General features: G+C 48.0%; 2 protein-coding genes across 2 annotated transcripts; one reads left to right on the top strand and one right to left on the bottom strand.

The window, feature by feature from the left end:
• Nucleotides 1-18,029: 18,029 nt before the first annotated feature.
• Nucleotides 18,030-34,662, bottom strand: GPA33 (glycoprotein A33). Its single transcript, XM_065397447.1, has 7 exons — nucleotides 34,594-34,662; nucleotides 26,563-26,714; nucleotides 25,133-25,340; nucleotides 24,439-24,597; nucleotides 19,612-19,725; nucleotides 18,925-19,048; nucleotides 18,030-18,186 (listed from the first exon to the last, which is right to left on the bottom strand). The coding sequence occupies exons 1-7, from the start codon at nucleotides 34,634-34,636 to the stop codon at nucleotides 18,030-18,032; spliced, it is 957 nt and encodes a 318-aa protein (XP_065253519.1). The 5' UTR covers nucleotides 34,637-34,662.
• Nucleotides 34,663-38,806: 4,144 nt separating this feature from the next.
• On the top strand, nucleotides 38,807-53,086 carry STYXL2 (serine/threonine/tyrosine interacting like 2). Its single transcript, XM_065423184.1, has 5 exons — nucleotides 38,807-38,916; nucleotides 45,435-45,529; nucleotides 46,357-46,588; nucleotides 48,755-48,972; nucleotides 50,277-53,086. Exons 1-5 carry the CDS (start codon nucleotides 38,807-38,809, stop codon nucleotides 53,084-53,086), a joined length of 3,465 nt encoding a protein of 1,154 aa, XP_065279256.1.
• Nucleotides 53,087-62,537: the final 9,451 nt, after the last annotated feature.

Raw genomic sequence — 62,537 nt, 5'->3', positions numbered from 1 at the left:
ACCTCCTACCCGGCAGACCAGCCTATATGCCCATGAAGCATCCTTGGATGATTTCAAAGTCCCATGACTCCTTCCATAGAGGCCACCCCTCCACTTGAAAAGTCTCCCAGTTTCCAGTATTAGTGATGAATTTTCACCAGGCAGGAGATCAGAAAGCCTTTGAAACTGAGTTTTTGGCAGTGAAATATCTGGAAATATTTGATGTGATCATTGTGAAGAAGAAACAAGACACCAGTCATCTTTGGGTGACACTAAAGGTTTGTCTCTATTCAGAAAACTTGAAGTGGTGATTACATCATTGTAGTTACTGGCCCAGATGTTTTTTAAATGAAGACAAACCTTTAGGCCAAGATCATACTTATGAACACCACTGCTCCTCCCCTTCTCCCTCAATTCCCTCAAAAATTTAGATAATCATTTGGCTATTTTGAGAATTGAAAGTTGTAATAAAAATGTGTTTTGGTTTTGATTATGTTGCTCGTGCAGAAGACAGTGTGTTTCTCTTTATTTAAAAAAAATAAACTTTCTTGGTTCGTAGCGTCTGTTATAGCAAGCCCACAAATTAAAGCAATGAGTAACACTAATGTGCTTATTGGCATGACATCTAGATGCTGTGACAGCTGAGATGTGGCTGCCCAAAAAAACAAAAATTCTGAGTTAAGATTCTCACAAGTCTGCTTCTCTGCATCTTTGTATTACAATAGTATGCAAATTATACAATATACATTTATACACCATAGGTAGTGGACTGTAAAGTCAAGACAGTGACTGTTTTATTGTAGTGTCCAGCAAAATGAGCTGCTACTGAAATACAAATATTAAAATGCATGTCTTAAACAGTGTTTTACACTTAAGATGGATATAGTACACTTTGCCTTACTAGTGTACATGTGTTGTGTAAAGGAGGATCCTGTTAATAGATGTGAGAGCATGTAGTGAATGGTCCCATTGCATCTGGAGCTTGAAATTTCAGCTTTTCAAATTCGACTTTTGCATTTATGTGACGGGGGAAGGTAGTTGTGTCAACTAAACCACAATTATTATGCTTTTTATTTAAAAAATTATGCTGAAGGTCACCATTACATATAGTCTGCTAATGCACAGACTATTGTAAGCAGCAGCAGGTCCATGTGAACTTTCAGTCATCTTGCCATGGAAATGTCCTGGGGAAATAAAGAACAAGGCAAAGGGAATATAACATCTGGGAAAAGTCTGAGTGATAAAACCTGACTTTTAAATGTTGTTCTTCACCATGTGTAAAGTACATGCTTAATAGTGTGTGGGCGCGTGGATGTTCAGCCTCTCTACAAGTTAAACTGTCGTTAAGTGTCTCCCCTCCAAAAGCCACCTTTAATTAACTACTTTAGTCAGACCTGACTCATTGCCTTCCTGCTAATGTGGGTTGTCACTTGGCTCAGTCCAGTGACACTGATGGGTAAAAATCACCCTCTTTTAAGCTAAGGCTGTATCAAAGAATTCACTCTACCAGGATACGTTGCTTAGTCAAATATAACATTGCCCTCTGCTTGCCCATACAGCAGTATTGGCCAGAGAAACTACTACTGTCTGAGGGTTATGAAAATGGAGTGAAGTAAGACAAGCTGGTGCTTAGTTAAAGAGTAATTACAGTGGTTGATATGATGGGCACTTATATTAGCAATCAAGGCATCTTTGAAAGAATTTGAAAGGAGAAATAAAAATGGCTGCTGTTTTAAAAGAAAGCATGTTCTTGTGGGAAATGGGAGAAATTGCCCTTGTACAGGGGAAATTGTTAATGCTCTGGTAACATCTGAATGTTGCTCAGACACATTTTTAACTAGCTTACCAATGTTGTGGGGAAATTACCACGCGTTGTGTTTGGATCAGAACAGCCTGAGGCTCCTTTATTACAAGCAATGCAGGGAGAGACAACCAGCCTGGCTGCTCTCCTTAACACAGGAACACGGAAGCTTATATAGCTTAAAACCACAATTAGTCAAGCACACTTCTTCATTCATAATTTTCCCAAAAACAGAAAAACAACACCTTATTAGGAATACAAAATCCTAATTTTTTTTCCTGTATGTTAGTGTAGATCCCACTGTAAGTGCACATGGGCCTCGTGTACATGAGCAAAAGAATATTTTGAACAGCAGGGTCCACTGGGGCTGCATAAGCGCCCTATGCTGCCGCATGCTCCCATGCCAGTGCATGAAGAGTGGAACAGCTGCGACCCTCCCTCAGTTCCCTCTTACCACCCACGGCAGCAAGGTAGAATGTAGCAAGTGCCCTCTACTCTCAGCCACTACTCTCCTGAAGGCTTCAAAGCCTGTCTCAAAAAATTGTGAAGAACTTTATCTTTTCCACTCCTTTAAATTGGATGTGTCTGAAAAAAAGAACTACTACGCTTAGGCAACCCCTCCCCCACACACACTTCTCCACACAGTGGGGTAAGGAACTTTGTGCCAGCCACCAGACTTCATGGTGGACTCTAAGCTGTCAGGGTTCAAACTCTGCCCATCCTGTGATGGGCTCATCTCCCCTATGGACAGGAATAGTTGATGCCTGTTTTGCTTGGGGGAGAGAGACATCCCAGACAAGTGCTCTGTGTGCCAGACTTCCTCCTTGAGGACTTGCAAGTCTGGGGATGCTCAGATAACATCTGCTAGAGCAGGGATAGGCAACCTATGGCACGTGTGCCGAAGGCAGCACGCAAGCTGATTTTCAGTGGCACTCACGCTGCCCGGGTCCTGGCCACCGGTCCAGGGGGGGCTCTGCATTTTAATTCAATTTTAAATGAAGCTTCTTAAACATTTTAAAAACCTTGTTTATTTTACATACAACAATAGTTTAGTTATATATTATAGACTTATAGAAAGAGACCTAAAAACATTAAAATGTATTACTGGCATGCAAAACCTTAAATTAGAGTGAATAAATGAAAACTCAGCACACCACTTCTGAAAGGTTGCTGACCCCTGTGCTAGAGACATGAGACTTCCCATAAATGTCCTGGACCTCAGAGCCATCAGGCTAGCCCATATGGTGTTCCTAACATCCTCCAAAATTCCACAGTGCAGGTGATGATAGACCACATATCCATGAGGCACAACAAACAACGAATCGTCAGCTCAGCACTCCTGTCTTTGGAAGCCATCAAGCTCTGGACATGGGGCTGCCAACACAGAGTAACCCCAGTGGCTCCTGGGAGTCAGCAGTGACTTGGCAGACTTCCTGAACAATCAATGACCAATCATGAGTGCTCCCTGCTGAGATCCATCATAGACCCAATGCTCCTTCTATGGAGGATTGCTGTGACAGACCTGTTTGCCACCAAAAACAAGACCAAGTGTTTAGTTTTGAGCCCAAGATCATTACGAGATGCCTTCCTTCTGCCTCCTCTATGGTAGAATAGACGCCTCCTCTATGGCTTTTTGCTGACTCATCTAGGGTGATCTCCAAAGTCAAATGAGACCGAGCCATCCGTGATCATTGTCATAGCTTCCTCCTGGCCAAGGCAGTTTTAGACTTGTTACTGATGTCCATTCACCTATTCAGGTCCCACCCTGCTGAAACCTGATTTCAAAGCACCGTGGTCAGATACTTCATCCAAACCCACAGTCTCTGCATCCGACAGCCTGGATGTTGGCTAGTTGAGTACCTCAGACAGGGACTGTTCTTGACAAGTCCAGGAAGACCTTGCCCAGAAAGACTTACTTGACAAAATGAAAGAGATTCTCAATATTGATGACCCAACATAGCTTGGATCCTTGGCAGGCTGTGATGCTGAAGATCCTCAATTATTTGCTGCGCCCTGGCTTTTCATTCAGCTCCGTTAAGGTCCCCGTCACAGTGATCTCAGCTTGCTGTCTGCTTGTGCTGTCATGCTTGGTCTCTTACCCAAAAATATTGAAGTTCCTCAAGGCTCTTGATATACTTATCCACCAGTCAGAGAACCTACCCTTGCTTGGGACCTCAACATTGTCCTCTTGACACTCACCCTTCCAGCCTCTGTTAGAATGGTCCTTATTTTGTTTTACTCTGAAGATGGTCTTCCTGGTTACTATTGCTTCAGCTAGGACAGTGGATGATCTCCACACATTTATGGCTGACCCCCTCTGCACCATATGTCACAGGGACAAAGTGTTACTGAAACCTCTCCCTAAGTTCATCCCCAATGTGATCTCAGAGTTTTTTCTGAATCAGTCAGTTTACCTGCTTGTTTTCTTCTCAGAACCCCACTCAACACCAGGAGAGAAGTTATACAAGCTGGATGTTTCCAGAGTCTTACTGTATTATATTGACAGAACCAAACTGTTCAGGCTGTCTACCCATTTGTTTCTCCCCCCTTCTGAAGGCCAAGCCCTCTTATCACAAAGGACATCAAAGTGGATAATGCAGTGTAGCTCAGAGTGTTACCACTTGGTTGGTATACTCCTTTTATGTTAAGGCTTAAGTAACATCCTCCCCCTGCTTCAGAAACACGCCAGTTTTTGAAATCTGCCAACATAGAATAGTAACCCATTGAATTTTGTCAAACACTATGCAATGGACTTAACTACCAAGGCAGGTGCCAAGTTTAGAAAAGCAGTACTACAATCAAATTATTGCTCAACGGATAAAGCTGAAACACTTTGTTCTTCCCTTCCAGAGGGGATTCAGCTGCTGGTTGTATTTGGTGGGATCCACACTGGCATATACTTGAAGAAAAAAGAACTGTTACTTTCCCTATAGTAACTATGAGGCATCCAGGTGTTTGTAGTCAGTGTGGATCCCACAACCTGTACTCCATCGCTGCTTTTCATAGTCTGCTGTCATGGACTTCTGTGAGGGAACTGAGGGAGGGTTGTGGCCACTTTGCCTTTTGTGTCCTCACACAGGAGCACAAGGAAGCATGTGTGTTTGGGTAGCATGGATGGACATGGCTATTCAAAAGATTCCAGGCTTGTGCACATGAAAAACCTGTGCTCCTAGAGCAGAGGATACACACTCACAGCAACCTCTCAAAAAAACACAATTACTGTAGGGTGACATCTTTACTGCCCCCACTTTCAGAATCAAACCAAAAGTGAAATGCTTCATCTCCCATGGTGACTAATCCCCTGCCCTATCCCAAAGTGTGACCTTTCCACAAAAATAAGGAGTTTGGAGTAGTTAGATTACAGTATGTGCATGAAATTGAGCTTTTTAAATTTTTAGTCAAGGTACATAACTGACAGGCATAGAAATGGTTTTGTCAGTTGAATAAAAGTTTTCCATCCTATATGTGCTAGCTGAAGGTGCAGTGTAGTGGGGCTGAGAGGATGAAAGAGGAATGAAGATATTATCTAGACTTGGATCCCTGCATAGTATCCTCCCCCCACCCCTCAAACCCATCCTGAAGTAGGGTGCTAATTTTTAATAAAGTAGCTTAATATAACTAAAAAAGAGCAGTGAATGCTATTATTAGTCTAACCCTGTATTATCTCTGTTCCCTCACTTTTCCTTGATTCTATCTTTGAAACTCTGGCAAGCTGCTGTAATTACCGCTTTCAAATGATTCTCCAGCCCCCAATAGAACAGGTGAAAAGTTGGCTGGGAGATTACTTCCGAATTCCCTTATGTGGGGACACGCATATGTGGTGTTAGTCCTGATGCACCCTGAATTAGCTTTGGTGGTTTGCTCACCATACTGTGAGCTTCCTCAGATGATAGTGCAGCAATGTCTCTTTCCTAGAACAGATGTCTGAGTAAATAGAAAAGTACTGCTGTAACTATAGCAACCAGCATTGTGAAATAATAATGCTAACCCTTCTGTAGCTGGCCAGTTCTGAAGAGACGACCACCCACCCTGGACTTGGTCATTCAGGGCTCCCTCCATTCCACCCTCCGAAACAGATCTGGGGTGTTGTGCTGGATCTCAGGGAGGGTCTCCAACAGCAGGACAGGACTTCTGCCAGGAATAAGTCCTGTTCCTACCGCTGGAAAGCCCTTTTTGATTCCTGGCATGTACTCTTGATATGACTCAACTTCCTGTTGATGATCTTCAGTCTGAGTCTTGGGCCCAAGTGGGGAGGGCACATCTGGGGAGAGAAATACAGAGCTGAGTAGGGGAAAGGAGGGAAGCTCTAAAGGAGAGGGCTGGACAGGAGAGAGAGGAGGGTTAATATGCCAAAGGGGAGGAGGCTACAGTAAGAACTGCAGTAGTTGGTGGGAGACTGATTTTTCCAGTGGGTACAGCAAAGGATGGAGAGTCAGGACTCCTGCCTGGACCGTGTTGATGACTGTGCTTCTAAATTGCCTGTGATCTTAGTCAAGTCACTAAACCTCTGTGCCTTGGCTTTGCCCTCTGTAAAATGGTTACAATGCTCCCCTGTTGTGAAGCTTTTTCCGTGGGTGAAAAGTCCTTATATGAGGGCAAAGTTATTAAGGGTATGTCTACACTGCAATTAGACACCCACAGCTGGCCCATGCCAGCTGGCTCGCAGGGCTCGGGTTGTGGGGCGGTTTCATTGCAGTGTAGATGTCTGTGCTCGGGCTGGGTGATGTGGGAGGGTCCCAGAGCTCAGGCTCCAGCCTGAGCTGAGATGTTTACACTGCAATGAAACCGCCCCGCGGCCCGAGCCCTGGGAGCCTGAGTCAGCTGGCACGGGCCAGCCACAGGTTTTTAATTGCAGTGTAGACGTAACCTAAGGGAGCTATCCAAAACTTAAACACTGTAGCAGTTAACTTTACTTGTTTACCCAGGTCTGATTGCTAATGTGTGTTTAGCAGATAGCCACGCTGTGGTGTGCAGCCCATGCTCCCTTCACAGGCTAATAAAGAAGTAAGGATTCTGATGTATTTGGATGAAGCAACAGGGATGGGAAGGAAGAGAGCCGGTCTGTCAAGCTGCACCAGCTTGAATGAGGGACGCTTTTTCATTTTAAATGTCACAGGGAAACATGCAATAAAATCCCTGTCTTGTCTAAGTCCTTTTTAAAACTGCCTTACTTTTAAGTCCCCATGAGAGTTTCTCTGCCCCCCACATCATCGCTCCCAAACAAGTGAGACTGGTGGGCAGGACTGTGGGAGGGAGGCCCAAACTCCTCTAACATGGATATAATTTACTTGGGTGACACAAGAAATGGCCTCACAGCTGAAAGTGGGGGTACTGTTAGGAGAAGGTTGTTAACGTTATGTTATTTTTAGTGTGCTTGCTGAAGGAACGTGCACATAGTAATGAAGCATTGCTGTCTCTGTTCCACTTCTTCCCATTTGAGTAGCAGATTGTAGCAATGCTGCAGATGGGGAAACAGTTTGGCGGGGGCTTGAGTATTTGTCATCTGGCTCTTCCTATACCTTGCACAGAAAAATCGTGTGTGTATCTTCCGGTGTGTGTGAGTCATGTATAGCGGAGGGTCCTGAACATGATGTACCATACACCCTATGGGGTGAAAGGGGAGTCTAGACTCTGGCCCATTCATTCATTACCTACCTCCTTGAGAGGCTCACCAAGGGAAACAATGTCAATGTCTATGTCTATGCATGGAGCTAGGAGTGTGATTCCTACCTCGTATAGACATACTTCTGCCAACTCTCATTGAGCTAGCGTGCTAAAAAGAGGAGTGTAGCCCCACTAGCACTGGCAGGGGCAGCAATGGCACCGGCTAGCCATCCTGGACCCTGTTGGTATGTACTTGGGGCGGCTAGCCCATGCTGCCACTCGCGGTTGTTCATGCTACTGCAGACACACTACTACTTTTAGCACTAGTTTGATGAGAGCTAGCGAGAGTATGTCTGGGCAAACTTGGAATAACATTTCTAGCTTTAAGTGTGGGTGTAGCCAATGAGTACTAAGTAAGATAGTGAGTTTACAGATGTGGCTATACCACCATTAAGAAGTGAACCGTGTCTTTTTCTCCTCCCCCTCCCAAAATACTATTACTTTTTTAAAAATAATGTGCTTAAGCTGTATGTTGGGGGCATAGTGCGGTTCCCAGGGTTCTGTGTTTCATAGCCAAAAAGCCCCCATGAATATGAGTAGTTAGGAGCTTAACATGTCAAGAGTAGGATGTTTAGTCACAGAGCAGCTGGGGAGGAAGCTACAGATTTGAATTGAAGGTATTTCTGGCTGGTTGAGCTTTGGCTTGCTTGAAACAAATCAGTTGAGAAAATATATACCGCCTCTCTCTAAAAACAAGTATGTAATTCCAAAATCCTAGTTCTATAAATAAACTTATTGTGAGGAATAATAAACCTAGATTATCTGAGCCTGCAGTGTGCTATCATTTGGTTTATTTCCTAGTGTAAAACTGAGATTACAATATCACTGAATTTAAACAGACACAGTCCTAGATTTAGTCATGTTACAGTTGCTCACGATTCAGGCTATGATTTTGGCGCCGGTATTGTTTTTTTATTAAAAGTCCTGGACAGGACGTGGGTAATAAACAATAAATCATGGAAGCCCAGAGTCCCGCCACCCAGGACTGGAGATCGAAGCCCCGCTGCCCAGGGCTAGAGCTGAAGTGCTGCACAGTCCCTGACCAAGATCAAGTTGCGGAAGTCTAATAAAATCATGGAATCTGTGACCTCCATGACTGACTTGTAACCTTATTCATGATTCATTTTTTGCTTAGTCATCTGGTAACTACATGGAACTTATTTTCAGCATCTTGAACAAGTATTGCTGCTTCTGTGAAATCTTACTTAAAAATATGATCTCAGAACTGTGACCTTAGTTTCTTGTGTGTCTGGTTTCTGCTCACTTCAGGCAAAGCATTGTTAGTGCAGAGCAGAAGCTAAGAGCAAGAACATGGGAGAAGAAATACAGTAAAGTTAAACTATTTTAAAGGCCAAAGCTACGTCATGTGTCCAAGCAGCCACAAATATACTGCTGGCAACTGTCTTCCTCTTCCATTGATTTCTCCAGTTCAGAACCTGTATGAGTGAGTCCACACTAGGAGTCGAAGGGCCCTCTTCAGCCCAGGGAGAGCAATGGACTTATGTGATAGGTTGGCTGGCCTTTAAAGGGAGTCAGACTCAGCCTTGCTTGTGATAATCAGCTACCCTACCAGCTGATCCTCCTCAGCTGGGGATCAGATGGACTTTCATAATCATTGGCCCCAACCGAGAGAGTGCGGGGGGTTGCACAAACAGCTGAGAGAGCGCTCAGTTGGTGAAAAGAGTTTTGGGAGGGAGTTTACACCTTGGGATGGTCCCTAATGATAGAGAGCAGCAGGGCTGAAGGAGACTCCTAAAAGTGGGACTGAGAGAGGACCAACCCCCAGGCAGATAGCTTTGGAGTTGAGGATCCAGACTAGCGTTAAGACTCCAGGGAGACACCCTTGAGTCAGTGTTCTGCAAAAGAACAGAGAAGTGGGGAGGCCCCAGGATGGATTAAAAAATCAAGTTTGGGGGGTAGAAGGGAGAAGTTGTTTTTGTTGTGTTGTGATTTGTTTCACTTTTGAGTTGCTTAATATGTCTACACCAGAGGTGGGCAAACTACGGCCCGCAGTCCACATCCAGCCTGCAGGACCGTTCTTCCCGGCCCCTGAGCTCCTGGCCGGGGAGGCTAGCCCCCGGCCCCTCCCCTGTTGTTCCCCCTCCCCCACAGCCTCAGTTCACTGTGCCACCTGCGCAATGCTCTGGGTGGCAGGGCAGCGAGCTCCTGGGGCAGCGCAGCTGCAGAGCCCGGCCTGACCCGGTGCTCTGTGCTGCGCGGTGGCATGGCTGGCTCCAGCCGGGCGGCGCAGCTGCCTGTCATGGTGCTCCAGGCAGCGCGGTGAGGGGGCAGAGAGTGGGGAAGGGGGGTTAGATAGAGGGCAGGGGAGTTCGGGGGGTGGTCAGGGGCTGGGGGTGTGGATAGGGGTCGGGGCGGTCAAAGGGCAGAGAACAGGGGGGTTGAATGGGGGTGGGGGTTCCAGGGGTGGTCAGGGAGAAGGGGTGGTTGGATGGGGCAGAGGTCCCGGGGGGGGCAGTCAGGAAGGAGAGGGGGGTTGGATGGGGTGACGGGAGGCAGTCAGGGGTGGGGGTTCTGGGGGAGGTCAGGGAGCAGGGGAGTGGGTGGGGCAGGGGTTCCCAGGGGGCAGTCAGGAATGAGAGGAGGGGTTGGATGGGGCGGCTGGGGGCAGTCAGGAGTGGGGGTTCCGGGGGCAGTCAGGGGACAGGGAGAAGGGGTGGTTGGATGGGGCAGTCAGGAATGAGAGGGGGGATTGGATGGGGTGGCGGGGGGCAGTTAGGGGCAGGGGATCCGGGGGCGGGCAGGGGACAGGGAGCAGGGGGGTGGATGGGGCAAGAGTCCGGGGGGGCCGTCAGGGAACAGGGGGGTTGGATGGGGCAGGAGTCCCGGGGGGCTGTCAGGGGCGAGAAGTGGGGAGGGTCAGAGAGGAGGCGGGGGCCGGGCCACGCCTGCCTGTTTGGGGAGGCACAGCCTCCCCTAACCGGCCCTCCATATTATTTCTGAAACCCGATGCGGCCCTCAGGCCAAAAAGTTTGCCCACCCCTGGTCTACACAGCAACTAGACACCTGCAGCTGGCCCGTGCCAGCCGACTCAGGGTCGTGGGGCTCGGGCTGTGGGCCTGTTTCATTGCCGTGTAGACTTCCGGGCTTGGGCTGGCACTTGCGCTCCAGGACCCTGTGGAGTGGGAGAGTCCCAGAGCTTGGGCTCCAGCCTGAGCCTGTAACTCTACACAGCAATGAAACAGCCCCACAGTCTGAGCCCAAGTTGGCTGGCACAGGCCAGCTGTGGGTTTTGCTTTGCTGTGTAGACATATCCTAAGAGACTCCAGGGAGAAGCAGTAGGGCCACTGCTTTGACAGGAGAGTGGAGTGGAAGAGGATCCCTGAAGGGGCAGAAGACATCATATGGCTGTCTAGTATCACTTGGGACACTGTCCATTTGGGACATTGATACCCTGGAAGATGGGGGAAATGTAAGTGACTTTGCCAGAGGGCCAAGTTACAAGAAAAGTGGACCACCAATAGGCATGAACGGCTGTTGGCAGGGGACACTAGACAGGGAGAGCCTGTGATGCCATGCCCAGCCATGAAGGGGTGCACCAATGGTGAGTGCACTTTCCTACAATCTGTCTGAGGGGAAATGGAGTGGTGATGTAGGTCTGTAGCAGCAGTGGGATAGATAGCTTTTCTTCCACAGGAGGCAATGCCAAAGTGCACAGGTAGCTTGTTATATAATTTGCAGCATTCTTTCCTGTTGAAAAGGTAGTTGTAAACGGTTATTGCCCATGAACAGAAACAACATTACAATGGCAAATTCACTTAGGCCTGGTCTACACTATGAGTTTAATTCGAATTTAGCAGCGTTAAATCGAATTAACCCTGCACCCGTCCACACAACGAAGCCATTTATTTCTAAATAAAGGGCTCTTAAAATCGATTTCTGTACTCCTCCCCAACGAGCGGAGTAGTGCCAAAATCGATATTGTCATTTCGAATTAGGGTTAGTGTGGCCGCAATTCGATGGTATTGGCCTCCGGGAGCTATCCCACAGTGCACCATTGTGACCGCTCTGGACAGCAATCTGAACTCGGATACACTGGCCAGGTAGACAGGAAAAGCCCCGCGAACATTTGAATTTCATTTCCTGTTTGCCCAGCACAGGAGAGCATAGGTGACCACAGAGAGCTCATCAGCACAGATAACCATGCAGGCCGATAATCGAAAAAGAGCTCCAGCATGGACCGTACGGGAGGTACTGGATCTGATCGCTATATGGGGAGAGGATTCAGTGCTAGCAGAACTTCGTTCGAAAAGACAAAATGCCAAAACTTTTGAAAAAATCTCCAAGGGCATGATGGAGAGAGGCCACAATAGGGACTCAGAGCAGTGCCGCGTGAAAGTCAAGGAGCTCAGACAAGCCTATCAGAAAACAAAGGAGGCAAACAGTCGCTCCAGGTCAGAGCCGCGGACATGCCGCTTCTACGCTGAGCTGCATGCAGTTCTAGGGGGGGGCCGCCACCACTACCCCACCTCTGACCGTGGATTCCGAGGCGGGGGTAATCTCATCAGCCACACCTGAGGATTCTGCGGACGGGGAAGAGGAGGAGGAGGAGGACGACGAGCTTGCGGAGAGCACACAGCACTCCGTTCTCCCCAACAGCCAGGATCTTTTTCTCAGCCTGACTGAAGTACCCTCCCAAGCCAGTACCCAAGACCATGACCCCATGGAAGGGACCTCAGGTGAGTTTACCTTTTAAAATATAAAACATGGTTTAAAAGCAAGCGTTTTTTAATGATTAATTTGCCCTGAGGACTTGGGATGCATTCGCGGCCAGTACAGCTACTGGAAAAGTCTGTTAACGTGTCTGGGGATGGAGCAGAAATCCTCCAGGGACATCTCCATGAAGCTCTCCTGGAGGTACTCCAAAAGCTTTTGCAGAAGGTTTCTGGGCAGTGCAGCCTTATTCCGTCCTCCATGGTAGGACACTTGACCACGCCATGCTAGTAGCAAGTAATCTGGTATCATTGCATGACAAAGCCTGGCAGCGTATGGTCCCGGTGTTTGCTGGCATTCAAGCAACATCCGTTCTTTATCTCGCTGTGTAATCCTCAGGAGAGTGATATCGCTCATGGTAACCTGGTTGAAATACGGGAATTTAATTAAGGGGACAGAGGTGGCCGTTCCTACTGGGCTGTTTGCCTGTGGCTGAAAAGAAATCCTTCCCTGCAGTTAGCCAAACGTGGGGGGCGGGGGGGGGGGGGAATTGGCACTGAGCTTTTCGCCTTTGGCTAGCAGGGATATTCCCTGATACCAGCCACGCGGTGGGGGGAGGGATAAAGCGATCATCCCAGAGACTTGGATGGGGGGGGGTTAGTTTGTTTTCTGCTGCTGAAGGTTAACAGGAAAACCGCAGCAGTCAACGGGCTTTGCTTGGTATGTGGGAAAGGAGGGCGCAGAAGCCGAAAGACAATGGCTTACCATGGCCGCATGCAAGCTGAATTCTGTTGCCCGGACCTGCGTCTGTGATCTCTAACACCAAAGCCACAGGCACTCAATATTAAGATAGAAAATGCGACCTTGTACTGAAATCACATGTGCTATGTAATGTGAATAGTGTTGTTCACCATGAAAGAGTATAAGCATTGTTCTGTAAAATGTATCATTTTAAAAACTTCTCTCCTTTTTTTCATCTCTCCAGCAGCTGCAAATTTTTCAAGCCTCCCTCCTCCGTCCCGAAGGCTATCTCAGATAAGGCGGCGGAGAAAGAGGACGCAAGACGAGATGTTCTCGGAAATAATGGAATGCACCCGCAATGAAAGAGCTCATTTGAATGAGTGGAGGGACACGGTATCTAAGTACAGGAAAGATGCCAGTGAACGTGAGGTCATGAGGGACGCTCGAGATGAGAGGTGGCAGGCTGCAACGCTGGGGCTGCTGCGTGATCAAACGGACATGCTCCGGCATCTGGTGGAGCTTCAGGAACAGCAGCAGGATAACAGACTGCCGCTGCAGCTGCTGTATAACCTCCCTCCCCCCTCACCATGTTCCATAGCCTCCTCACCCAGACGTGTAAGAATGCGGGAGGGGGGGGAGGCTCCGTGCACCCTCCCACTCCACCCCAGTGGACAGCCCAACCAAAAGGCTGTCATTATATTGAATTTTTTCAGTGGCCTTTTACTTCCCTCCTATCCTCCTCCCAAACCTCACCCAGGTTACCTTGTCGGTTCTCTCCCTATGTTTATAATCAATTAATAAAGAATACATGATTTTTAAACGATAGTGACTTTATTTCCTTTAAAAGCAAGCTGTGATTTAAGGGGGGAGGGTGGTTTGCTTACAGGGAATGAGTCAATCAAGGGGGCGGGTTTTCAACAAACAGAACTTTCACACCGTAGCCCGGCCAGTCATGAAACTGGTTTTCAAAGCTTCTCTGATGCGCAGCGCTTCCTGGTGTGATCTTCTAATCGCCCTGGTGTCTGGCTGCGCATAATCAGCAGCCAGGCGATTTGCCTCAGCCTCCCACCCCGCCATAAAGGTCTCCCCCTTACTCTCACAGAGATTGTGGAGCACACAGCAAGCAGCAATAACAATGGGGATATTGGTTTGGCTGAGGTCTGACCGAGTCAGTAACGAGTGCCAGCGACCTTTTAAACGGCCAAATGCACATTCTACCACCATTATGCACTTGCTCAGCCTGAAGTTGAACAGCTCCTGACTCCTGTCCAGGCTGCCTGTGTATGGCTTCATCAGCCATGGCATTAAGCGGTAGGCTGGGTCCCCAAGGATAACTATAGGCATTTCAACATCCCCAACGGTTATTTTCTGGTCCGGGAAGTAAGTCCCTTGCTGCAGCCGTTTAAACAGAGTAGTGTTCCTGAAGACGCGAGCGTCATGAACCCTTCCCGGCCAGCCCACATGGATGTTGGTGAAACGTCCCTTGTGATCCACAAGTGCTTGCAGCACCATTGAAAAGTACCCCTTGCGGTTTATGTACTGAGTACCCTGGTGCTCCGGTGCCAAGATAGAGATATGGGTTCCATCTATCGCCCCACCACAGTTAGGGAATCCCATTGCAGCAAAGCCATCCACTATGACCTGCACATTTCCCAGAGTCACTACCTTTCGTAGCAGCAGCTCAGTGATTGCTTTGGCTACTTGCATCACAGCAGCCCCCACAGTAGATTTGCCCACTCCAAATTGATTCCCAACTGGTAGCTGTCTGGCGTTGCAAGCTTCCACAGGGCTATCGCCACTCGCTTCTCAGCTGTGAGGGCTGCTCTCATCTTGGTATTCTAGCGCTTCAGGGCAGGGGAAAGCAAGTCACAAAGTTCCATGAAAGTGCCCTTACGCATGCGAAAGTTTCGCAGCCACTGGGAATCGTCCCACACCGGCAACACTATGCGGTCCCACCAGTCTGTGCTTGTTTCCCGGGCCCAGAATCGGCGTTCCATGGCTATAATCTGCCCCATTAACACCATGATCTCCAAAGCACCAGGGCCCACGGTTTGATAAATTCCATGTCCATGTCCTCATCACTCTCGCCACCGCACTGCCGTAGCCTACTCCTCGCCGCCTGGTTTTGCAGGTTCTGGTTCAGCATAAACTGCTTGATAACACGCGAGGTGTTTACAATGTTCATGACTGCTGTCTTGAGCTGAGCGGGCTCCATGCTTGCCATGGTATGGCGTCTGCACTTGCCATGGTATGGCGTCTGTTCACCCAGGAAAAAGGCGTGAAACAGTTGTCTGCCGTTGCTTCCCTGGAGAGGGGGGAGGATGTACCCAGAACCACCCGCGACAATGTTTTTGGCCCCATCAGGCATTGGGATCTCAACCCAGAATTCCAATGAGCGGAGGAGACTGTGGAAACTATGGGATAGCTACCCACAGTGCAACGCTCCAGAAATCGACGCTAGCCCCGGTACATGGGCGCACACCGCCGAATTAATGTGCTTAGTGTGGCCGCATACATTCGACTTTATACAATCTGTTTCCAAAATTCGAATTATATAAATTCGGATTAATCCCGTAGGGTAGACATACCCTTAAAAGAAAACTGCAGTTTAATATAACAATTCAAACCACTACAGCCAGGCCATCAGCCTCACAGCATTGCCTTCGACTCCTCTTTTTCTCCCCTTGTTTGTGCCTTGCTCCAGCCAGACTCACTAGATCCTGTTGCTACTCCCCTCCCCTCCCCCCAATATCCCTAAAATCTGGCCTTCACATTCTGCCCTCTACTGCTAAATCATTGCTGCGAGCTTTGGTCATTGTTTGACTACTGTAACTGTATGCGAAATGCTACTGCTGTAGTTTTCCTTCTTTAGTTCCTTCATTGGCTTCCTGTCTCACTGCATCAAATTCAGATACTTTCTCTTCACCTTGTAGGTTCTTTGTAACTCTGCCTCACCTACAGTTCTGCTCCTCTTTCTTCTTAAGCCCCCTCTTCTTTCTACATGCCTCTGTATCCTAAAACACCTTTGGCATCTCTTCTGAGTTTCATGCCTTTTTATGCACCTTGTGCTTGGAATGGTTTCCCAGTTCCTGTGTGCAACACCCTCTCTGCAATTCTCTCCTTTAAAACCCACTTTTAAATGAAGCCTTCCTACGTTATGCCCATGTCTGATGTCTCTGGCTGTCATGCATCTGAACTGTACATTTCTGAGTTAGACTTTTACTTCTTCAGTGCAAGGAGATGGTTTTGTACATATTTTGAAAACAGCTGTGGTAGGTACACTTATGATCTAATAATTGCAAAGAGTACACTGTAAATTTCTGCCAAGTATCAGATATAAAATAAATGCCAAAAGAAAGGTGCTATCTTGGTAGTCTGATTACATAATTTAGGACCCAGGAAATGCTGTACAATATTCAAATGTTAGAAAAAATTGGGAGACTTTCAGTGTTATTCTGATGTGCCTTCTTTTATTTTTTAGATTTTGTTGTTGTTTTAACAGTGGCTAAGTTTCCCTGAGCAGCTGTTATGAGTTCTGCAAAGTCACTGAAGGCAGAGGAACAATACAATATTAAAGGGATAACACTGAATCAATAAAAAACATTTATTATCATATTTTTTAAAAACAGAATTTAACTAGCTCAATACAAAATTAATATTATAAAAGCCTCTTGGAAAATATGAGACTGTCCCTTCTGTCATAAGCAGGAGATAGGAGAATGGTGATGGGGAAATGAAGAGCTATCTTTTTGGGACTTGCAAATGCCAGTTTGAGGGTAGTCCCTAAACTGTGGTGGGAGAGGGAATGTGTGACAGTTTTGAATATAGTGTGGGACACGGATACTCTGTGCTGAGTGCATTGATCTGTACTTTACTTCCTTCGGGCAGCACTAGAAGAAAAATTAGGATATTTTTCTTCTAGCCTTCTCTGTGAAAAGATCCAACTGCCATGTTAATAACAAGGAGTCTGGTGGCACCTTAAAGACTAACAGATTTATTTGGGCATACGCTTTCGTGGGTAAAAAACCCAGGTGCATCTGAAGAAGTGGGCTTTTTACCTACGAAAGCTTATGCCCAAATAAATCTGTTAGTCTTTAAGGTGCCACGGGACTCCTCGTTGTTTTTGTGGATACAGACTAACCGACGGCTACCACTCTGATACTAACTGCCATGTTTTCTCCCTTCTCCTGACCACTACATGTGTGAAGGGCAGATGGTCCACTGTCTGCCCCTTCTGTTTCTGGGGTGAAGGAGTAAGCAGAGGATAGAGGACTCTGGGATGGGACATGAAAACGCACATTTAGAATCCCTTTGGGAGGGAACAGGTCTGTTCTGTGCAGAGGCAAATGGAGTGAGGTGGTGAAGGATTGGCTGTTAGACCTCCCAGCTGCCAATTAAGGATTAGAGTCCAGCTGCTGCAGACAATGTCTATACAGTACAAAAACGCTTTGCAAGTACAAAAAATAAGATCAAATGGTCAGTTCTGCTGTTTTTAGACATCCCATTAGTACCAATGCAATAGCTGTTCCCAGCGGAGTCTCCTGGCAATCAGCTGCAATCATGTTCTATATTTTTGTTATATATTTTTGATTATATACAAAAGCCCCGTTTAGTGAAAGCTTAAGAAGAAACCTGACATTTTTTAAACTAGCCTGCTTCCCAAAATCAAATTAAAGTTAAAACGATCCGATACTGGGTAATGCCACTGTGCTTGTGCCTGGTGGGCTTATACAGTGCATGCTATTGGCTGAAATCTGTGGCATTTACCAAAGTACCCAAGTTAACCAGTCTGCCCATTCCCAGTGACCCTCAATTAATGAATCTGAAATCTTCCATGGATCTAATGATACAGAGTAATTTGCATTGAGGGATTTGCCCCTTGCTCCCCAAATAAACCTGACACGGACCCTTCTGCGGAAAGGTGGGTGACTGTGGGTGAAGCAGGGGTTCTAGTGCTGGGAAACAAGTTTTGGTTCCACATTGTGTCTTATTTACTTATTTATTTATAGTGGTGCCTACTGTGCATTAGGCACCTCCCAGGAGGATTTAAAGAAATGGACTCCAGTCCCTGGAACCTTGCAGTCTAAGCCACAGCTGAGATCAGACCACTCGGGAGTAAACAGTATTACTTAAATCAGTCAGCTCTTCCTTGCCTTTTCTACTCTGGTGGTGACTATGCCTCAGCATATGAAATCTCTAGTCGTGGTTTGTTGGTGGGTGGCATCTGTGGCCTGCCACTCGTCCGATATTCCTCCTCCTCCTCATCCTCTATCTCTTCTTCAGCTGGTCCCCGAATCCTGACGGGCTCCTTCTCACCATCTCCTGGCTCACTAAAACATTATCCAAGGATAGATAGAGAGGTTAGCTGGTTTTAATTAACTTTCATTCTGAATATTTTTCACCGCTGTGACAGAGGTGGCTCCACAGGCCACCTGGGAATGTTCTCTGGACTTCAGTTTGAGAACCACTGGCCCACACTGCTTCTTGTTGGGGCTGGAGTAGCTGTGAACTGCCTTCTCCCATTTCCTACAGCACTTGTGTGGAGAGGCAAAGACTGGAGTATCTGTGAGCTCTCCACAGCACTCCCTACAGGGGCAATGACCCTTTCCTCATTTTTGGATTGAAGAGTATGAGCAGCAAGGGTCACTCAGACCCCCAAGAACAGAAATTGCAGAGGCTGGGGAGAAATGAGGTGAATTTCAGATACCCACAGGTGGTTCCTGATTGGTTCCTTGGGCTTGTTAGCTCAGTCCTGCACCCTGCATGGTGCTTAAGAGACATCATGCACCAGCGATCACAAAGGGGCCCATAAGAGCAGAACCAGTCTGGTAAAGGAGAACTGTGAGGCAAACTGCAGTGGCAAAGATGGGACTGCACAATGCCTTCTCCTCTCCCGCGTTAAGTCATTCACCTTTGCAATAGATAAAACCTATGCATCATCAGCTAATTTTCCACATCATTGTCCCTCTCCACCAGCATCTGTGCTGCAGAGAGAAGATGAGAGCGCATTCTTCCTCTCACAGAATCCCTCACATATTCCACCTACTCTTCTGGGAAAAGGCACTCACGTCATCTCGTAGTCCTTGTCCTTGCTGCCCCGGCAGCAGCAGCAGTAGGCCAAAATCCCGATGACAATGATTGCAGCAACTACGCCACCAATGACTCCAGCGTAGAGGGCAATGTTCATGGATGCTATGGAGGGAAAGACCAAACACAGTCACAGCAGAGTTGACAAAACAAACCTGCATGCATTGAGAATGACTTCAAATCAGGTCAGATTCACACCTATCAGAGACCAAACCTCACCACCCTTCTGGGGGTGCCAGACACGTAATGATGGATCTGGACATTCTTTTAGTTGTAGCAACTGTTCTTGATTCTGCACTGAACCAATGGGTAGCAGAGACAGGTCCGCAGGAGTGATTGATTCAACAGAGATAGAGACAGACCCGTGGGATCTGAACACCCCCATACTCTGATCAAGTTCAGATCTTAACTTTGTGGCTCAGGCCCATATCTAATTAGATACAACTTTAGTATTATTCACTATTACAGACAGGTCTAAATGTGAGCACTTCAAGCAGGGCAGTGGAATTCGTTTTGGAGATATGAAACGGGGCTGTTCTTGGAGGGGTGGGGGTACGCTCATCTGCACTCCAGTGGCTCTCCCATTCAGTCCCTTGCCTATATTTAGTCTGTGAATACATTTCCCCCCTCTATTGCCCCACCCACCCAACCAGCCAGTAGCATCTTACGAGGTACAATGGAGACTGTCATGTTGCAGAACTCCTGTCCAACGCTGTTGGTGGCAGTGCAAATGTAAAAGCCGGAGGTGTCTGCAGAGACGTTCTTCAGAGTTATCTGTTGTCCTGGTGCAAAATACAAACCCAAAATATAAAAGAATTGTAGAGAATTAGGTCAAGGAAGGGATTGGGGAAAGGAGCCCTTCACATCTAAATTGCCCCTTCAAATCCATCCCAAGTTGGGAATGACCAAAAGTTGTTACAGTTTTTGGCTAGTTTTGTGACTTTAGGGTGACCAGATGAGAGGAAGAAAATATTGGGACACATGGGGCGGGGGGTCGCCGGTGGAGCAAAAAAACCGAGTGCCGCGAAATATCGGGACAAATTGTGTCCCGACCAAACATCGGTCGGAATGCGGGGCAAACGCCTAAATTATCGGGACGTCTGGTCACCCTATGTGACTTGTGTGAGATTAGTTTGGCCTCCATCTGGTTCTTAGTGGGAGACATAAGGAAGGCTAAATAGAAACGTGCCTTTGGCTACTGGCAATACATTTAATTTTCAGCTGTTTGCCATTGTGGGTGGGGCTGTGGGCGAGTGAATGTTCAGCAAAGATTTGTCTTGCTCTTTTATACATGGCCAGGAGCCTTGTATACTTTGTCACAGATGATATCACTGTCAGGAGAGCAGCTGGCTTAGAGAAACGGCCATTTGAAGAGCTAACACACTAGTCTTGTAACAGTTTTTCAACCCACCAGCTTTCAGGATGTCACAATGCCATAATTATTTGCCAGTAAAGGGAGCTAGTGGGAAACTATGGTCTGGTAGAGTAAGGCAAAGACAGATCAGGCTGTATAAACAATCCAGGGGGAGAAATCATGTATTTGGCAGGGAGTGCTATGAGGCTGCACATTCCCTACCCTGAGCTAGTGGAACTCAGTACTATAAATTAGAGCTTATCATTTCCTCTGTATAAACTTAGTTTTATTCGGGTTGTTTCCATTTTTACCCCTAAATGGCAATTCCGTTTTTTTCCTCTGATGGCCCCTGTCAACCATCTGTTGGAAAAGGGCCAGCTCCTGATTTTAAAGTGGGCTTGGTAACTATATTTAAGCACATCATCTGGCACCACAGCTCTCTCACATACATGTTCTTTTCACAGAGCCATAGATTCTAGGGCCAAAAGGGACCATTTACTCTGAGCTCCTATGTAACACAAGCCAGAGAACTTCCCCAACATAATTCCTAGAGCAGATCTTACAGAAAAACATCCAGTCTTAATTTAAAAATTGTCAGTCATGAAGAATCCACTACGACCCTTGGTAAATTATTCCAATGGTTAATTATTCTAAGCATTAAGTTCAGACTGGAAATAAGATATATTTTTGTCTAGCTTCAACTTCCAGCCATTGGATCGTGTTATATCTTTCTCTGCTAGATTGAAGAGCCCATCGTTAAATATTTTTCCCCATGTAGGTACTTACAGACTGTAATCAAGTCACCCCTTAACCTTCTCTTTGTTAAGCTAAATAGATAGACTCAAAGAGCTCAATCACTATAAGGCATGTTTTCTAATCCTTTAATCATTCTCGTGGTTCTTCTCTGAACCCTCTCCAATATATCAACATCCTTCTTGAACTGTGAGCGCCAGAACTGGACACAGTATTCCAGCAGCAGTCGCACCAGTGGGAAATAGAGGCAAAATAACCTCTCCACTCCTACTTGAGATTTGCTGTTTATGCATTCAAGGATCGCATTAGCCCTTGTGGCCCTAGCAGCATACTGGGAGCTCATGTTTAGCTGATTATCCACCACGAACTTTTGAGTCCCTGCTTCCCAGGATAGAGTCCTTCATCCTGCAAGTATGGCGTACATTCTTTGTTCCTAAATGTATACGTTTACAGTTAGCCATATTAAAATTCATATTGTTTGCTTGCACCCAGTTTACCAAGCGATCCTGATCACTCTGAATTAGCGACCTGTCCTCTTCATTATTTACCTCTCCTGTCCAACTTTTGTGTCATCTGCAATTTTTGTCAGTGATGACTTTGTTCTCTCCCGGACCTTTTTCTCAGTGTCCCTGTCTAGGCTGTCATTTTTTTGGCATCACAATGTTTACAGCTTTCAACACTATAGTGCAGTACTGGGTTGTAACCCCCAAAATGACCAGAGTAGAGAATAAATGTCCTATGAGTAAGGCCCTTCATTTCCAGTTTTTATCAATTTTTTTTAACCTAAAAATTTTTGGGTTTTACAAAAGCCATTATTTGGTTTTTACCCATTTTTTTTCACCCAATTTTGGAAGTGCCAGAACTTCCTGGACTCAGCTTTCTGCTCTAAAAGGCGAGATCACGGCTTGGTTACCTGCCATTTCTCCTTCCAGAGAAGAACCATGACCCAAGCGCTGGTGTCAGAGCAGATAAAATACGATGTTTTTTTAACTTTTTAAAAAACGTATTTTTTTATTTAAATTGGATTTTGTTTTTCTTTAAAAAGGTTTTTTTAAATAAACCTGTTTAAAAAGAAATCTGAATTTAATAAAAAGTATGTTAGGCCCTAAACTTATCATACTCTCTTAAAAAATTTAAATAACAAATAAATATACTGAATATATGAGCCTCTATCTAAAACTTTGATTAAAGGCTACTTTTCTATTTAAAGAAAGAATTGTAGGAAAACATCTTAGCTTTTGAGGTCAAGCTTTATAAATGTGGCACAGTAGATCATGCACTTTATTAAGAACTTTTTTTGTTTAATAAAAATACATTTTATATGCAGTTGTGCATTTAAATAAATTCCAGTTACTATCCTAATGCAGCTTGACACAAATCATGAACAAAAAGCTAATTATCTAATAAATTACAGTAGAATATATCATTCACCATTTTCTAACATACTAAAATGTACAATTAATAAGAATCTAATATATTAAACTATATATTTGCTTAAGTAAATGTATAGTAGTTATAGTGTTGTACCCTCCAAAGTAGCAAAAAAATCTACCTAATCCTGTGTAATGGCTCAACATGATTTAATGGTTAGATCAGCCAATGAGAATGCACCTTTCTTTGGACCATAACTGAAGTACAAATGGAAAAGTTGAATAAAATAAATTATTTAAATTGAGGCTCTCCATGTGGTGGCTTAAATCATGATTTAAATTACTTTGATTTTAAATCAGTCCAACCTGGCTGGTCTGCGTACTGTTGTCAATCCCATTCCCAGCACATATACATCACCGACTTTTCAGATAACACAAATAGTTATCAGCATTCAAAGCAAATAAGTTAGTGAACTACTTTACATGCTAACATAGGTCAAAAACAAACAAAAACTATCTGAGTTTTAGAATGTAATGGTTTCTTGAATGTTTCAGACATACAAACCAGGAACAGAGAGTCAGGTTTACCCCAATATTTACCCAGAAAACTGAACTTAATTTTACTGCACTGATTGTACCTGTTTTTAATTTTTTGTAATAAACACTGATAAATTCATAGGAAAATTTAAACATCTGTAAATAAATAGCCTGCCCTACGAGCCAAGTTGGAAAGATGTAGGGCAGATGAGAAAAACAGGAATTGTCCCACCATTGTCAGAATGGATGAATTCCAAGGAAATTCCACATACCCTGCAGCATTACCCCAATACACACATTCCAGCTGCTCACGGCTAGGGCTACCCTGACAGTCCTACTCCTTTTATAGCCTCCCACCATCAGCCCCTAAATTCCAGAGGGAGAAATTCCATCTGCACCCTTAATGGACAGCATTTCCCTGAAAATCAGTATCAAGTGCAAGGAGACTAGAACAAACTCCTGCCCCGGGGGGAGGAGAATAATGAAGGCAGAAAAGTTCAGAGTGGTCTGTTCTCTTTAGGAAAATACATTGTAGTAGCTAAGACGAAAGCTACCATGTCTGAGGCAGGGGCACCATCCAGTGGCCAGTCAAGTGAATAAGAGATTCCATGTGGATTTTTTCCTTGGCATTAACTCAAGCAATTTTCAGAGGGTAAAATGTGAGTGCCCCACCTAGCTAGGATCATATTCAGCTCATCTGTGCAACCATACCACGGCACTGGATCTGAAACCATGACTGGCAGGTTGAAACACAGAACCACTCTCCATTGTGCAGCTGGTCAAGAAACACATGGCAGTTTCTGGCAATAACGCCTCAGGGCCTGTTATATGCTACTATCGCTTGCTGACTGACTGCATGTGAGAGACTGCTGCACCTCCATCTCCTTTAGAGACATCCCTCCCTGCTCCCACTTCTCAGAAGCTTAACCACACCTTTTGTTCTGACACTATTTTAAAATAAAGTGACTATCATGCTAGTGACAGTTACTGTCCTGACAGCCTCCATCCCACCCGCTCTCAGCCCTGAGCTGGGTGGTTACATCTCGGAGTGGAAAAGTTTGGCCTCCATGGCCAGTTTGTTCCTTGGCCTCGCTCCTGTAAGCGTCAATAAGGGGGCCGATTAGTGTCAATTGTGGCAGGGTATAGACGGGTCCACTAAGAGAAATTGCCTTGGGCGGGGGGGACTGTGTGAAATACTTTGCTGGTTACAAATGGTCATTAGGAAGTAATTACTTTGGTTGGCTCTCGGCTGGGCTTGAATCAGTGACCTAGAGGTGAAAGCATCGCTGACTGTTGCTGCTCCAGACAGCCACCCAGGTACTCATAGGTGTTTCTCACCCTAGGAGGATAACCTTTTAAAGTCCTGTTTTGTTAAAGGACCTTCTCAGAAGGCCTAATGCACTGTTAATCCTCAATCCAAAATGTTTCAACTCCCAAACTGCAGCGAGTACCGTGGCCTGGTCTCCTTGCATCTGACGTACCTGATGCTGACACCAGTGGTCGGGGCTGATTCAGTACGCTGAAGCTTTGCCAGGTATACTCAGGTTTTGGAGACCCCTGTTGAGAGTTGCAGGTCAGGTTGATGGTCTGTCCGTATTCTGGTGTCCCTATGACTTTACACTCTGGCTTGGATGGAGCCACTAGAGGCAAAGAAGGGAGAATGGCCTAAGCAGATGCAGTGTGGCACAGTTATACAGAGAGGTCTGCTGAGATTTCTTTCTACACATCCCTGCAATCCATCTTCTGCAGCTGTGTGTTTTCCTCTCAGCCAGGAACTGGTCTCTCTCATACCATTTTCTTGCAAGAATTAGAACAAATTCTGGCCTCTCCCACTGCTTTGTTACCCTTTGCCCTTCCCTCCCACATCCACCCAAGTTCAGGAGTTAATCATAAGATGTTTGGACATATATGTTACTTCCCCTCCACCATCATCAAAGGATAACCTACACTTGGTGTACAGCATAGTATAATTATGTGCATGATGGGGATGGCTTATGCTTTCTTCTGAAATATCTGGCACTGGCTCTCTCTCTTATTGCTGTGGAGCATTGGATCAGTGCTAACTGAGAGGATAGAGTACTCCCACCAACATCACTTCCTGCTTGTTGCATAGTGCTGTCTGTCACTGAACTGGGGCATTGAATCTGTACTAACTCAGGGGGTAGAATGGCTTACCAAGGACCAAAAGATCTATCTTTGCAGCGGCTCTGGGGAAATCTTCACGCACTTGGACAGTGCATCTGTAAGTTCCGTTGTCTGCCATGGTCACCCCATGGAGGGTGATGCTGACATCTGTGACTGGAGTGCTAGGGAACTGCAGACGGCCTTCGTAACCCTGGCCATAGCGCACAAAGCCATCAAAATACCTAGTGACAACATCTTCCTGTAATAGAGAAGGGAACATCAAACAGCAAGCTTATTTTCTGCTATGTGTGTCCTCAAGCTAGCACGACAGACTGGCACATTCTAAGAGGAGCAGGAACTGGAAAAAAGCAGAGGTCCTACCCTTCCCTAGTCTCCTAGAGATACCCTCATATCCTGTTCCCTAGAGTCCCTGGAGACTTTCATCCCCATATCCTGCAGGGGCCTCTTCACCTCCCCCTACCCCTCAACATACTGGGGCAAAGAAGAGTCCCATGGTTCCCTGAAGGTCACTTAAATCCCCCCGAGGCTACAAAGATCCCTTCATGCTCCTTCCTCACAATCCTTCAGCGGTCCAGGAGAACCGTGGAGGCAGGGACAGTGCAAGGAAGTTTCGCGCCCTAGGCAAAACTTCCACCTGGCGCCGCCCCCCCCCCAGCCCTGCGGCAGCTCCCCGCCTCCCCCCCCCTGCCCTGAGGCGCCTCCCTCGCGGCAGCTCCCCCCCCTGGGGAGCCATGTGGCAGCTCCCCACCCCAGCTCACCTCTGCTCCGCCTCCTCCCCGAGCACGCCGCCCCCGCTCTAATTCTCCTCCCCTCCCAGGCTTGCGGCACCAAACAGCTGATTGGCGCCGCAAGCCTGGGAGGCAGGAGAAGTGGAGCAGCGACCGCGCGCTTGGGGAGGGGGCATAGCAGAGATGAGCTGGGGTGGGGAGCTGCCGCATGGCTCCCCAGGCCGGGGGAGTGGGGAGCTGCCGTGGGGGGGGGGTGCCTCAGGGCGGGGGGGAGCTGCCGCAGGGCTCCCCACCCCAGCTCACCTCTGTTACGCCCCCTCCCCGGGCACGCCGCCCCCCCCGGCAATGACAATAATTGCATGGAGCGGTCGCTGCGCTGGGAGAGGGAGTCTGAGCCGCACGTGTCAGCGCGCCGCCAGCAGCCCAGCCCAGGAACGCTGTAAAAAAAAAATTGGGGGCACCGCTTTTTGGTGCCCCCAAATCTTGGCGCCCTAGGCAACCGCCTAGTTTGCCTTAATGGTAGCACGGCCCATTAAGTAGTGCGTGGAGGCCCAATGAGTGTCTGTGGCAGAGTCAGGATGACAACCAAGACCTCAACCCCTGGTCTCTTGAGTCCAAAGAGAGCCCAGAAGGCTTCTTCACCCTCCACCACAGATCAAAGAGCGGCCTGAGGCCCCTTGATATCCACATCTCCGTCAACCCCAATATGCTCTCATGCATCTCATGATTTACCTCCTGAGGCATTTTGCTCCAGGTAACGAAGTCTGCGCTGCTGGTGGCAGCAGAGGTCTGGAATTCACATGGGAGGGTGGCGTTAGTCCCTTGTGCTACCTTTACTTCCTTGACGCGTGTGTTCACAGTGAGGGCCTGGGCAGTCACCAGAACTAGAGAGAGAGAGACAAAAAACAAACAAATACGGTCAATCTCCCCCATCAGAGAAATGCTTCTCTTGGTACTAAGGAGGGACCTGCACTCAACCAGGGTAGATTGGGCCCTACCCCTGGGTATCATATGAGTCTGCACTGTACCGTCTCTGTCTGCTTGAGACTGGGTGGAGAGTGTGTCTTCCTCTCTGTCTGCACAGCACTGAGCACACGGGCAACTCCCAATCAATATAATGAATCATGCTCCAGAGGCTGGGTCTTATTTCTACACCTTCTCTTCTGAAGAGTCCTTCTGTGGACTAGGTCTTCTCCCAAGCAGCAGTCCTCAATAACCTGACCCAAGCCCAAGTCTCCAAAGCTAGTATTACTGCAAAAACACATCCCAAACCCACATGTGGCTGTGCCATGGGGAAACTATCAGACAAGGGGGAAGTGGCTGGCTGGTATTCTGGAGGGGCTGGTCCAGAGTTGCTGTTGTTTGGCTGCCTTACCTGTGCATTTCTGGACCTTGTCGTATTTGCATTCCTTGTAAATTGAACCTTAGCAGTGAATTTTGGGGGTCTGTATGTTAGCTTTGGGGACAAAGACCATGTTCTTGTGATATTTCCCCCTCTGAAGTTACTGATCGCAACCTTAACTCCCCTTAAACCTCAGACCTCAGGCTCTCATTCCCCGGTGGTTGGTTTAGATAATCCCACAGGATTTCCTTGGAAATCCCAGGGGGTAGATCCCAAGTGTACTATTTCCCCAGGGGTTAGTTAAGTTAGCTGCAGTATGGATATCCCATGGTATAAGCAACTGGATGCGCATTCCTGGGAGTTATCCAGTATGGAGAATCTGTGATAGATGGTAGGTAAGGTGAGCAGTTTGAGGCTAGAGAATCTGCTCCAGGATATCAGAGCAGGAGCTTGATTTGCAATCAGAGCTGTTTCCCCATGTCCACCCTTCCCCTCAGTCCCCCATCAGACTCGATTTTCCCTGTTAGTGCAATGCTTAAACAAGCAGCAGTAATGTTCAGTTGTGCTTATTATAGGGAGGGGAGAGCAGATTTGGGTAAATGAGAACCAGTCCAAGCCCTGACATGGAAACCCCTTTTCCAGGTGCAAAAAAAAAAAAAAAAAAGTCCTTATCCACATCCACATCCACCCACCACCACCTCCCCAGTCACTACAATCATGAACCTTCGCTCCCTTCCTGAAGCACTAGCAGATCCTACATGGGATGTGGTGGTGGGGCTCAGCATCATCTTGGCTGGGTCACACAGCTACTCCCTTTTACCCTGGGGCTGCTCTGGAGTGACTTCATGCCATGCTTACAGGGGAAGCCTCAGTGCATATCAGATCATTCCTTCCTCTTCTGCAAGAACCACAGGGAGAGATCTCATGTCCCAGACTTGTAACATGCACTATGATGCCCCGCACAGGGGAAACCCTGGAATAGTAGTGAGGCTCAGACATGAGAGGGGGAGTGCAGACCCAACAGCAGGCCAGCTGCCTGAGGAGATGGGTGGGGAAACACTGGCCATCCTCCTGTACTGAAGTACTTGCTTCAGACTTTAAGGAGGGCGGTGAGGGGGTGGAGGAGAAGGGTAGCTGAAGGTTGCAGAAGGGAGGGGCCTTTCCTGTGGTTTGGTGAAGCAGCTACATTATGGATTTTTTGTAATGCTGTGTCTGCTGAGCACAAAACCATGCCACTCTGGTCAAAACTGAACTCTCTCCAGAGCACAATGCAGGGGACTTGGATATGGAGGCCTCGTTCTGTTTTACACTCAGTTCTCCATGACCTTTGTGTTCCCAGGAAGCTGTGTTTTAAAACACCTGCTTTGTTCTGCATAGTTCCGGGTTGTTATTTTTTTATGGCACCGCTGAGTCATCAGAGGAGAGAAGGAATGAGATCGAAACCAGAATCTGACTACGTCACCTTAGCATGCGGGAGGGGCAGAGGCACTCCCAGTGTAGAGGCAGGCTCCCTTCAGGAACAGGGTGAAAAGGGACAGTGACATAGGCTAGTGAAGGGCTATACTGTCGCAGAGCATGGGGGGGATAGTGAAGAGCTGTGCCTTCCCAGAGTGCCAGGATGGTCACTTGGTGGTTGAGATGCAGTGCAGGAGAGCCAGCTCTGGGTCCTGTCTCAGGCCATGCCTACGCTATGGGCTCTGCAATGGCACAGCTGTGCCACTGTAGCACCATAGTGTAGATGCTTCCTACAGTGACAGAAGGGGTTTGTACATCAATGTAGGTAATCTACCTCGCCGAGTGGCAATAAAATAGGTCTTTCATCAATTTAGCTGCATCCTCACTGGGGATTAGGTCAGATTAACTACAGCACTCGGGGGTGTGAATTTTTCACACCCCTCAGTGACATAGATAGGTAGATCTGTATTTTAAGTGCAGATTAGGGCTGAGTCACATCCCTGCTACTTATGTCAGACCTTCAGATTATTCCCACGAGTGAATTTAATGCATGGGATAGAGAGACGGCAAAGCAAATTTCTCCTTGTGATGAGCTGTATAGACTCCATCCAGGGGTTGGTGAGTGGAGGGTTAACATGTGCTCCCGAAGGTGAAGAAAGACCACACCTGCCTGCCCTAAGTGCAGGGATGTCACGAGGAAAGTGAGGCCGGGATCCGTTATGATGAGTTAGGTAAAGGCCTGCAGGATACTAGGGACATGCTGTGGATAGACAGGAATAGCTAGTTCTGGGAGACATTTCCTCTCTGAGAGGCAGCAGCAATGGCAAAGTCTGGGAAAGCCCTGTCTAATGGACTCCGCCTTTGACTGTACATAGCTCTCCGCTTTGGTTCAGCTCACACCCTCCTCTCTGTCACTCACTCCTGATAGACCTTCTTCAGAAGAACCCACCCCTCTCGCCTCGGACCTTCCCTATGAAATGACCTATGTGACTGGAGTCCCAGTGTGTCCTCTCTCCCTTAGGGTCACTGCAATGGAGAGTTTGACACTGGGTCACTCCTGCTTTGCAAGCACCTTCTCCTGCTGCCTGGCAGGCACCCCCCTACCCAGCACCTTCCGAACCAGCCTGACATATATTTACAAGAAGTGTAAGAAGTTGCCAGTTACTTGGCTTTTCCTTCCTCTCTCCTACTGCTGCTCCTGCTCTTCTCACCCCTTCCATCACCTCCCTAATAAAAGCAGAATAAATAGTGAGGAAAAGAAGGCTGATGGCTAGAGTAAAGAACAATCAGGGCTCCCGGGCTCTGTTCCCAGCTCTGTCACTGACTTCTTGTGTGAATTTGGGTAAGTCACTTAGCATTTCTATGCCTGTGTCGCCATCTGTAAAATGGGGGTGATGTTCCCTTCCCACACAGGGGGATTCATTCATTCATAGCTGTGAAGTGCTCTGAGAGCCTCAGAAGGAAGGTGATCTAGTAGGGCAAAGTATTTTTATTATTACTTTATTGCAGCTGCTATGGGGCACCTCGTACAACAGCACTGTGTACATGACACCAGAGCTGGGTCTGCCCATCCTTTCAACCTTTCACCCCTCGCACATACACACACACAAAGCCATTGGCTTGCTTTGTGTGGGTAGGCAGAGTCCCTCCCTCCTCTCCAGAAGCATGAGCAGTATCTTGACTCTCCCAGGAAGCACCTGCAGTGCCCCCAATGGTAGAACAGGTAGAACAGGTTATTTTTACTCCATTGTCACTCCTCAGAAACTGGTTCCACCCGGGTTCACCAACAGGTCATTCACCCAACCCCCAGAGAGAGAAAGAGAGATGGCCCAACCCCAGGCACTCACAGCTATTCCTCACCCTCCAGCCCATGCCAAAGTTCTCATTTACTGCAGGTTTTTATTCTTTTCAAAAACACTATCAGTTCAGAGTTGCAAAGGTGCCAAACCAAACCCCACCCGTGGCGGAAGCAGCCAGTAATAGGAGAGCTGTACATCACTGTGAAGGATTGTTCTAATTTGCCTGGCACCGCCATGCAAAGGGCTGATCTTTTTGGTGCCCTCTCACTTATTTCCTACAGCTTTAGTCTGATTGTTTGACTGGCTCGTAATCCAGTTTTTCAATGGAGATTAAAGACTACCCACTACATATCCTTCTGGTTCTCTGAATCTCTGTTTAATTACATCCGGTCCCGGTGATACCACTAAAGGTGTTTCCTTCCCCCTCGAGTCACCAGCACTTTCAATGGGGTAGTCCGTTCAGCAATGGGGTGCAGGGCTGGGAGATGCTTTCTGTCACCAAACAGCTTAGCTAGTTAAAAACAGGTGGCATGTCCAAAATCAGTTTTCTTGGATGGGAAACTGAACCCATTTTAAATCCAACTGAAGGGAGAGGGGCCTTAAAATCCAATCAAACTCAGAGGGGAAATATCCTATAATATTGATAAAGAGACATTGTCAACAGGCTTTAAACCCTAGATTTAGATTTTGTTCTGACATGGAAATGCTGTTTATCAATTTTTTAAATAAATCACTGAAAAGACCTCTCCTCCCTCCCACCCCCCTTCAAGATAACTCCCCCCCTCCTTGCAGTACTGGAAATGCAGCAGAGAAACCAGAAAGTCTCAGTGACTTGTTTACTTCCACTGGCAATATTGAATGAATGGTAAATGGCATAGAAACAGAACAAAGGGCGAAAAGCTAATTAGATTGTAAAAGTTCTTTCTGTTTTAATCATCTCAGGTGTCATTAGTGATAGGGTTAAGAACATTTTTGCAAAGAAAATCTGAGTAGGAGGGTGACAATGTTCCTTTGTTTCCTTACTGAGCACTTGTCTAGCACTCCAGCCACTGTACATTTTTTTACAAACAACCCTTGGAAACATTCAGGTAGAACCATCTACAAAAGAAACTACCAGCCCAGCAGAAACAAAATTCCATCCCTCCCCCCAACCATCCATGCCCTGTGTAATGATCTCTTTAAAACATCTCGCATCAAATGGAACTGACAAATAGGACAAAATGTGGAGCTACTCTAGCTGCATAAATCCAACCAAAGCTTACATAATTGCAAAGAAAACACTGCTCACATCACCTTGAAATAGAATGAGCTGGCAGACTCTTCTAAGAATCACTCCTGTATCTCAGAACTCCATTCCGTGTAACCACTATTTTCATATATGACAATTTCCTTTCCTACCCCTCACCCCTGTCTGTCTGCAGTATCCACCCATTATCTTTACTTAGATTGTCTATTATCTTTATTCAGATTGTAAGCTCCGTGGGGCAGGAATTGTCTCTTTGTTATATGTTTGTAAAGTGGAGAGAGATGGAGGCATAGTGGAGTCTTGGCCTCTAAGTGCTACTGCAGTACAAATAAATAATAATAATGCTAGAGATGAGCCCATCTTGCAAAATTTGAATCTGAACTCTCCCAAAGTTTGGACCTAGCGTTTTCTTTAGAGACTGTCTATACTACTGTGTATGGGCCTGAGTTTTCTATTGGTTATGCTGCACCATTCTTGGCTTCAACAACCTCTTCCAAAATCTCTCCCACTCCACTGTTTTAATAATGGCGTTAAAAGGCCTGGCCTATACTCAGCCCAAATGGCCTTGTTTATTATTAGAGAGACAAGGTGGGTGAAGCAATATCTTTATTGGACCAACTTCTTTTGGTGAAAGAAACAAGTTTTTGAGCTTACACAGAGCTCTTCTTTGGGTCTGGCCTGAAGAAGACCCGAAGAAGAGTTCTGTCTAATTTCAAAAACCTGTCTCTTTCACCAACAGAAGTTGGCCCAGTAAAACATATTACCTCATCCACATTGTCTCTCTAATTTCCCGGGACCAACAGGTCTACACCTACACTGCGAACAACCTGTTCACCATTCCAGCCCCTGGCAAAGGGTGCAAGGTATGTCACTAAAAAGAGAGACAAAGTTCCTGCTGTGACGTTGCAGTCTATATGATTTTATAAAAATATGCTAATGAGTGAATATAATGTAACTGGAATATGCTTCATGCAAAAGGTCTCTTGTAAGGTCTCATAAAGCTTATAATCTACTGAGTGTGGTCATCCTATTTCAATAAATGTATCACTCTTGTATCTAAAACTAGAAATATGAAATATAACTCTGAGGGCCTATTGTAATTATGCAAAGTGTGGGCTATTAATGGTGGTTTGGAATCTTGATGGCTCCCATCAACCAGGACAATTGACTGTGGATGGCTCTGTTGGCAGGTAGGCCTTCCTGTGAGTCAGGCTGGGAGGAATGAAGGCTTGGGGTCTTACAGTGACATGTGATCATGTCACCTGAACTGGAATCCATCTTTAACCTGGTGCTTTTCCAGTGAGGAGGGGTGGGAACCCAGAGGGACAAAGGATTCCTGCCTTATGCAAAAGATATATAAATGGGTGGAACAGAGAAAAGAAGAAGCCATCATGAGGCATCCCCTAGCTACCACCTGAGCTGGCACAAGGGCTGTACCAGGGGAAAGGATTGTGCCCAGACTAGGAAGGCATCTAGTCTGTGAAAGAAACGTATTGAAACATCTTTCAGGGTGAGATATTATCTGTACTCAATTGTATTACTGTATTAGACTTAGATTTGCATGTTTTGTTTTATTTTGGTTGGTAACTCACTTTGTTCTGTCTGTTATTTCTTGGAACCACTTAAATCCTACTTTCTGTATTTAATAAAATTACTTTTTACTTATTAATTAACCCAGAGTATGTATTAATACCTGGAGAGGTGTGTGTGTGTGTGTGGGGGGGGGGGGGCAAACAGCTGAGCATATCTCTCTATCAGTGTTATAAAGGGCAAACAATTCATGAGTTTACCCTGTATAAGCTTTATACAGGGTAAAACGGATTTATTTGGGTTTTAGACCCCATTGGGAGTTGGGCATCTCAGTGTTAAAGACAAGAACACTTCTGTAAGCTGCTTTCAGCTAAGTCTGCAGCTTTGGGGTGAGTAATTCAGACCCTGGGTCTGTGTTGGAGCAGACGGGCGTGTCTGGCTCAGCAAGACAGGGTGCTGGGGTCCCGAGCTGGCAGGGAAAGCAGGGGCAGAAGTAGTCTTGACACATCAGGTGGCAGCTCCCAAGGGGGATTCTGAGATCCAACCCGTCACATCTGCTCCAAACAGCTTTAGGTCTAGAATCACCCATGGCATAAGAGGTGAGGGTGAGGGGAATGGTCTGGGATGGGGTAAAACAGGTTATATCAATAAGATCAGCTAATTACTCAGTCTGTGCCCACTTCTTGAGGAATACAGTTTTTGTAATTCCATTGTATTAAATACAAATTCCCGTCTCTCAGGCTTCACAGAAGAAGTGCGATTTTTCAGAGGGGTTTGAGTAAGGCAGGGGTGGCGTCTAGGTGAGTGGCAGAGAGTGTTCTATGCCTAGGCTGGCATGGAAAAAAGGCACAGAGATATTTGTGTGAGGAAACAAAGGCAGATCAAAGCTGGTGTCACTGGCTGAGTGGGCTGTACAGGGGGAAATGAGAGGGCAGAGGATCAGAGAAGTGGGCAGAAGTTCTTGGCTATAAAAGCAAACACAAGCAATTTGATTTATAGATGTTGGCAGGTCTGTAACTTGGGTTCGAAATGGCTACATACAGTGTAGAGAGTAGAAGCTAAGGACTTTCCCCCTTTGGATTCTAGGGACAAAGGATATACAATATCTATGGAAACCGTTTTAAATTGGTTTTAAAAATGTTTGCCAGCATGATACAAAACTCCATTCTCTCTGTCCCTGGAATTGCAGAGACTTCTGGAGTTGCCTGTGAGTCCCGACACTGTAGTATGGAGGCATTATCACTGTACCTGCCAGATCATAAACAGGCTAAGATTTGTACTAAAGAAAGGACATTGACACATCAGAACGGCTGGGATATTTGCCTGTGTAACATTCACCTCCCTCCAGTCTCCACCCATCCCCTGTAGGACACAACCAAAACAGTACTCACCCACACTCAACATTAACAGCTGAGATCCCTTCGTAGCTCTCATGGTCTCTCCTTATCCTCCGTACAGAGTATTTCCCTGTAGGATTGCTCGGTAGCTGAATTATTTTAGTTAATGGGCTAACAGTGCAGCCTCACGGTTGTAGCTTGGATTCACTTCCTCAATCCTTTTTCACTTGCTCTTTCGACTCTGCCCATCTTCCCCACCCCCTTCAGCTAGATTGACAAACTGGTTCACTACTAGAGATAGAAATCTCTTGCTGTTCTCTACCTGAGGGAATGTATGTTATGAACTTGTCCTACCCTCTCAGGCAAATAAACCACCTTTCCTGGTCTCTGCTGATTGATAGGTACACAAAGGAAATGACGAGTTAATCCAAAGGGCCAGGTAAAAGAGCACTTAGAGCGATCTGTACAGTAACAAATAACCATGGCAGATAAAAACGGATTAATTTAAAAAAAATAACCCTTTTTATTGTATTACTGTTTAATTTACATTAGACTTTTATTTAAACCAAATATTTTTCATTTAAATTAAATACATTTTTATTTTAAAAATTAATTATTTAAATTTAAAATTATGGCAGATATGTTCTGGCCTGAATTTACTATAATCTATTGATTTCAATTATGTAAAAAATTATATTCAAGTAGTACATACTTGTTGCTGAAATTTTAAAGAAAGTCAAACCATTGAACCATTGTAAATCACTGGCTAAGCACCTGGAACTAGACTTCGTTGAAGTGCTACGCCAGCTTTTGACAGCAGTAGCCTCTTCTGCAGGTGCAGAGAGAACGTTTGTTTTCTTCATTTCAGTTTATTCAGCTAGTTCAGTTCAGTTATTAGTCCATTCAAAGTTAAGCTACCAGTTGGAAGTTGAACAAGCTGAGAAGTTTTTTTACTCTTCTAATTGATTCATAAAATTGAGGTATGAGAGGATGAGATCTACTACCTCCAAAATCTAGAAGGACATCATGACCAGAAACAGAAACAATCAGTTCAATTCACTAACTACAAATAATACTTCCCTTGTTTAATAAATCAGTTAGTTTTAAATGCAAAACTGGTTTTGATTAACTTACTTTTTTCTTATATATCCTAGTTTTATTTAACTAATAAAAAGTTTAAAATGCTGTTTTTGTGCATTTTTAATTGAATTCCATTTTCCAGCCAAATGCAGCTTAACACAAAGCACAAGCAAAAAATTAATCATCATTCAGTAAATAAGAAACATATTCATCATTTTCTAACATCATAAAAAGGTAAAAATTAAGAATCTGAATAAACATATGTTGAGCTCTATAACTGCTTAAATACATGTGTATAGAGTGTCATCCTGGTTAGCCAGAAAGAAGTACCAAATTTAGTGTAAAGGCTATATTTAGTTGCAAATCAACCTACTACTGGGGATGTAGAGGTTCCATTGGGTACAGAGCTGGTTTGTGTGCTTCTAGGCAGTGTTTCTCAAATACGGCCACCATGGCCGCATGCAGCCCCCAGGGGCTTTTCTTGTGGCCACAGCCTCCTGGGCTGTGATTGACGGGGAATGGGGGCCAGCAAAGCAGTGGCTCCTTCCCCAGGGCTGCTTGAAGGGGTTGGTCCCTACCCCGTTCCGGAGCCACAAACACTGTAGGAGCAGGCAACCAGTGTGAATTCCCCACCTTCACAGGTGCGGTGGGGCTCGGGCTTCAGGTTTCTGCTTCGGGCTTCTGGGATGGTGGGTGGCAGGCTCTGGCCACGCGGCAGCTGGCTCTGTCCTCCAGCTGCAGGGTTTTGGGCTCCATCCCTGGACTCACCCCCCCCACCATCACCTCAACCCCCACTGCCTCCTCCAGCCCCCCCTTGCCCCTGGTCCCCCTGCCTCCTTACCCACCTCCTCATCCAGGGCTTAATTTGTCCCCCAGCATGCCAGGGCTGAGTAAGTCTGCTGTGAAAAGTGATATTAACAAATATACAAATATCACTTTTCACAGGAGCAGACTTACTAACTAGCAATCTAAAAAAAAAAATCAAAACATGCCAAGCACCTTATTTTTGTTTCTTTTCTGCTTAGGTCCAGTAAAGAATAGAGACAACTGTACATTATTTTTATTATTGAGTCTGCAAAAAAAACCTACATACATAAATTACAATGATCTGGACTTGTATATATTCATATTTATTTGTTTTTCCTAAAGTTAATTAAGTATTTTAGGAAAAATTCTCAGAGCGGCCACCAGCAAGAGTTGATGGCTGCACTCTGAGGCCACCAAAAAATATGTTGTGAGAACCCGTGAAGGGACTGGATATGGAGGTTTTCTTGTTAAGAGGAGAGGGGAAACTGCCATTCACCCCCACATGAGCCCTAATGGAGAGGGAGCCATTCTGATACCACAGAGTTCCCAGTCAGCATGAAGCAGCTGATCATACGCTGCACTGCAGCAAGGCACCAGCATTTCAGACACCTCTGGTGGGGTTCCAGTTATCTGGGGGCTCCCTGTGGGTGGAATTATGGATGTTCTCTGGGCCTCTTCTGTGAGAGGAAAATCCAAGCAAGAAAATATGAGGAGATTCAGCCCCCAGCATGGGAAGAGTTAAAAGTTTGACCAAGTGCTGTCTATGAGGCACTGAATTCCTTTCCCATGCGACCCAGCAGCCAGTGTGGGGCAGACCCTATATTTAGAAAGCTGCTAAAGGTTTGGTGCTGACAGTTGTCCTGCCCCTTAGAGAAGAAGTCGCAGAGAGAGAGGAAGGGCGGCTGATCTCTCGCTCTATCTGCGTCCCCTGCCGAGTTTCCTGCCCCATCCACTGGGCTCCGTCGCTGAGCCTAAGACGGGGAGTGACCATTCTGCTGTCAGGAGAGCTCCAGACACAGACGGTAAGTGCCATTTCCTCACATCTTTGCTTCCCATCTCCCCGACTCTATGAGCGGCAGCAACGTCAGCCCTTGTTTATGGGACATGGCTGCATTGATATCTGAGACCAGCTGCCATGGGATATCTGAGCCCTTGGGGCTGGAATAGGACAGACACTCCCTGAGTGAGAGCCAGAAGTCACTCTGTGAAGCTTGAGGAACTGGCTGCTGCTTCTCCAGGTTCCCAACCAAATAATATCACCCCCCCACACACACACACACACACTCCACTGCACGCTGGCAGAGGCTGGTATCATGGGCCCATGGCAAAGGCCTCCTGAGGGTGAGTCCTGGGGTTTAAAGTTGGTCAGAATCAAGGGTTTGGCCTTGATCCTTTGCAGTGTTTGGTTATGAGGACGGTAGGCCTCATATTCCCCACCCTCATTTTCTTCAGTCTCCATGTCCAGCCCCCCATACTTAGCTGGATGAGGCCCCTTCTAGTGCAGTGGCCTTCAAACTTTTTACCTCACGCCACCCCCACCCCGGAGCCAGGGCCATGGCTCTGGTGGTGGGGGTGACGCAGAGAGGGATAAGGAGGCTGAGGCTGGGGCCACAGCTGGGGGCGGGAGCAGAGCCTTGGCTGGGGGCCAAGGCCAGCAGCCGGGGCACTGGCCGCAGGGCCAGCAGCCGGGGCACCAGGCGCGGAGCCCCGGGCATGCAGCCAGCAGCCAGGGCCAGGGCCAGGAGAGGAGCTGGGTGGCGCTCCCTCCCTGCCCCTCTGTGGGGGATGGACCAGGCTCCAGCCGTGCCCCCTAGGATTCCTCCACGCTCCCCTAGGGGGGCATGCCCCACAGTTCAGGCACCTCTGTTCTAGTGTCTATTAGCAGGGCTGAGCTGTGTGGAAGGAGATAGAGTTTCTGCACAGCCACCCAAGGCCCTTCCTCCTTCCTGGCCCCCATGTCTGTTTGCTCCTTCTCTGCACAGTTCCCCAGCCCCTGCCAGCCAGGAAGGTGTTCATGCCACTTCTGTAATAATGGTCTGCAATGCAAAATCATTGTGTTACCACCACAGCGCAGGGCATGGGGAATGCCCTGCCTGCAGCCTGCCCAGCCTAGGGTTGCCACCTGTGAGGTACAAAAAAGCAGGACATCCAGGATGGTCCTGAGCCCATAAAACTGCGCAGCTGGCAGTGTGTGCTGAGCACCCTTACAGATTTCCTGGGACAGCTACCTCACAAAAGGATTATCCTGGGAAAATTTGGACAGGTGGCAGCCAACGCCTTGCCTGAAGGGGTTTTCCTGAGTGCAGTGCTTATGCTTGTTGTATTCTTATTTCCCTCTCCCTGCCATCTCCCCACCTCCTTCAGATCCTCAGAGCTGGCCATGGCAAGTGGCAAGGACTCAGACAGCGAGCAGGTGGTACCAGATGAAGAGGATAGGCCAGACGTGAAGGCAGTGCAGGCCCGCTACCTCCGCAGCCCCTCCCCCAGCCAGTGAGTGTATTTGCCACAGGAACTGCCATGGCTTCCTGACTGCATGTAACAAATTGCTTCCCCTTCCTCCCCTACCCCACTCATACCCATCCTACTCAGATCAAGAACATAGCCTCAGACTTCCCTCTCCTCTAAGAGGCAGGGATTTAGAATACCAGCATAGGCCATACTGGGTGACGGGGGGAGACGCTGTGGGGATGGAGCTCATGTGTTATTTATCCCATTCAGTCATCTTAGATCACAGAGAGAGAGAGAGAGAGAGAGAGAAAAGCATTATTGGGAGGAAGCATTATTGCTTTCCCACTCCTTATACTCTCCCTCCTCCTGTTAATTTGCAAAATTCCTATTGGCTTTTAAATCCAAGTATGTTGGGACCCAGGCTTTTGATTCAGCCCATTATATGGATTTGCAAACCCCGTGTGTGGATTTTAACCCCCCAGAGATTGAGGCTACTTGGATTTTGGGTTTTGGTTCAGGCCTATCTCTCACAGGAGGGCTGGGAACAAGGCAGGAGGATGCCACTTACAGGGCAGCAAAAGTTGGGCTTCTGCCAGTTTTAAGGTGTCTTTTAGTCAAAATAAGTGTGATGAGGTTTTTTTGTTTTTTTTAGTGCCTGCTTCTTAATGCAAAATTCCTGACAGGATTTCCCAGAAACTTTCAAACTGCACCTGGGGCAGGAAGTAGGGAGCAATGGAAAGATTCTGCCAAAAAGGAGATATTTTGGGGCATGTGGTTGTATGCAAATGGGGAAGACGTGGTTTCCATTAACAGCCTTAACCATGAGGTTTGCTACCAGCAACAGCTAGAATGTTTGCTTCGTTTTATTGTATTCATTCATGCAATTTTCTGGGCTCATGTGCGATATAATCATGTAGAAATATCGCCTAATGACCACCTCTCTCTCCTCCTCCTCCTCTCCTCCTCCTCCTCACCTGATCAGCCATTCAGACTGAACAGAACCACCTCCTTCACTTATTACCTTTTCTGCCATCAGTACCAAATGCCACAGTTAAAGTTGCAGAGACACTTCCATTCAAACGGCTACAAGCTGCCCTCCCAGGATCAGGGCTTGTAACCCACACACCTCCTGGGTGTGGTGTTCTGTCCCATCTAGTGGCACCGAGACCACGGGGGGGGGGAGAGAGAGAGCGAATGAGATGTGCTCTATAGCCTTAACTAAGAGTCATATGGCTTTTGGCTCATGCACTAAGCTCCAGAGGTCCCAGGTTCAATCCCGCCTGCAGATGGCCCGGATCTGTCAGTGTTATACGCCCTACTGGAATCCGGCCCTGCTCCCTTCCTGCTGGTCAGTGATGCTGGCCAGTCAGGGGAAGGGCAGTAGCTGGAGGAACTGGAAGGGGGCTCTCAGGAGGAGAATGTCCACGGAGCTATTCAAGTGGTGGCAGCAGCACAGAAATTCCTGCGACCTATTGGCAGTACCTCAGGACCATCACAACTCCCCCTTGAAGCCAGCACTAGGAGCAGTACTCACACAAGCACTTGAGGCACCAGCACACCCCTGCGAAGGACTCCAGTGCAGTCACTTTATGGTTTTGTTTTGTTGAGATGTGTGACGGGGTGGACTAGGTCCAGCGGCTCCCTGTTGGAAGCCTCAGGGCCCTGTCATACCCCATCCCAGAGAGGAGAGTGGCCTAGAGTTGGTTGTAGGGAAAGCAGACAATCAAAGGGGCTGCAGGAGTGGCCAATCAGGCGCCAGGAGGGCTATATAAAAAGGAGTAGCAGAGATAGAGTTGGTCAGTCAGTTGCTGCCTGGAGCTGGCAGAGAGAGGACTGAGTTCATGGCTGGCTGAAAGAGCAGCAGGACCACAGACCGCTCAGTATGGGCAGGGACCAGCGGAGCTAAGAAGGAGTTCCCGGCTGGCTGCTGGGACTGGGAAAGGTCTGAGCCCAGGGAGGGCTGCAAGAAGACAGTGTCTCCAGGGAGGAAGCCCTGAGAGTATGTCCCCATATCAAGGTCGGAAGAAGGTAAAGACTGTATACCCCAGAAGGGGTTTGTACTCTTCCACCGACAGACAGCGTGTGTGACTTGTCCAGAAGGCCAAGTCACTGAAGACCTGCCTAAGAAACCATTAACCCAGGAGGGGGTGCTTGTGCTACCCCGTTCCACAAACTGAGTGATTGTAGGCATGCACTTGATCAAGGGGCACTTGTGAGAGGCAGGTAACACCCTGTTATAGCACCACAAACGGAGAGATTGCAAGTACATGCACTCTACCAGGAGGGTGCTCGCAAGAGGCGGGTGCCAACCCTGTTACAAGGTGTTTCAGAAGTGGGTGGTGTTTTGGCAGTGAGTGGAGCTTCACAGTATCACCACTCTTTTTGTCCAGGCTAACCCCAGCCCAGGACAAACCCAGGGGATTCAACTTGTGCCCCAGGCACCATGCAGGTTAACTTGGATTGTTAAAGACACAACTTGTCCAGCAGCAGCAGGAGGAGTTTGAGTCAGCACAGAGGGGGAAGAGGATGTGGTTAGTAATACCAAATGATTCCTTCCCCTACAAACTCCCCAGCCCTAATAGTAAGGAACCATTCCAGGAGGTGACGGGAGAATTTAATCTTCTTACCTATCCACTGGGAAATCTGTTCAGAGCCTGGCCTATAATGTAGACTGTAAAGCCATCCCCTCAGCTTGGGTCTCTGGGTGCCCCTAGCAGCACAGCTCTCTTTGGAGACGATACCATTGTCTGTGGCTCCAACAGCCATGCCCCATTCCTCCCTTTCAAACAGACTGCAGGCCTGGACATTCCACCACACACATGGATTTCCACAGCAAAAGCTGAGCTCTGCAGAGGGGAACATGCTACATGCAGTGGCTACTACCCTGCTCTTCTCCCTCCTTACTCCCAGAATCACACTTAGATTTGTGGAGCCTTCTGCAAATCCCTCTTCTGCAGATGTTGTGGGGTTTCCCGCCCACTTTTGTTCCTCACCGCTCTGTGTAGCTAACAGGAGTGGGTGCCCTTAAATTCCCTGTCCGTAGTTGCTCATCAAGATTCTCTCCACAAATACTGGTTTGGGCTGAGACGCCACATGCTTGGTGTCAACCTGGAGGGGAATTTGGGGACCAAGCATGTGCAAAATCTGTTCAGACAGTCTTGACTGAGGGGAGAGGAAGGGTAATACACTTTCCCACTGTCAAAATTTGGTGCAGTTGTGGCCCCCGCCCTCCACCACGTCCCACCTCCATCTAATTATATCAGCTGAGGTCTGAACTCTCCAACTCTTTCTGCAGCAACCCATCACACTGCACAGTCCTTCCTGCCTGCCCCAGTCTCCCCAGCTGCTCCTGAGTTTGGAATGATGCTGTCCACCTCCCCTCCCATGGCCAGTTATTATGGGAACCAATTTAATCCATGCAGCCAGGCTGGTGTGTGCAGAAGCCTGAGATGTCCAGGCCTTCTCATGGAGGAAGAGGAAACAGCTACCAATTCAAGTTAGAGAGAGAGAGTGTCTCCACAGTAGGATTTCTAACCCCAATGCCATGCTGGGCCCTGAGGACCAGAGTGGGGCACAGGGGACAAGCTTCCCTGGGGTTTTATCCTTTACTTGCTCACAATGAACTCAGCATGTCTTTCTTTAATATATTCTTTGTATATAAATCTATTCCTGGTGAAAGGTGTAGGATTGACAGCTCTGGAGATTTATGCCCTCTATTTATCCATTGAACAAGTACAGCACCAGCAGAATAAGCTTCCTCTATACTAGCCCCTGTGGAAGTAACCCAGAGTGACCTCCTCCAGGGATGAGAGGGGAGCTCAGTATAGATGACCTGTTCTGTCCTTGACACCTCTGTTGAGACTATCAACAAGGCAGTTATCAGCAGTTTCAATGGAGGCTTTTTTATGTGGCTACCTGTCCCCTGGGAATGGAATCGAGGCCCCAAACTTATTTCACATAGTTCACAGAACCACTATGATTATATTAACGAACCTTTAATTCATTTTCCATTGACAATCAAAGGAGCACATTTTTGTTTGCAAAAATGTTCACAGGCAGAGAATGGGTCACAAATACTCATATAAATGTGTATTCAAATGAGGGCAGATTTTTAAAGGTATTTAGGTGCCTAGTGAGATTTCCAAAAGCAACTGGGTGCTTAAAACTCATTGATTTCAATGGGTGTTAGATACCTAGATGCTTTTGAAAATCCCACTAGGCGCCTAATTAACTTTGAAAATCTGGTCTTGAATGTACAAGCGGCCATCATGAAAACTGTTGGTGGGGTTGGTAATTGTCCAACTAGAGATCAGAAACAATACCATGTGACTTGATTGACCAAACACACAGTGAATGTCAAATTATGATGCAGTCACTGTGGTGAGTAGTTTGCAAGAGATCCATAGCCTGCCATCTGATCTCTTAAACCATCCATCAAATAATCTGGAAGAACAATCACATCTATAAAAGTCAAATAGTGTTTGCAGATGATTTGTGAACAGAAAAAGGGCCAAAATCGCAGCACCATTTGTTCTGAATTCTTCACCAAACTCTAGTCAGAAGCCACCCTTCATATAAAAGCAGAGAAGCAGCCTTGGAGTAGCTGTGTCTGGAATGACACTCAGATATTAGTGATGAGGGAGGTACAAGAATTTATATGGAATAAAATGGATGTTTATGACTCTCTTTCTATCCCCAGATAGCGCCATCTATCTAGCAGTGGATCTCCAAGCCACTTGGGATACATTACTCCTGGGAGAATTCTGTACAAAAAAATTAAAAATTCTGCTCACAATATTTTGAAATTCTGTAAAATTCTGCATATTTTATTTGTCAAAATAACACAGTATAATCACACCAATTTTAATTATTTTGGTAATTTATTTCAAAATACCTGTCAGCAAATATGTCTAACAATACAGACAACAAAAAAGATTCAGGAAATGTTTTTTGACAAATAGATTCCTTACTAGGCATATTAATACAGAACTCTTGAGTAATAATTCATTTAAACTACAATACAGAACCATATTTCCCACACCCCTCAAAAGCAGTGTAGGGAGTTATGGGTAATGGAGGAGCTAAGAGAGAGAGAAATAATTCCTGGAAAGGAGCATGGGTGTGAATTTGGAAGGTTGTTGGGTATGGATGGGAAAAGTATGGAACAGGGTTTTTTTGGGGAGTCAGAGAAGGATTATTAGGGAACTTCCCCCATGCAGACCCTGACTGACCCCTAGCTTCTCCCATTCAGTCAGGCACATCTGCCCCTGTCCCTATGTGTCCTTGTACCCCATCCACCTTTGTCCTTCCACTCCCACTCAGACACCCATTCCCCCTCAGCCAGCCCCCTCCCCCATCCCCATCTGTCCCTGCACCCCCTCCCCCGTCTCCATGTGTCTCTGTGTCCCCACTCAGCCACCCCCATTCCCCCATGTGGCCCTGCACTCCCTTCCCATCCCCATGTGACCCTGCACCTCCCTCTCTCCTATCCCCATGTGTTTCTGTGCCCCCATTCAACCACCCTCCTTCCCCCATGTGGCCCTGCATCCTACTCCCCCAATGGCCCTGTGCTTCCACTCCCATTCAGCCCCTGCCCCTGTCTGTGACCCCCAGCAACCCCATGTGCCCCATGTTGTCTGTCTCCTGACCTCGCCCAAGAGGTGCTGTGAAGAAGGCACTGCAGGCTCTTTCTCTTCCCTGTCATAGCTGGGGCTAGCCAGGAGCGGCTGCTCTGTTTTAGCATCACAGTGCCCTCTGGTGGGCAAAAGGCAGAACTTCAGCAACTTTCCAGCAGAAGCTATTTGCTGCTGAAAAAAATAAAAATATGCGTGGCACATGAATTATGCACACGCACAGTGGTGAAAAATCCCCCAGGAGTAATACATCTACGCAGCTAGCAGGAGCCTGCAGCAGTGAGTCTCAGAGTCCAAGTCTATAGACTCTGGCTCCTGGGGCTTGTGCTACTACGCTAAAATAGCTGTGTAGACATTCGGGCTGGAGCCTGGGCTCAGAAGCCATGATAGTGGGATGCTCTTTAATCTATAGAGCCAATCTCTAGTGCCACCTTCTACTATAACTAATGATAAATAAGAAGTGATTTTCAAGCAAAAAAGCTAGCTGTGTGGATGTACCCTTCAATTCTCCTTCACATGAATAACCCATCTAACAATCCCATCCCACCCACCTACCTGCAGTCCTCCTTTGCAGGAACTCCCTCTCCAGGTCTGTTCTTCTGCAGTCTCTTTCCACTGACTGCAGATCCTCATTGCAGGCCTCACTCTTACCCACTTGCTGCCACATAGCCCCTCATTCCTACCTCCAAATCCTCTCCCATAGGATCCCCCACCACCTCTTGCAGACATCCTTTGGATGCTAGAGATCTGTTCCAAAGGCACTTGTCACACCGTCCAAGGGGGAGTATCTTTCCCTCCATCCCTCATAAGGTCCTCTGTCTGCCCTCCCTGCTGCTCCCTTCTGAAATGGTTGAGAAGGGAAGCAATACCAGAGGTGCAGGGCAGATGAGGAAGTGTTTGTCTAATACCAATATCATTGACTGGCAGGTATTCAGTGATATCAGACACAGAGACAGAAAGCATCTTCATGGAGCCTATCCACCTGTCCTCTGCAGTAGCTGCTAAACAGATAATCAATGAAGGTAAGCGGATCAAAGGGGCAGGGTAAGTAAGAAAGACTTTGGTTGCACTTGGTTAGCCTCTTTCATGTGGGGATCTTAAAGTGCTAAACAAACTTTCATGAAGCCTCATAACCCTCCCCCTCCACCATGAGGTAGAGAGGTTATCTCCATTTTACATACCATTACACAGACATGTTTGGAGACTTGCCTTAAAGTCACATAGTGAGTCAGTGGCAGAGTCATAGAATACAGTGAAGGAGTCCTGATTCATAGCTCCCTGCTCTAACCAGGGGCACCGGAACGGGGGTGGAGGGGGCAGGGGTCCATGGCCCCCTCACTTTTAAAAGTGGGAGGACTATGCCCTCCGACTTTTTACCAGCCGTAAGGGCAAGCAATGGTGGAGAGGTGGCAGAGAGGAGCGAGCAAGGGGCAGGGTCTTGGGGAGAAGGGGCAGGGCAGGGGCAGGGTCTCGTGGAGAAGAGGGGGTGAGGCCCTGGTTTGGGCACTGGTCCCCCCCACACACAATGTTAGGGCGCTTCCACAGGTCCTGGCTCTAACCACTGGGCAAGCTCCCTTCCCCATATGCTTGGGATTAGAATGAGACTTTCCCAGACTCCTTTTCACTTGTAACCTTAGCCAACCTAGATCTACAAGGGATGAAAGGAAAGGTTACTGTGCTCAGTCCCCTATTAACTGCCCTGAGGCTACTGCCTGAGTGCACACATGCACACATTTCAGACTGGGTGGGTGGACACTGTTGAACAAAGTTAAGAAGCCCCCAGGATTGTTCCAGGGAGAAAGAATAGTGAATTCTTCACATGCTTTGAGTGACAGTCAGCTCATTCCAGAGCTGAAGACAAAGGAGGTTAAAGTGGATTCAGTTTGTCCGGGGATGTTGGAGTCTGCAGAGCAGCTGCTGGTGGAGGACCTGTACAACCGAGTTAAAGATAAGATTGATGACACCAGCTTGTTCAACACACCGTGTGTGATGGACTTGCAGAGGGCACTCATGAAGGACAGGCTGGAGTCCCCCTGGGATCCTGTGGATGAAGTCTGGCCCAACGTCTTTATAGCAGAAAAGTGAGTATGAACTTTTGTCCTTGAGGTCGCACAAAATTCCTAGTGAAGGGTTTGATGGAGTCACTAAAGTCACCTCAGCATAATATATATTACATGTAATGCCTTTCATCCCCAGAGATCCAAAGACATTTTACAGTCTATGGCTTTGTCTTCACTACTCGCCGATCCGGCGGGTAGCAATCGGTCTATCGGGGATCGACTTACCGCGTCTAGTGAAGACGCGGTAAAATCGATCCCTGATCGCTCTGCCGTCGACTCCGGAAATCCACCTCGGCAAGAGGCGGCAGCGGAGTCGGCGGCAGCGCGGCAGCGGTCGACTTTCCCGCGTCCTCACCGCCAGGTAAGCCGACCTAAAATACGCAACTTCAGCTACGGTATTCACGTAGCTGAAGTTGCGTATCTTAGGTCGGACCCCCGCTGTAGTGTAGACCTAGCCTAAGTCTACAAAGATCACACTGCACTGAAAAGCAACCACTTCTGTGAAAAACCACAGCTTTTGCACCACATGTATTGACACTTCAGAACAGTTTAGGAAAGGAGGGGAAGAACACCATATCCAATTAAAAGCACCTAGGAAACTGTAAGCAAAATGAAATTACTGCAGTTGGAATTTGGCCCAGACACAGGAACGCCTATTCCTTTAAAAAGAGGGGGGAAATGCCATGCAATTTATTGAAGCCAGGTGGCCAGAGTCTCTTTTATGGCTCTTCCAAAAGACAGCACCTTCAGCAGCCTAGTGCTCCCTAGCATTGTGCTGGGCATTGGTTCAGCACTGAGAGGGAAGAGTGCTATCTAATGAATCACCAGTAATGTGTCCTGCAGCACCTTGCTTCTCTTTGAGCATCTCTCAAGTACTGAATATAAACTGCTAGAAGACCACTGAGAGGGTGCTACTCTTCTGGCTAATCTTAGAATAGAGGGAGGGAGGTTACTGTGTCTACAGACACCTCAGTCTCTTGGGCTGGACATATTGGACATTTGGGCTTGTCTTCTGTTCACCTAAATGGGATAGAAACCCTACTCTAAGCTGCTGAGTTGGCCCTATCTCCTGCTCCTATCTCATTTTCACCATTCACAGATCTTGACAGCCTGTGTTGCTACTCACTGTTCTATAGTCTGTATTAGCCATTTGAGAGACAGAGAAGTCAGGTGGTTGGGTGGAAAGGGTAAACTTGTGTGTCCATATCAGTGTCTATGAAGCAGAGACAGCCCAACAGATAGAATATTCCTTTAAGCAGAGGTCAGGTTGGGAAGGGTTGCACCAAGTTGGTGACTGGGTACTTCTGCCTGGCAGCCACTGTTTTGTGCTCCAGAATCTCAGCTTTTATTTAAGAGTCTCTGGCTCTTATGATTGCAAAGGAAGCTTCAAAATGTGAACAGAGTCTAACCAATCCCCTGCTGTGCCTGAGTCTGGAGAGAGCCTGAAATAATAGCTCTAAGAGATGTGAACTCTCTTATGTATCTCAATGGGGAGTCAGCTTTGAAGAATACCTATGGCAACACACATGTGAATATCATTAATTATTATATTACTAATCAAAGCTTCCAAGAAAGGAGAGGGACTATCATATGATGAAGATTTGCATAGTCTACTGAGAGTGTAATCTCATTTTGGAGTCATGAGTGGGTGGTGGAATCATGAGTGGGTGGAGCTTCAGTTGTGGCAGGAGCTTGAGAGAGTATCCTCACACAGTGTTTTTTCCGATCTGTCCCTGAGTTTAAGGACAAAGGGAAAGTCCCTGCATGGGAATCTATCTAAACTGTTGCAAGGTCAATCTGAGTGCACCAGTCATACATGTTAAAGATCTCGTCTTCAATATCATGCACCTTTTCTTGCCCTTAGATTGTTCAGAGCTCTGGTACACACCTCTCAGCCAAAACCCTGTTCCTTTTCTAACCCCTCAGATTGCAAAGGACCTTTGTAGATATCCTTCCACCGCATTCACTGGGCTGGCAAAGAGTTAAATCCAGCTTGGCTTGCCACTCTCCATGCCCCATTGTGTTCATTCTGTTCTGTTCTTTTTCCGTTTTAATCAAGCCATGGTTACCCTCTTACTGACATCTCCCCTTCTAACACCACCTCTGCTGGCCCCCTGGACAATGGACTGGCTCTCTCCAGCCTCAGAACAGGAGCCAACTTCTAATATTGCTTTCTCTTCTTTGGAGGAGTGTTGCAGTGAACAAAGGCCGTCTGAAGAGGCTTGGGATCACTCATATCCTGAATGCGGCTCACGGTACCGGCGTGTACACAGGGCCAGATTTCTACAATGGTTTGAATATCCAGTACTTGGGCATTGAGGTGGATGATTTCCCAGAGATGGACATTTCCAAACACTTTCACCAGGCTGCGGAGTTCCTTGATGAAGCACTGCTGACATACAGAGGTAAGATAAGGAGATCGGGCTAGTTCCTGGAAACTTGGAAATCCAGTGATGCGGGAGGCATTACAGAGAATATTTTGGACCAGATTTCTAGTTGCCCTTTGACTCCATTGTATATGGCAGATGGAAGGCTCCTGGTGAATACCTTAGGCCTAGTTCTACACTGCCCCCACAGAAGGCCCAGCATATCAAGTGTGACTATTGCAATAATATCCAGCTATTGTTCAAGGCTATCTGCTGCTATGTCCTGTATGCTAAGTCCTCACCTTTGCTAGATTATCTACTACAGAACAGTAGGGGTCACTGTACTATTGAAAGACAAAATGGGTAATGCGTTTCTAGGTGGTTATAGCCAAAGTCCTGCATGCTCTGTTGGACCTAAATTCTATGGCAACACACCCGATGGCCTGGTTATTTCTATGGAACTCTAGTATAGCATTCTGGAAATTCTGTAGCAATATCAGCTAAAATTAAAAATAGAGATTTTAACTGAATTAAACATGAAAATGAATACTACAGTCAGTCTACCTCTACCGTGGTCTTCAGTATCCCTTGTGTTATTTATTTTCATACTAAATTCACTTAATTTTATTCTGCCCTTACATTTTGAATGTGCTGCTAATTTTTGTGTTGACAACGTAACTACATGGCAAAAGGTCTCAGTAGGAAAAGCTGGTGAGCTAATAGGAGGCAGCTGGGGCTTCTGGCAAGTAGGAATTTGTGAGAGGCAGTTTGGGATAGTAGGGGAAGTTGAATGTTTCAGCTGGTAAAACATCAATAGTGAAATAGCTGACACTTTAGATTTGCTTCGCTGGGTTTCAGAGTGAATAGCACATTGATATACATGGGATAAATGGGAGAAGTTCAAACATTTTACATCTGGGGAAACTGAGGCACAGTGCAGCTAAGTGACTTAGACAAGGTCACACAGCAAGTCAAGAGTATTGTAAGGCTCGACTCACTAATGTTTGTAAAGTGCTTTGAGATTTTTTGATTAAATGCACTACATAAGTACAAACTATTAATACAATTTCTGTAGTTAGCTTATTTTAAAATGTGCCCATCCACAGTTTGTGGCACATGTACACATGTTACTTGGTATTATTTTGATTGTCTCAAATTTTAATTAAGGTAAATCAGAAAATAAAACAGAAAAAAATACTTAACATCGGTCTGAGCTAAACTGCAGTGAAATCAAGAAATCCATTAACATCAATGGACTTTGGATCAGGCCCTATGGGATGCATTGCAGATTAATCTTGTAGGTTGTTGAAAGCATCTGACACTTTTATATTTCATACCTGTAGGTAAAATCCTGGTAAGCAGTGAAATGGGAATCAGTCGCTCGGCTGTGCTGGTGGCTGCTTACCTGATGATCTTCCACCACATGACCATCTTAGAGGCCCTAATGACTATAAGGAAGAAGCGTGCCATTTACCCCAATGACGGCTTCCTGAAACAGCTCAGGGAGCTCAATGAGAAGCTGCTGGAGGAACGAGAGCAAGAAGACGCTGGGGATGATGATGACACAGCCAGCCAGAGTTCTGTCATCGAAGCAGGGACCCATTCCCTGCTGTCTGGAGTGGAGGTCTCTGGGAGTGTCATGGGAGCCAAAGTGCACTCCATCACGGTAGAGGAAGAGGATACCACCAGCATTCTGGGAAGTGTTATGAGTTCTTCATCCATGGGAAAAGCTAGCTTGGTTTCCAAACAGCCCACTCTGATCAGTGAGGAGGAGGAGGAACAGCTGTATGAGGAATGGAGGAAGAAGCAAGGCCTGCCAGCAAGAGAACCACCAAATCAAGATGTGGAAAGCACACCTCCAAAACTTCCAGATCAGGGAGAAGAGGAATGTGAGGAGAATGTGGAACAGATGATTCAAGAGTGGCAGAGTCGAAATGCAAAATATGAAAAGGAAGGTTATTGGCTACCCAGGGAGGAGGATGGAGTCTCCAACATGGGAGAAAGGCCGTATCCTTCAAGTGAACTGGGTGACGCGGAGAGTGTGAGCAGCCTTGACATCCGAACTCTGAAGCAACAACTGGAAGCCAGCAGCATCAACAGGCTGAGGAGGGGCCGCACAGACTCTATGTCTACGGAGAGCACCTGGGATATGTGGAACCAGAGGCTGCTGGAGATTGAGAAGGAAGCTGCTCAGAGATACCGTTCCAGGAATAAAAGTGGTGATGCTAGTCCAGAACCAGAGCCAGGAAGAAAGAGCAGAGATGTGGATGTGGAGAGTGTTGTTTCGGACACCAGCTCCTTTCATAACTTCTGCAAAAAGAACAAAGACAAGCTGACCCCTCTTGAAAGGTGGAAGATCAAGAGAATCCAGTTTGGCTTTCACAAGAAGGATTTAGAATCCTCTGTGTCCCCCAAGATGGATGATGGCAGCCAGCCAGTCGAGGAGGCAGCAGAAGAAGAGAAGGATCTATCAGATGTCAACCTGACAGCTTACCAGGCCTGGAAAATAAAACACCAGAAGAGGGTGGGCAATGAGAACAAGGATGATATTGTGGAGCTTGCCAAGGGCGAAGATTCTGCTTCAGCCAAAAGGAAGCAGAGGAGAATGGAGCTACTTGAACATTCAAAAAAGATCCTGGAAGAAAGCCAGTCCCTGTGCAGTTGGGAGACAGAGAGCGCAATGAGTGGGAGTATCCCGCTGTCATCTCTTTGGCCCTCAGCACCTTCCATAAGCGGTGCTGAGGATTCAGCTTCTTCACTGAGCATGCAGAGCAACCGTTCATCTTTACCTCAGAACAGAAGCAGTGCTGGGGCTATGCAGCCCCAAATGCCAGCTATACCTCTACCCAACATCCCAGTTGGCCCAGGTGATGCGATATCCATGGCCAGCATTCAGAACTGGATTGCCAGTGTGGTTAATGAAACCATTGCTCAGAAACAAAATGAGATAATGATGTTGTCCCACCCGCCCTCCACACTGGCCTCCAGCGTGAAGTCAGGTGACTTTGGCAGATGCCTCGATGATGACAAGGCCTCCCTTCTCAGTGCACAGAGTGGTTTGTTTGTAGCTAGCTCTCTGCTCCGCCAGAGGGACATGAGCGGTGCTGACACGCAGTCCATTCTGTCTTCCAATGCCTCAATGAGCGTGAGGACAGGAGGGTCTAGCTCCAGCATGAGGGTGACTCAAACAAGCAAGCCGCTGTACAGCCTCTTTGCAGATGACATTGACCTGAAAAAACTCAGCCGGAAGGAGAAGGAGATGCAAATGGAGATGAGAGAAAAAATGTCAGATTATCAAATCGAGAAGCTTGTCAGAGACAACAAGCGCAGCACTTTATTTAAGAAGAAGAAGGCCCAGGGAGAAGATGAAGAAGAGAAAGTCGAAGACAACACAGAGAACACAATAGGTGGCATTCGGTACCCCTTCCAAACAGATCTTGACAGAACTGATACAGCTTCTGCTTTCTCTGGTCAGTTTGCAAATACTGGTGCCATGAATTCAGAGGTGGACACCAATGTTAATAAGTGGCTGAGTGGCCTGAAAGCAGAAGGAAAGACATCATATCATGACCATGCTGAAAAGGCTAGAGAGAAATACAATAGATCATCCACTCTCAGAGAGGTGGACTCTGAAGCATGCAAGTATAACTTCTCCAGATCCCAAAGAGAAGAGACGAACAGTTCTTCTTCCTATCAGTGTAAAGGTGATTCACTGAGAACCACATCAAGATTTTCCTCTACCTCTGCAAAAGAGGACAAGGAAATGTACAAGTTCACACGAACAAAGGCCAGAGAGACAAGTTCTAGGGAAGAAAGCCCAGAGCCATCCTATGATTCTGAATCCCCAGGACCATCAACGCAGAGTCGAGTCAGATCCCGTCACTTGGAAAAATCTGAAGAGGAGTCTAGTTCCAACATGTCAGAATTTGGAGCAAAGAGAAAGTTCATTCAGAGTTTTTCAAAGTCTGAAGAGGACGGAGACAGAGAAGAGAAGGTGGAAGAAAGTGAAGAGAGGTTTGCATCAAGGCAATTCTCGCAGTACAGACGAAGCACCCACAAGGAAGAAGAAATGGATGATGATGCCATTATTGCTGCCTGGAGAAGCCGGCAAGAAGAAACTAAGGCAAAGCTCCGTCGAAGAAGAGAGGAATGACCGAGGACAAGGTTGTTAAGGCACCATCAGGACTGAAGTGGGGTCCCAGCCTCAGCAGGAGTCCCAGACACAGATGTCTCACCTGAATCACTCATCATTATATTTCAGATCATCCTTCATGATTTCCAGGGCACTGCTGATGTCCTGCAAGTTTTCTTCACCTTAATCAACAGACTTGGAGGAAGAAGGTTAATCATTTCAAGTGTTTGTGGTTTGTCAAAAAGAAGAAGCTTGTGCTAAATGATTAGGGTAGGTGTGAATAAATCTTTAGGAGACACTTGTATCCGGAGAATATTTTAGTAACAATAGCAGGTAAAGCTATTCTGCCCTCTGGGACAGCACCCTCAAGTCAAGAGTTTGGTCAGGTCTTGTTTTGATTATTTCACTTTTCTGGAGTCATTAAAGAATCACTCTAGCATTATTTCTAGCTTTGTTTTGATTATAAATAAGGGAATGGGGAACTAACCACCTTCTCTAGATGCTTGACAGTGTGGTTTCATCTCTTATCAGCATTGCCTTTTCCCATATGGAAAATATTGAGGGGGTTTTTTTTAGTACAGTACTCCTTTTCTTATTAAGCAAAAGCCAGTTTGGCTTTTTTATGTGTACTTCATCAGTGTCATGAATATCAACATGATTTTGGGGAATACAGTACATTTAAGGTTTGCTCCACTGAGTAGCTGCAGCAGAACAAAATATCCATTAAATGTAGCTATTGTGGGAATTTATATTTTAGGGTTTCTTAATTTATTTGCTGTCAATTGGTTGAGACTACAGGGAGGAAAGTGACTTTGAAACTCAAGGATAGTCCCATACTGTATGTAGCATAAGGCCAAACTCTGAAATGACTACTTGACAGTGTCTGACCCTTTTTAAAATGATTATATTTAGGGTGATGGATCTTGACATGTATATAGTAGAGCTAACATAACCTATATAGTAACAAGAAAAGAACTAGATAAATTCATGGAGGCTAGGTCCATCAGTGGCTATTAGCCAGGATGGGCAGGGGTGGTGTCCCTAGCCTGTTTGCCAGAAGCTGGGAATGGGCGACAGGGGATGGATCATTTGGTGATTACCTGTTCTGGTCATTCCCTCTGGGGCACCTGGCATTGGCCACTGTAAGAAGACAGGATACTGGGCTAGATGGACCTTTGGTCTGACCCAGTATGGCCGTTCTTATGTTCTAAGAATGCACCCTCCTTGTTAGAAGTTTAATACACTAATGGATCTGTCTGTGTAATACCACTGCCCACAACTGGATGGAATTAGACCCAGTCCAATATGATTATGTCTCCTGCTAGTTGCTTGAGGTCTACAAGAGGAAAAAATACTTAATACTACTGACTGCTTAGTAGTCTTAATAATGGATATTCTGATCTCATTCAAAAGGTAAAGCTCTATTTTGGAGGACAGGTCCTGAGTTCAATTTGATTCATGCATGTATGCAGTTCAGCTGGTGCCTGTCTGTTATGTCTGTAGTCCGATTGTGTCTTTTGTTATTTTTCAGCATTATTGCCTTAAATAAAAGGTGGTACTCATACCAATCTCTGGTAATAAACAAATGGGTGACTAATACATGCTCAAATACAACATGCAAAGACTACAGCCCAAAGAGAAAATCTTGTTTCTGTTGAATGATAACCAGGGCCGGCTCCAGGCACCAGCCCACCAAGCATGTGCTTGGGGCGGCGCCTGGAGGGGGGCGGCGCGGCAGGGCGCTCCGGCCCGAGAGCGGGGCCGCGACTGGGCTCGCCGCCCTCCCCGCGGCGCTCCGGCCACCGGGGAGAGTGGAGCCGCAGCGGGCTCGCCGCCCTCCCCCCGGCACTCCGGCCGGTCGGGGAGAGCGGAGGGCCCCGGCCGGGCTCGCCGCCCTCCCCACAGCGCTCCGGCCGGTCGGGGAGAGCGGAGGGCCCCGGCCGGGCTCGCCGCCCTCCCCACAGCGCTCCGGCCGGTCGGGGAGAGCGGAGAGCCCCGGCCGAGCTCACCGCCCTCCTCCCGGCACTCTGGCCGCCGGAGGCTCGTCACCCTCCTCCCGGCGCTCTGGCCGCTTGGGAGAGCGGAGGGCCCCGGCCAGGCTCGCCGCCCTCCCCCCGGCACTCCGGCCGGTCGGGGAGAGCGGAGGGCCCCGGCCGGGCTCGCCGCCCTCCCACCGGCACTCTGGCCGCCGGGGACAGCAGAGAGCCCCAGCCGGGCTCTCCACCCTGCTCCCGGCACTCTGGCTGCCGGGGAGAGCGGAGAGCCCCGGCCGAGCTCACCGCCCTCCTCCCGGCACTCTGGCCGCCGGAGGCTCGCCACCCTCCTCCCGGCGCTCTGGCCGCTTGGGAGAGCGGAGGGCCCCGGCCAGGCTCGCCGCCCTCCCCCCGGCACTCCGGCCGGTCGGGGAGAGCGGAGGGCCCCGGCCGGGCTCGCCGCCCTCCCACCGGCACTCTGGCCGCCGGGGACAGCAGAGAGCCCCAGCCGGGCTCTCCACCCTGCTCCCGGCACTCTGGCTGCCGGGGAGAGCGGAGAGCCCCGGCCGAGCTCACCGCCCTCCTCCTGGCACTCTGGCCACCGGAGGCTCGCCACCCTCCTCCCGGCGCTCTGGCCGCTTGGGAGAGCGGAGAGCCCCGGCCGGGCTCGCCGCCCTCCTCCCGGTGCTCTGGCCGCCGGGGGCTCTCCGCCCTCCCCCCAGTGCTCTGGCCGCCGGGGAGAGCGGAGAGCCCCGGCCGGGCTCTCCGCCCTGCTCCCGGCGTTCTGGCCGCCGGGGAGAGCGGTGAGCCCCGGCCGGGCTCGCCGCCCTCCTCCCGGCGCTCTGGCTGCCGGGGGCTCGCCGCCCTGCCCCCGGCGCTCTGGCCCACGGGGAGAGCGGAGCCGCGGCAGGCTCGCCGCCCTCCCCCTGGCGCTCCGGCCGGTCGGGGATTGCGGGCCCGCGGCCGGGCTCGGCGCCCTCCCCTGCCGCACTGGGTGGGGGGGAGGGCGGCGGGTGGCTTTTTTGCCTAGGGCGGCAAAAAAGCCAGAGCCGGCCCTGATGATAACTCTGTGGTAATTTCACATTTATTTTCAAGAGATGGCAGTTTTAATTGGCCTCTGGGTTAAAGTCAGCATGCTCTATGTTCATTTACTTCAGAGACCCTGGTTCTAATCCCTGCCATGGTGTGCTGAATCCTATGACGTTCCATGTGACAAGACAACTCGTCTAGACACCACTGTAGGAGTTATTTGTGTGGATTGTACGTCAGTGTAAGTCTCTGACACATGAAGACACTTACTATTTGGCTGAATAATATAATACGTCACCAGCCAAATTTCCCATTTCTCCCTCAAATCTTATCTCAAAATACCTTTAGCCAGCTTCCATCACTGATCTCCACTCTGAAATTATCTGCTCCCTCTCATATTTAGATTATATTTTGAAATACCAGACACCTCTGCAACAGCATTCCTAAAACTAAATACAAGCAGAAACCCAGGTAGAAACCTGTCATTGGTGTACTAGTCTTCCCATAAAAATATTTTTCTCTTTCTGTGTCTTTTCATCTCGTCTCCTTTTCTCCATGATTTTGAGAGATAGATATTGTTATGATTTTATCATTTCTCAGTATGGTAACTCCCTAATATGGATTGTAAGCAACACAGGGCATGGCCTTTATCTTCCTACTTGTCTGTGTGGTGCCATGCACATCAGCAGTGTTATCTACAGAATAATTAATGATAAAATGTGTCTGTCTTTTTTTAAATCAGTAGAAGCTTAGAACCATTTCACTCACTATCCCTCATTGATTGGACTTCTGGATCTGTTAGAAGTAAGGATCCAGGAAGAGGTTAACCACTAGAGGGTCAGTAATCTATGAGTGAAAGGGGTTCTCAAAATCAGGTGATTAAACAATAACAGAAGGAGGGAAATAAGAAAAGGAACAGATTTTACTTATTTTGTTTCTTCGCAGTAAATTCAGGTTATATTTTTCATTTAAACTGGATCCCAGGACTGTTGCAGAATTAAATTATTCAAGACAGAGGACAGTATATGATCGTATAACAAGCCTGAAACGCTCCACCCTGTTAGCAAGTTTTGACCCTTCTGGGAAAGGATTAAGTGGGTTTTGCTGACTCATTGAGGTAGGTGGCTTATTACTGCACTTGTATAAAAGGGGAATGGAAATGGCTGTCTGGGGAGACAATGTAGGATGTGGGCTGAGCAGTCATGAGGGAGAAACCTGAGAAACAGCTGAACTTTGTTTTCTTATTGCTGGTATCTTTGTTAATAAAGCCAAACCCCCAAAGCAGGAAGGGGGTGATTTTGGACTCTACACATTGTGTGGACTGTGTTTGAGAGCAGGTTGGGAAAGGCTCCAGCTCACAGGTATAAATTACATGAAACAGTGACATAAAGGCCTTGCATGGTGAAAATATTAAAGCATTCGTCATAAGGCCAATAACCAAGAGGGAGAGAAATGAAGAGGTCTGGAGGCAGGGTAGAAAAGTCAGGTTTTAAGATGAGAATTTAAACAGAGATAAAGAGGGGAGATACACAAAGACTGTTTCAGGCAACCAGAGTTGCTGAGGGAATGGCTTTTATACCAACTGCAGTGGTCTGATGCTAGATTAGTGGAGTAGATAGGTATCCAAAATGTATACAGACAGACTACCTTTCTGTGACCCTCCGATAACACCTCAGCTTCCTCCTCCCCACAATCCTTCAGTGAAAGTGAACAAAAAGCCACTTGCACTGAGATTGATGTTCTGGTACAGCTTCACATGCCTGCTGCATGCAGGAGGGTTTGACTTTTGTCATTTTGGAATTGGGGGGGAGGGCAGGGAGTTTCACATGGCCAATTTTACCCTAAAGTACCCTCAGTACTCTAGAACTGAAGGCACCCAAAGCTGCATTAATCCCAAAGTATTTCAAAATCACAAAACTCAGGAGGCTTTTATTATTACACTGTATCTAGGGTGCTCCAAAATCTCAGTGCCTAGGGGCATCTTACTGCTGCACCATGGCTAGTAGTAGTCACCCAGGACAGAGTTGCACATGAGACCAAGTGCTTCACAATGCTGCAGCCCATGCCTTGAGCAATTTGGTGTCCCACGTTTTACAATCATAATTTGGGAAGAGAAAGCTTGTGAAACTAAAGTAAAATCTAAATATCTTTTTCATTTGAGAAACACCTGCTTTGGAGATTTTTATGATCCTGTGTTCTGCGTATGTAACGCTGATAGGCTGTCATTGGCGGGCGGGCTCAAACTGGGGACCTCTGGAGTTTAGTGCATGAGCCTCTACAGCATGAGCTAAAAGCCAACTGGCTGTTAGCTATGGCTGTAGAGCAGACTCATTTAACTCTCTCTCTAAGTGGTATTGGTGCCACTAGATGGGACAGAACACCACACCCAGAAGGTGTGTGGGTTACACATGCCCTTAGGAAGGTGAAGAAACTGAGGAGTGTCTCTGGGAGACAAAGAGGTTAGGGGGAAAGTGTATAGGAGATCAAGATGTTTGACGGTGGTTTGTGCAAGGTAGATAAATTGTGGGATTGTAATCCAGGAACACCTATGGAAGATGAAAAGATTCAAGGGAGGTCTGTGGGAATTGAACATATTAAGGAGAGGATCTATGGTAGACAAAGAAGGTAAGAGTGGTCTGTAGGAGATGGAGTGATCAAGAAGGGTATGGAAGATGAAGAGGGTAATTGTGATGGAGTATACAAGCCCACACTGGACAACAAGGGGTTAAGGAACTGCTCTGGGCTCTGAAAGCCCTGCCCTGGCCACACCTGCCGGGCATGCACTGGTTGGTAGAGGAATCAAAAGGGAAGCAGAACAGATCACATGTGGGCAGACATGAGAAGAAAACAGACCGTCAACCCTCAGCTCCTTAGGAAAGGACCAAGGGAAGGCAGGATCTTCCATGACAACAACTGCCTGAAGGTTCCTTCCTGAGGGAAGGAAGAGTTTGATCCTAATACATCCTGAAAGGGAGGCATTCCCCTCCATCTCTTGTGAACACAGTTTTTTTGTGTTAATTCCCCTTGCTTTTTGTTTATGGACCAATCCGGAAGGGGGGAGACTTGGAAGTGACCTGGTTGGAGGGCCAAGTCACAGGAAGACGCAGGCTACCGCAGACCCAGAGCAGCCATTGGCAGCAGACCTCTGTGGAGAGAGAGCTGCCATGTCTGGCCATGAGGCAGTGCCAGTGGGGAGCTGACCCCTTCACAACTGATGGAGAATGTGGGCATCCTTCCCACCCCTGGAGAGGAGGGAGGACTGACTGACCTGACCCAGACAGTCAAACATCCTCAACCTAGATAGGTGGGTTGGTAGATCAGACAACATGGACCTAGAGCGTCTTCTCAAATGGATGATCAAGAACTAGAAGCAGCAACAGTACCAACAACTCTTGCAGCAAATGGGTGCCCAGCAGCAACAGCTGGTCTGGGACGTAGAGACAAAATAGCAAGAACAGCAGTAAAAACTGATCCAACAGAGAGTGGTCTTGATGCAGCCTCATGGTATCCCTGGGGCTTCCCCTCCAGGAGCTGTAGGCCTGGGTCTAGTGGCCCCACCTGTGCCAGTGAAACTCACAAAGATGGGCCTTAAAGACAACCTGGAGGCCTTCCTGATAACATTTAAGCGAGTGGCGAAAGCAGCCCAATAGCCACCTGACCAGTGGGCCACCCTGTTGATACCTTTCCTGATGGGACCAACACAGGCCGCATATTGGGGGCTGGATACAGTATCTGCCCAAGACTACGCACAGGTGAAATTGGTCTTACTTGACTACTTTGACATCACAGAGGAGACCTTGCAACAGAGGTTCTGTGGAGAGAAATTACCCCTGGGGACCCCGGCCTTGTGCGGCTGCCCAGAAATTAAAAGGCCTATGTTGGAGGTTGCTAAAGCTGGAGACTCAGACTGGAGTTGAGGTGGCTGAGCTTATTGTGGTGAAGCAGTTTGTCCACATACTTCCAGCTGGTTGTAGGGCAGGGGTGGGCAAACTTTTTGGCCTGAGGGCCACATCTGGGTATGGAAATTGTATGGCGGGCCATGAATGCTCACAAAATGGGGGCTGGGGTGCAGGAGGGGGTGAGGGCTCTGGCTGGGGGAGCGGGTTCTGGGGTGGGGCCAGAAATGAGGAATTCAGGGTGTGAGAGGGGGCTCCGGGCTGGGGCAGGGTGTTGGGGCATGGGGGTGGGTGGGTGAGGGCTCCGTCTGGGTTTGTGGGCTCTGGGGTGGGGCAGGGGATGAGGGGTTTGGCGTGCAGGAGGGTGCTCTGCATTGGGATGGAGGGGTTCGGGGGGGAGGAGGATCAGGATTGGAGCAGGGGGTTGGGGCATGGAGCGGGTGGGAGCTCAGGGGTGCAGGCTCCAGGTGGCGCTTACCTCAAGCAGCTCCCGGAAGCTGTGGCATGTCCCCTCTCTGGCTCCTACGCGGAGGCGCAGCCAGGTGGCTCTGTGCGCTACCCCGTCCGCAGGTGCCACCCCTACTGCTCCCACTGGCCATGGTTCCTGGGCAATGGGAGCTGTGGGGCAGCGCTTGGGGCGGGGACAGCGTGTGGAGCCCCCTGGATGCCCCTACGCATAGGAGCCGGAGCAGGGGACATGCCACTGCTTCCAGGAGCCACTCGGAGCCACAGAATGCATGAAGTGGGGCTAGCCCCCGACCCCGCTCCCCGTCTGGACCACCAGAGCATGACAAGCCCCGGACCCTGCTCCCCAGCGGGAGCTCGAGGGCCAATTAAAACATCTGAAGGGGCGGATGCGGCCTCTGGGCCATAGTTTGCCCACCCCTGTTGTAGGGACTGGGTGCTCAAAAACTGGCCAGAGTCCCTTGCCGACACAGACCAGCTGATGGAGAATTATTTAGCAGTGGAGACAGCTCTGACTGTCTCACACGAGAACTGCCTGAGGCCAAAGGGGCCCCTCAACTGAACGGAAAGCCCACCAGGGGAGCCAGCAATCAGTCAGGGTGGTCTCAGAAGTACCAGCCTCTAAGGGGACCAACAAGCTGCTGAGCCCTGGACTCGGCTGTTGTGGGAAATCCCAGTATCTCAGGCCCCAGCCTGGACAAAGACCCTGGGAACCCCTGTGAGCTCCTCCACTGGGAAGCCAGGAAGGGAGAGCAGACAAGTCAGATAGGGAAGGCTCAGGGCCAGCAGCCACTCCGCTGGCAGCAGGGGCTTGTTTTTCATATGGGCACTAGGGTGACCAGATGTCCTGACTTTATAGGGACAATCCCGATATTTGGGGCTTTTTCTTATATAGGTGCCTATTACTCCCCACCCCCTGTCCTGATTTTTCACCCTTGCTATCTGGTCACCCTAATGGGCACCCAGCTCATAGGTAACATGAGTGCCTCTATTTTAGGGTGACCAGACATCCCGATTTTATCGGGACTGTCCCGATATTTGCTTGTTTGTCCTGCGTCCCAACCGGTGTTCGGTCAGGACACGGGACAAACAAGCAATTTTGCCCTCCGCTCCGGCGCACAGGCGGAGCCCAGAGGGGCTCTCGACCCCGCCGCCCCAAGCCCCGCCCCTCCTTCCCCCATTGGATCCCTCCCCAAATCCCCGCCCCCAGCCCTGCCCCCTCACTGCCCCATTGGATCCCTCCCCAAATCCCTGCCCTGGCCCCGCCTCTTCCCCAAGCATGCTGCATTCCTCCTCCCTCCCAGGCTTGTGCTGATCAGCTGTATGGCGGCGCAAGCCTGGAGGGAGGGGGTGGCCCCCAGCACTCACCCTGTGAACTGCTCCAGTCCAGCTTCTCCAGGAAGGTGAGCATGGCCCGGCAGAGATCCCACAGCGGCTCCCTCTGCCCGAGCCCCCCGTAGAAGGCAAGGCAGGCCTGGACCTCCTGCACCGCGCCCATGGCTCACGGAGCGGCCCGGCCCGGGCGGGGAGGGCGGCCGGGAAGCGAGCCAGGCTGCCCCGGGATCTAGCGCAGCACGTGGGCTTGGCAGCTCCGGGCCGGGGCGCGCTCAGCTGTTGCGGCCACCATAGAGTCGGGTGGAGACGGGGCTGTGCCGCCGGGCGGCGGTGGGGGGACACACGCTCCGGCGGCTTTTTTTGTTTTTTTTCCTTCTGCCGGCCCCACCCCCCTGTCCTGATATTTCATCTTTGTCATCTGGTCACCCTTCTCTATTTGGAGTGTGTGAACAGGGGAGGATGGCAGAAAGCCATGCCTGTAAGTGAACTCCAGTTAAGTAATGGTCCCTGTGCAGATAAATGAAACTGAGGTAATGGGGCTGGGGAATTCTGGGCGTGGGAGGACCCTAGTCCAGGACGATTTCATCCCAAACCCTGAGGTCCCCTGGAGAGACTCTTCCTATGGTGTATCCACGGAGATGTTAAACCCTATCCCAGTGCACATGTGCAGTTGACTGTAGGGAAAACACAAAGTCCCTTGCAGAGGGGCTGGCTTTGATATAACCTACTCCATTATCTTGAGTCAGGATTGGGAGTATTTCTCTGAGGTACTGA

Source organism: Emys orbicularis, chromosome 1 (genome assembly GCF_028017835.1).
Source record: "Emys orbicularis isolate rEmyOrb1 chromosome 1, rEmyOrb1.hap1, whole genome shotgun sequence".
Taxonomy (NCBI): Eukaryota; Metazoa; Chordata; order Testudines; family Emydidae; genus Emys; species Emys orbicularis.
Note: the sequence above shows the minus strand (reverse complement) of the source record. Positions and strands in the feature narration are given on the sequence as shown.

Bases quoted from the DNA above. Each gene is read 5' to 3' on its own strand.
- GPA33 (XM_065397447.1), bottom strand. From the start codon at position 34,636: ATGAGAGCTACGAAGGGATCTCAGCTGTTAATGTTGAGTGTGG. The intron at 24,598-25,132 runs GTAAGCCATTCT...CTTTGCCTCTAG, and splicing joins GATAGATCTTTTGGTCCTTG to TGGCTCCATCCAAGCCAGAG. The intron at 19,049-19,611 runs GTAAGATGCTAC...TTCCCTCCATAG, and splicing joins GACAGTCTCCATTGTACCTC to CATCCATGAACATTGCCCTC.
- STYXL2 (XM_065423184.1), top strand. From the start codon at position 38,807: ATGGCAAGTGGCAAGGACTCAGACAGCGAGCAGGTGGTACCAGATGAA. The intron at 38,917-45,434 runs GTGAGTGTATTT...ATTGACTGGCAG, and splicing joins CGCAGCCCCTCCCCCAGCCA to GTATTCAGTGATATCAGACA. The intron at 46,589-48,754 runs GTGAGTATGAAC...TCTTCTTTGGAG, and splicing joins AACGTCTTTATAGCAGAAAA to GAGTGTTGCAGTGAACAAAG.